This window comes from Thamnophis sirtalis, unplaced genomic scaffold (assembly GCF_051295495.1).
Source record: "Thamnophis sirtalis isolate CommonGarterSnake01/CBP01778 unplaced genomic scaffold, rThaSir2_p1.2 scaffold_4, whole genome shotgun sequence".
In the NCBI taxonomy this organism is placed as follows: Eukaryota; Metazoa; Chordata; class Lepidosauria; order Squamata; family Natricidae; genus Thamnophis; species Thamnophis sirtalis.
The window spans coordinates 102,785,767-102,857,855 of record NW_028261384.1 but is presented as its reverse complement, the minus strand read 5'-3'; the positions used below and the strand labels follow the sequence as shown (position 1 = coordinate 102,857,855).

At 38.4% G+C, this 72,089-nt stretch overlaps 1 protein-coding gene across 1 annotated transcript; it reads right to left on the bottom strand.

Annotated features, from left to right (window-relative positions):
- Positions 1 to 35,308: 35,308 nt before the first annotated feature.
- Positions 35,309 to 59,720, bottom strand: DLX4 (distal-less homeobox 4). Its single transcript, XM_014074929.2, has 3 exons — positions 59,168 to 59,720; positions 43,751 to 43,944; positions 35,309 to 36,907 (listed from the first exon to the last, which is right to left on the bottom strand). The coding sequence occupies exons 1-3, from the start codon at positions 59,562 to 59,564 to the stop codon at positions 36,656 to 36,658; spliced, it is 843 nt and encodes a 280-aa protein (XP_013930404.2). The 5' UTR covers positions 59,565 to 59,720; the 3' UTR covers positions 35,309 to 36,655.
- Between the last annotated feature and the right edge of the window lie 12,369 nt (positions 59,721 to 72,089).

Sequence of the window (72,089 nt, the reverse complement as noted above, 5' to 3'; positions counted from 1 at the left end):
TATATATATATATGTGTGTGTGTGTATATATATACACACACACACACACACACACACACACACACACACACACACACACACATTGAACCTGGGAATATATATATATATATATATATGTGTGTGTGTATACACACACACACACACACACACACACACACACACACACACACACACACACACACACATATATATATATATATATATATATATATATATATATATTTTCCCAGGATCAAACTGTGATTTACAAGAGTTTGAGACTTTTGGTAAGTTGACTTTTGGTAAGTTGATGCAGGAGGAAATTCAGATCCCTCCTCAATACATCTAACATTAACAAATGAACAAGAATGATATTCCAGTGAAAACCTTGCTTCTTCAGGAAGATCATATTAATTAAACAAGATCTTAAGGATCTCTTCTGCCAGAAGTTGAGCTCATGGCAGAAGTCTTTAGGAAAGACAGCATATTTAGGCATATTTTCCATTCTATTTGATTTTGAAAATTTTAGTTGCATGGCTAGTGTCTCAAAGTTGAAGAAGCTAAAAGTTAAAGTAAAAAATATCTACAGGATCAGGTTCCATATGAGGTGAAATAGGTGAAGATAAGGATGATGGATCTCTCTCACCCACAAAACTGAACTCAATACATGAGAGAAAGCCAGCACATTTCTAGGTAGACACTGCTAGTCATCAAAGCAATATTGTTTGTTTTTAGAATAGCTGGAGCCTATTTTGCCAACTATTTGTAAAACTCAAATTTCTTTTTTCTTCTTCATTGTATATACATGTAGTTCTCAACATATGACCACAATTGGGACTGGAACTTCTGCCACTAAGTGAAGTGGTTGTTGAGTGAACAACATTCAATTTTATGGTCTTTTTTGCCATGGTCATTAAGTGAAGCATGCAATCCTTGCACATCAGTGACCATGAACTCATGCACCATACAATGAAAACATATAAAGCAGTAGCTCAGTGGCAATTCTATATATTGGTTTCTAACAATACATTCATAAATTTAAGAAAGAAATCTTAACAGACAGAAACAAAGCTAAACCAGTGTGATGGAATCTAATAGAATTAGGAAACGAAATATCTTTCTTACTTTCCTCATTTTCCCAAAAGTTCTATATCTTCTATTGCCTATAATTTGTTTCCCCCTAAAATTTGCAACTTATCTCATTTGCATAAGCTACTGACAATGGGTTGCTTTCCATATCTGGCATAGTTTTGATTGAGTAGGGTTCATTGTGTAGTTGGGAAACGTCGTGGGGTCCCACTTTGAGTCAGAAAAAGCAAAGCAAGGTTATTTTCTTCTTCAGATCTTATGAATCAACTTGAAGTGGTTTTACAAGCTATCATTCACTCTGAACCAATGAGATATTAAGTGCCAAATTCATATTAAGTACATATTAATAGCAGACATGGACAAAAATAGGTGGTTGAAGGACTACATTGAGACAATGGAGACAAGATACTACAGGGTTCAGCTGTAATAGATCCAGCATTCAATAACACCTTTGGCTTAGAATTTCTCTGTGTAATTAGATAGCCCTCTCTTTGCTCCTGGTAGTTATTCCTGCGTGACCCGTCAAAAGCGCGGAGGACAAAATCGCGCTCAACAAAAGCGCGCATGTGACGTCATCACAGCGCGACGAAAAAAATTAAAAATTGAAATAAAATTAAAATTAAACCAAGCCGATTCACATAAAGGTAAGCGTTAGGGTTAGGGTTAGGGTTAGGGTTAGGTTAAGGGTTAGGTTAGGGTTAGAGCGTTAGCGTTAGGTTTAGCGTTAGGTTAAGGGTTAGCGTTAGGTTTAGCGTTACGTTAACGGTTAGGTTTAGGCTTAGATTTAGGGTTAGGTTAAGGGTTAGGTTTAGGGTTAGGTTTAGGGGTAGGTTTGGGGGGGTTAGGGGAAGGTTTTAGCTTTATTTTTACATTTTTAGATCACAGCGCGATGTTTTTGTCGCGCTGTGATGACGTCAAATGCGCGCTTTCGTCGAGCGCGATTTTGTCCTCCGCGATTTTGTGGTGGAACCGTTATCCTGGCCCTAAATATCAATGTGATGAGCAGATATATGTATCATAGCCAGGTTGTCGCTGTCTGGAAACCCTTTTATTGCACTACTTCTGCTTGGAATACTGCAAATGGGAAGCCAGAGTTCTACCTATGGCTTCAAATAGTTTCATAACCTGATATCCTGACATAAATGACAGATTGATTATATGCCATTAGCAACTATAAGACAGTTCTTCTCCATGATGTTTTGTTCCCAACCTGGTCTTCCAAAAATACACCCATTGTTGCTGTAATTGAGTCTTATTTCCCCTTACTGCTCTTCTCCCACTTTCCCAGTATTAGAGCCTTCTCCAGAGAGCTAAGTCTTCACATAATGTATCTGAACTAAGATAATTTGTACCTGGTTATTTGCCTTGAGTGAGAACAGTGGCATGATTTGTTTGATGATTTGTTTGTTTGTTGTGTCTCCATGGTATTCTCAGGAGTCTTTTCCAATAACAAAATTTTAAAAAAAATCAATACTGTTCCTATCCTTCACCTTCAGTAAAGTCCAACTTTACTTCTATAGAGTGTAACAGGAAATACCTTAGCCTGCACTACTCTGATTTTTTTTAGGGATAGACACATCCCGGTATCTGAATATCTTTTCTAAGGCCTTCATGGCTACTGTACAAAATGCTAGGACCCAGATTGTTGGGGGCAATATGCTGACTCTCTGTAAACCGCTTAGAGAGGCCTGAAAGGCCTATGAAGCGGTATATAAGTCTACTGCTATTGCTATTGCTATTGCTAGTGTCAGCATTCCAAGTAATGTACCCATAGAAATCAGAACTCTGAGGTAGGCAAGTTCCTCAAATACCTCAAATATATTGGGTATAACATACTGGAACAACTGGTGGAAGCTGACCCTAAAGGTTCTCACGGCGTTCACCTAATTAAAAGTAAAGGTTTCCCATTTCTCCCAAGTCACTGGTCACACTATCCAATTCAGGAGCTGGCTGGTTGCTTGATTACTTCACTCCTTCTCTGGCCAGCCACCTGTGGGAATGTCCTTGGGTTCCCATAGGAAAATTTTATTGTTTGGGCTACAAACCCCATCTAACTATTTCCCCCACTCCCTTTGTTTATTTAGTTTGTCAAACATGAACAAAATAACAGGCATTAGTATAAACATGGACATGAATAGAGGAAATGGGTACGAATAAATGGGGATAGTAGGACAGGGACAGTAGGCATACTGGTGCGCTTATGCACGCCCCCTTACAGACCACTTAGGAATGGGGTAATGTCCACGGTAGATAATTTAAGGTTAAAATTATGGGGGCTTGAGGATGTAACAACAGAGCCAAGTAGTGCGTTCCAGGCGTTGACCATTCTGTTGCTGAAGTCATATTTTCTGCAATCAAGTTTGGAGTGGTTTACCTTGAGTTTGTATCAATTGTTTGCCCACTTATTATTGTGGTTGAAGCTGAAGTAGTCATTGACAGGTAGGACGTTGTACCGGACAATTTTGTGTACTACGCTTTGGTCAGACCGTAGGTGGCATAGTTCTAGGTTGTCCAAGCCCAAAATTTCAAGCCCAGTGGCATAAGGTATTATATTGTGAGCAGAGGAGTGGAGTACTCTGGAAAGTGAAATTCCTCTGGACTCACTCAATTGTATTAATGTCCGATCTACAGTGTGGATTCCAGGCAGGTTCCAAGAAGCCTCCAAGATGGCCTCACTCTTGATCATTTCAGGATTGATAGCTAGTTACACTGCATTTCTAGATTGTTTGTTCCTTTACTGTTGATGATTGATCCTCAGAGGAAGAACCTATCTACTACTTTGATATTTTCATTATAAATTCTAAATATAGGGTGGATGAGTAAGGGGAGAGTATGCAATCTTGCCTCATTTCTTTGCTAACTAGGAGACTCTGTTATCCATATTGTTGCTTCTTGACTTGTTTATAGATTTTGCATAAGGATGATGAGATATTGAAATTGGTAAGTCAGACTTTTGATTTATTTCTGTTTCCTAAGCATACAATCCATTTACATTTTCCTCCTTAATGTTTCCAATTTTGACATTTCAGTCTCCAGTCATAAGTACATTTTACTTACTTGTTTTATACCAACTTCAAATTGAACTTGATCCTAAAAGTCTTCAACTTTCTGTTCTTCTGTGTTGGTAGATGGAACATTAACTTGAATGATTATAATATGAAAGGGTTGTCGACAAATCTAATTGATATTATTCAGTCATTGACTGAACTGTAGCCAAGTACTAGACTCCTTACTATACCCTTTCTAAGTATAAAAACAGTGCTGTTCCTTGTTTTTCATGTCTTCCATATTTAACAATTAGATCTCCTAGCTGAAAATGTCCAGGCCCAGGCCATTTCAATTCACTGATGCCTAAGATGTGAATCTGCAGACATTTCATCTTTCAGAAATAATAGGTTATAATTTCTATCACCACAACATATCAATATAGCCTGGGATAATGAATTCTAGTACACTACATTTGAAAATTGCCAGAGTAGTAAGAAATGCCACTAAATTATGTTGCTCCCAGGGATTTGAAAGAAGGCCAAGATTCAGATGATTCTTCTTCTCCCCACAATATATATATGTGTGTGTGTGTGTGTGTGTGTGTGTGTGTGTCTTTTTATTTGTGCTGATAAATAAATAAAGGGAGACTTATTTATTTATCAGCACAAATTAAAAGAAATTAAAAAAACACAAATATAAGAAAGGCAACAGTAAAAAACGTTGGGTTTCTGTCGTGATGGACTCTTGTGACGAGCCGATTGACAGATGATGGAGGCAGTTGGCTTCCTCCCATAATTGGGGCTTACCAGGGGTTGTAAAAATCTATCTATCTATCTATCTATCTATCTATCTATCTATCTATCTATCTATCTATCTATCTATCTATCTATCTATCTATATATATATATATATATATATATATATATATATATTGTTGTATTTGTGCTGATAAATAAATAAAGGGAGACTAGTATAGATCTATTTCAAGCTATTTAGCTCTCATCAGCTAGCCATACCCTTACTGGGATTTGAACCTGGGCCATACCAGTAAGGGTATGGCTAGCTGATGAGAGCTAAATAGCTTGAAATAGATCTATACTAGTCTCCCTTTATTTATTTATCAGCACAAATACAACAATGTAACAAAAAAAGGCAACAGTAAAAATATTGGGTTTCTGCCTGGATGGTCTCTTGTGACGAGCCGAAGGACAGAGAATGGAAGTAGTGATCTTCCTCGCATATTTGGGCATACCGAGGTTGTAAAATCATACATACATACATACATACATACATACACACACACACACACACACACACACACACACACACACACACACACACCATTCTCTGTTCTTCGGCTCGTCACATATATATATATATGAGAAATATATAAATATTGTGGGGAGAGGAAGAATCATCTGAATCTTTCTTTCAAATCACTGGGAGCAACATAATTTAGTGCCATTTCTTACCACTCTGGCAATTTTCAAATGTATATATATCTGAAGCCCCTATCAAAAGACCCTAGTAAACTTCTGGACCTCTTCTTTGGCTCCTGCCAGATTTTCTCCCTCACCTGATGGGTGGGTGGGTGGGTGGGTGGATGGATGGATGGATGGATGGAAGGGAGGGAGGGAGGGCGGGCAGGTGGGAGGAAGACCTAGCAGTTGCAAAACAACACCAAACAAAGCTCCAATTCCAGCATCATCTTCATTCCCAAGAATGACTCTATCTCCCCTAAGCTTCTTAAAATGCAAATGAGAAGAGGCTGTCTCACACTCACAATGCAAAAGATGACAGCATATTTAATGCAGATTAAAACGATTCCTTAATAAAATGAATGCAGTAGAATGAATATAGACCAGGACTGGAAATCCCCTTCCTGATCTATCTTATACTTATGATTTATATTCCATACTTGGATCTTTAGGAAGGCTGACTTTTGGTTAGATTCTCCCCAAGCCATGTCTTGCCTTTCCAATCTACATCTCTTTTCTCAAACTAAATGTTGCACTCGCACCTGAGCGTATTATTTAAACATCTCTCCTCTGTTTCCCTGAATATAAAAGAGATGGAAGTAACCTTGCACAAGAAATGCATGCTGTAAGATTTTCAATTCTGTCCTGAACAAGGGCAAAAATAGTAATTCTACCTACTTAAGATTCTGAGCAGACCGACTTTAGAATATAGACCAACAGGAGATTGCAAAACTTAAGAAATGCAGATTGTATTACTTTACAGACCTTATTGAATCTAGCATTGGACTAAATGGGTGGTGAGAACCCTTTGTCCTAGCACCCTTTTTTATAGCTGTTAGAACATCCCATAGTAGGATGTTGAATACTCATTTTAAGGAATTAGGTCTATAATTGAAAGAAACTCAATTTGCAGTCATTCAAATTGATGAAATTGGCCCGATCCTTCTTAAGTCCTAAAAGCGCCATTTCTGTTAAGAAGAATAGAACTTTAACAGTAAGCACAATCCTGCATTAAATTGAGGGAGATCTAGATTTTATCCCCATTTTTCTAGGCAACTCACTGACCAACTTTTCACAAGTTGCCCCCTCTCATCTTAGCTTACCTAGAAGAAATGTAAGTGTAGAAAAGTGAAGTAAGAAGAGTCAATGAGCTACCTAGAAGCTTCTGGGAGGACAAATGGGATACAAATGTAATTAATAAATTAAAAGCACTGGATTTGATTCTTCCACCCAGCAATATTTGCACACAGGGCTCAACACTCTCCCCAGTTGCCCTGAATACAGGATGAAGTCTTGTTGTGCGACTCTGAGTCAATCAAAGCCCTTGAGGTCTTGCCAGAAGAAAGGGTGTTTTACAGCTGACACAACATAAACAAAGAGGCAAACATTCTGGGGGTGGCAAGCACCTCCTGTTTGTCCTCCTGCACCTGAGGGGGAGGCCGAGAGCTCGTGAGTCATTGTTGAGGCACTCCATCCATGCCCTGTGGAAGAGCTGCTGTCATCTGCTGTGGAAGCTCCTTGCTGAAGTCTGTCACAGCCCAAGGGTTGTTTATCCACTTTGGAGCCTGCTTGGGCAGACCTGGATTGGGGATAGGGCAGGGGAATGAGAAGGCGGTGTTGAAATTTGTTCTGAAGATGAGAAACCATCTGGGCATTGAGACAGCTCAGGAGGCAGGCCTCTTAGCATAGCTGGATTGTTGGCTTTTCCAGAGCCCTGACATGTGAGGAAGCTCAAATGTCAAAATATGGAGTTTAGGCTGTGGGTCAATGGCCCTCTTGACCACATGACTGAAAGAAATTCATTACTGCTTCTGCTGGTTGGGACCCATTTTCACCCAAAGTTTTGCCCTAACATTCACAATATTCATAACACACCGACATAACCTGATGCTCCTTCTTGAAAACCTTGGCTATTGATATCAAATTTTAATTTCTACTCTGACAGAAGGAGAAAATTGTTATATTCAAGACTGATCAGTAATTATACTAATTATTTAATTAAACTGGATGTGAAATGTGGATTTTGGCTAATTGCTTCTTGGAGTGAATTTTCCTAGCATACCATTCAAGTGCCCAGTGTGTCTCTCAGACCATCCCAAACATTGATTTAAATTGAACTGCCCTTATGAAGCATGCTTAAATATTTGGAATATTTAACAGGAAAAGTTAAACCTGATATTTTAAGTGTGTGGCACAATCTGGGGAACAGACTGTGCTGCTATAAAAAGGAAAGCTCTGATATCAATGTGGCTGGCACCTTCAATAAACTTACTTATTAAATGTCTTAAGCTACCCTCCAAATTGCAGGGTGGTGGGCTAAAAGGACTAATTTTTCAGAGCTGTGTGGGACATCTACAAGTGTTTTCCCTGATTGCTTTTTTGTTGCCAAGGTCCATTCTAAAAATATTGGCTTCACCTCTTGAAGGGCACTGGTAGGACTAAATTGATGCACTGTATCATTAGAAAGATGGTTCCACCACAAATCTGCGAAGCCCTTATCCGTGGAGACATAAGCGCGAAGACTAATTCGCACCGTTCGAAGCGCTAAGGAAAACGCGACCCTACCGCGATGACATAATCGCGGAGGGCAAATCCGCACATTCCCAAGCACTCAGTACCCTAACCCTAACCCTAACCCTAACCCTAACCCTAACCCTAACCCTAAACCTAAACCTAAACCTAAACCTAAACCTAACCCTAAAACAAACCCCTAAACCTAATCCTAACGTTTACCTTAATTGAAATCGGCTTTTTGCCGCGGCGCCGTTTTAAAGCGCCCTTCTGTTGCCGCGCTGTTGTTGCAGCGGTGATGACGCGCGGTGATGACATCATGGCTTTAGCGATGCTCTTATATCTCCGTGGATAAGGGCTTCACGGTTTTGTCATGCCACGTAGAAAGATAATTTCTTCTTTGAGTTGGAGAGTTTAGTAAATTAAAGGGGAAGAGTACACTTATTTTACTACTCTTCCAAGGGGAGAATTGTGTACCTATATTTTGGTGATTTGATACAAAATGTTGGGAAAGCAAATTTAAGGTGCTTCAAAGGCTATATAATTGAAATAGATTGTCCACTTTTGCCACAAATATATTTATGATTGCAATTGTTGTAATGGTGGCTGCTGTTAAGATTCATTGATAGTCATTAATGACTATCTGAATCCCGCTGAATCCCTGTCAAGTCAACTTGACAGACTTTGAAACTACAGAAGGAGAGGTTTTATATCTGAAATTAAGCCCCCAAAGCAGGGGTGTCAAACTCAATTTCATTGAGGGCTGCATCAAGGTTGTGTTTGATCTTGGGGCGGAGTTAGCATGGCCGGAGTGGGCCAGCTCAATGTCACTTGTGTTAGAGGCGCCTGAGTGCTCTGCCAGCACAAACAGTCTCCCGAACTCTGTTTTTGGCTGCGACAACCTCCTGCAACCCTCTTTCAGCAAAAATGGAGCTGGGGAGGGTTGTGTGCAGCCTTCTGGAGCACCATTTTCACTGGCAGAGGCACCATGGGCCGGTCCTACATTATTTCCAGGGTGGCCCCACAGTCTAGATCTAAGCACTTGTGGGTAAGATCCAGCCTGTAGGCTTTGTGTTTGACATCCCTGCTCCAAAAGGAAAGAGACAACAAGCTACTTGGAAGAAAGTAAAATTATAAATATACAATCTTATTCTTGTGAGATTGCACCATGGCATTGCTGTTGTACTCCTGCTGAGTTGCGTAGAAGGAGGCATCTCTTACCTAATTGAGGCATTGCCAGAGTAGGGCTTTAGGGCACGTGCCTAGGATCCAGTTTGACACAATGAAATATATATATATACCTTTTGCAAGATACATAATCTCAAGAGCGAGGCAGTCTTTAGCAAGGGGACTAAGGCTGGAATTTAAAGCAGTGTTTCCCTTTCTGACCATTTTAAGATCTGTGGACTTCAGATCCCCTGTTTGGCTGGGGAATTCTGGGAATTCAAGTCAACACATCTTAAACTGGCTAAGATTGAGAAACACTGATCTAAAGTGACCTTTAGATCAGCAAGCAAAACTGCTGGGTGTGAAACTCCACGTACCTATCAGTGGGCAGGAGAAATGCCATCACTACTGCACCTCAAACTGAACTGTCCTCCCCCTCAAACTTAGCCCATTGGGCAACACTTCTTTAAACATGAACTTTACAGATGGCTGTATAGGTCTTTGGGCATGTTGGCTATGAACATCTGCATTCGTGATCTCACTCCCTTTTTTATTGCTATCAAATTGCCCCTCAAAAGCCACCTTTTCCATCACGCTTCTGCTGTATTTCCTTAGTTTCCATATCATGCTGTTACTCGTCATATAATTCAGTTGAACAGACATAACTGAAAAAGACTTGCCCCCGCTGTTTATTCCTGCCCCTACTATTTTGCTTCTGTATCAAATTTCAGATGGCAAATACTTTGGTATTAGAACTTTCTATAATGCTGCACATGCTGATGAGGTAATAACAGAGGAGGATAAGGAAAAGGGAAATCAAGCAACTCTAGATTTAAATAAATAAAGCCATGTTCCAAGTGAATCTTAGGGAAAACCTCATAAGAATAATAAGAGTTTGATAGTATATAGGTAGTTCCCATTTATTGACAAAGTTAGGAACTGACAACTTGGTCATTAAGGATAGCATTTCTTAGGTGAAAGTAGAACTTGTTCCTGTGATTTTACGTCAGTTTCTAAATGTGAGGATTGGTCACAAACAATCACTACTGTAACTGAATGGATACTAAACACGGTAGCTAAACAAGGAGTACATGCACAATAATTACTGAGAACAGTGAATTGTGGACATTTTAATTTGGATTCTTGCATGAAGTTAAGGACTAGACATGAAAGTCTCAAAAATCACTTTTGAGTCTAAGTTTGTGTTTATGCAACACACTAGATCAGTTATAGACATATACAACATGTTAAGGTTGGTAACTTTTATGCTTGGTTAAACCCAGCCATTTTGTTAATTAAGGAGTTGGTATAATATGTAACCCAGAAAAGGGGCTAGCTAAGCAGCTGAATTAAGTACATATTCACACACGCTCCTTACCACAGCATGAAAAGAGTAACATTTGTTAAGGGAGACATTCTCATGATGTCACCCCTGTTTAATCCCCAATCCACTGCTGAGACAGACTGAAGTCGGTTTTAAGCGTTCTGCAATTAGTGGCTTCTTTCCCTCTTATCCTAACAATGACCAAGCTACAGGGCCTCGATGACAAACCTGGGGATTGACGAGGTTATGGATAGCAACCCATCCAGCTTCTATAACCATCTTCGTTTCCTTCTTCCCATCTAGCTTGGGCACTGTAATTCTATTGCCATTTTGTCTTGGATATAAAAGAAATCAGATTCCTGGTTTTTACAACTTCTTCTTTCTGTTTCCTTTCTTTAAAAAAAAAAAGAAAGGATATAACCGCTCCAAACTTGATTACAGAAAATATGACTTAAGCAACAGAGTGGTCAATGCCTGGAATGCGTACCCGACACTGTTGTTACATCCTCAAACCCACATAACTTTAACCTTAAACTGTCTTAGCCTTTCCTAGGAGGTCTATAAGGGGGCATGCATAAGCACACCAGTGTGCCTACCGTCCCTGTCCTACTGTCCCCATTTATTCGTACACATTTCCTGTGTTCATGTCCATGTTTATACTTATACCTGTTATCTCATCCATGTCTGACAAACTAAATAAATAAACTAGATAAAACATAACTTTCTAGGACATGAGAAATAGGCAGGTGACATCAGTGGCTGATACATTCATTGAAAGTCTGCAATCAGTTGTAGTTCAGTTTCTATCTTCCAAAATATTTCATTCTCTTACAAGAGGAATGGGTTTGCTCCTTGAAGATGTAGTTGAACTACAACTCCCAGTATTCTGAGTTAGTATGGCGATTGGTGAGAGATGCCAGGAGTTTCAGTTAAGTCTTCAAGTCCATAACTCCTTATCGAGTGGAGGTAATGGTTCAATCATCAATAACTGAGTTTAAACATGCTCAGAGTAAACACATTTCCATCTTCCAACTATATAAAAAATAATAATAAACCCCAAAGGGTAGACTTGTGGAACACTACATCTTTTTCTGCCATCAGGTTTCTATGTTTCTATTTAGAGAGATTGTAAGTTCCTCTATTTTTGAAGGTATAATTTTTTTGCGGGGGTGGTGGTAAATTTATCCCAGATAAATGTATCTGGGATAGAATAATAGAAAAATGAATGAATGAAAGAATTACTGAACAAATGAACGAACATGAACTCTAGTGATGGAGATTTTATATACCACGAAACCTATAACCAGCTGGCAACAGAAACATTACAAGGGGCATGGGGCTTTAGGCCTTCCAGGACAAGAGCCTTACCTACTCTTTCCCGAAACGTAAAATGGTTTCCCGTATATGTCCATCTAAGTGTAGGGGAAGGCATAGGGGAACTGAAGGTGAAGGAGAAGAACAGAATAAAGAAAGAGGGAAGAAGGGAAGCGAATCCATCTCTTTTGTTACTGTACACCCTGAGAGGCCATTGTTCTTCCCTGCTCAATTCCAGTCTATTATTATTTTCCTTCTCCTTCCTGCTTGAGAAAAGAGAGAGAAATGATATATGAGTTGCAAAACTGTGGACAAGTAGGAAAGAGTTAGAAGTCTTTAGATATCTTTGCTGACATCTAGTGGCCATCTGGATTTTTGCAACCCTTTCTCTTTCTTTATTTTCCTTATCCACACTCAGTAGGGCTTGGCATCTTACTTGGTTTTCCTTTGGTGGGAGTCAGAGAGGCTTGCCTGGGGCTCAGGCAGCTCTTCGTGCTTTCCTGATGTCAGCCCAGTTTTTCCCGTCATGGCAAAGATGACTTTCTCCATAATCCTCACTCTTTTGTAGGTGATTTGTGATATCAACCTACCGCTGCAGCTGACTTGTCAGATTTGCCTATTTGACTAACATGATGCTACCTGCCTGCATGGTTTGCCAGTGTAGACTGGCTGTTATATTCTGATACCTCAAGCGCAGAAGATATCATGGAAGAGGAACTGAAGGCATTGTTCATCTTGTGCTTTGAGAGAACTTCTGGCTTCAAGAATGCTGGTTTGTCTTCATAACTTTCATATTGGTCAGAGAAGGATATCAAATCATCTTCTTTCTGTGCAATGGGAGGAAAGGCTGCTGAGCCCAAACAATCTTATCTGAAACCCAGGACACGTTTAAAATGTATAAGCAGCTCTGAAATCAAACCCAGACAAATAAATTCATATTATGTCCACCTCCTTGCTTCAGGTTTGACAGAGTATTGGGACCATTGGGACCTTATCCACGAGCAATTCATTTTGAATCATCACCTCCCTAAAAGCTCAACCTAAAAAGCAAATGCTTAACAATGACTTAAAAGATAATGGATGCCCACTAGTTCTCTTGGATTTGTGGGCTCCAAATAAAAAAAAAAGATTGTATTTATCATGATTCATGCACCATGGGTGGCTTGGGTTCTTGTAACACTACAAGCCAATTGCAAAGAGACCATGTGATGGCTTAGCAGGATGCAAGAACACAGCCTTTCTCATTTCTTTCTAGTAGTTTACATGAATAGTGAATTGATGAGTGGTAAGAATATACTATATAAGAAGACATAGCGTAAACATAATATTATACACAGTGTATTTTACAGAAATGGGTTTGGAAAGCAATCTAGATTTCCAGATTTCTTGAATCATTTCTGTTTAGGGCCAACTCTGATAGCCCTTGACTTATCCAATCTACTCTGCACACAGAGTCCCTAATGGTTTTCCTAACTTCTGATTATGGGAAATTACCTTACATTTCCAGGGACGTCTACCATTAGACAAAGGTGACCAATTCTGGGGTGCTAGGCCTTGGTTGGGGTCTGCTACTTCTAATACCAAAATAACTTTATTTCACTTGGAGAGTGTAAACTGGATATGCTCTGCCTCCACACCATGCTTTCTGTGTCAGAGATAGCTTGCTCCACTTTGTCACCAGCCTTAACTGGTGAAGGAAATGTTTCCTGCCTTCTGAAGAATACCTGTAACATCTACTCTGTTGCTTAGAAGATTAAATGTAGCAATGTGCTTTTTCAAGTGCCACCGGACAGTACCAGATGCCTTCAGCTGAGATGTTGGTGGGGATGTTATTCCATATGTTGCCCCATCTCTCAAGCAATGTAACATCTAGGACTGGGTTGCCCTTGTTTTTAATTCTAGGAGGAAAATGTATAGTCTTGGATAAGGAAAGAGTTAACCCAACCAGTAATTCTGCACAGACACACACACCCCAAGGTTCAGCTTTCTTGTTTGAGGGCTGTGTACAAACAGGAACCTTGTGCCGGCGGGTGGGCAGACAATGTGGAGACAGCCATGTATTTTACTACAGCTGCCAAATAAAAATTAAAGGAAAAAAAGAAAGAACAAGAAAGGAAAGTGTTTGTTTGACGTGTTTAAACCCATGTTGGGAGTACACCACTACACACAGATGCATACAGGTATGTACACACACACGCGCGCGCACACACACACACACACACACACAGAAACCAGAGCTATTTCTCAATATTTTTGAAGGCTCTGTATCAGAGGAGAATTCTTTATTAGGGGAGAACCTCTATTTTGCAAGAGAACCCCCAGTTCAAAGACAGACATTTCTGTATGTGGCTAAGATCTCTGCCCTGAATCTTTTGAAGTTCCTGGCAGTCAAAGAAGGACAACACCGAGCTAAAGAACTAATGGATTGTGAAGCAACTACTTTAATGGAAGTCTGAATGTCCAAAACCTTTGAAAGACTAGCTGAGTGTATTAGCATTAAGAATAGATGTAAAGCCGTCTCTGAGCATGCACACAATTATCAAATGCTAAATAAGCAGAGAACATTCCTATCTCAGCCTCTTTCTTGTATAAATGCAGCATTCTCCACTGGAATTAGAGAGACTAGGAAGAATAGTCAGAGAGAGAATCACTTCCTCTCATTTAGAGAACAACTGACTTTCTTTAAGATTTCTTGGCAAAAGTTGGGGAATTTTACATCTGTATGCTTGTGGGTATACACTGAAAATTGCAATGCTAGTACGATGTAATATTCTGATTTGGGGGAACCACTTTGGGATGCTAAGAGTTTCTTTGGAATGCGGGCATAACATATTTCAAACTTAAATATGGGAAAAATCTCAAAATGTTTTATTTTTAAAACTTGGGTGGAATTTGTAAAGGGTAGGGGTTTTGATGTATGCAGGATAGAAAGTGTATTGATGCTTTTGGTGTTGGTTTTGGAGAAGACTTTTCAGAATCTCATGTACAGTGAAAATGACAAATGGGTCTTTGAACAAATGAACCCAAGTTCTCATTCCAGGCACAAATGACCAGACTCAAATTATTCTACTTTGGACACATAATGTGAAGATCCAGCTCTGTAGAGAAGGCTCTAATGCTGGGCAAGATAGAAGGAAAGAGAAGAAAAGGATCATCAACAGCAAAGGAGATATAGTCGATTACAGTGATAGGTACACTGTTGAAAGATCTGAAGGGCCAGGTGGGGACAAATCATCATGGATAAAATCTATGTAGCCACTAAGAATTGATCCTGATCAGATATAATCAGGCATTAAATATAACCATTCAGAATAATTTTCCCAAGTCAATGAGATTAAAAAAGGTTTGATTGAAAAGGGTTATTATCCAGGTTTTAAATAAGGGAGATCTGATTCCAAATTTTGTTTCTTCTCTGTTTGACATTTCACTGTTCTATCACATTAAAATGAAACATGTGGTGGTGGTGGTGGGGAGTTTGATTGGAATATGAAATATGATTCGTGTATGAAAGAATGTGAAGTCTTCTTACAAGCCAAACTCACAAGTCATTCCATATAGTACCATTCAAGTTTTCTTTTCATGGTGCTTATTTTATCTACTCAGCAACCTTATGAGGTAGAATGAATTGAGGCATAGTGGTTGGCCCAAGAATTCACAGCAATGGATTAGAACTTTGAACCACAGTATTTGAAGTCTATGCTGGATCATTCCTCTTATTTTTCCAAACCTAGTGTCGTTCATTCTGTGAGCAGTTGCCTCAATTAGCCCATACTGAGGAGTCTACACTCTAGATAACTCATGATTATCTATATTTATGCAGGTCTGCTAACCCAGCATATAGAAGTAAGATTTACGTAGTTGTCACTCTAGTCTTCTTTTGAACCAAGTGTGATGGGAAAGAAGATGCCGTCTTATTAAACCACTTGAAGAGCAAGGTATCTTGGACTCTGCATTTCCTCTTCATTGTCTTTTCCGTAAGAAGAAACTAGGCAAGCAGCCACAGAAAGGAAGAAGAGAGGCCACAGAAGAATGGTAACATGTGTGATGTCCTACTCAGATTCCCTAGACGTCTGCAAGTACATTGATGTATTTCACAGATAAATGCTCTTTCTAAAAAGGAATATTGGCCTTTTTAATTTCCTTTAAATTTGGTACATGCATATGCATATTTCCATATGCATCCAAGAAAGGACATATCTGAAGACTCATCACATTTAGTGTTGACACCCAGTTGCTTCTGTCTTTTCTTCTTCCATGACATTTTAAATTCTTTTAAACACCTTGTGAGTTTTTCATTCTAGAGTGACTAGCAACATTTAAAAATGCATTATATATTATACCAAATGATGTCTGCATTTTACTCAAGTTCTAAACCAGTGGTTCTCAACCTTTCATATCTCATCACACAATGCGAAGCCCAGGTCTACCATCATAGAAATGAAAAGTCCATCACTTTTGTGTGTGCATTTTATTATCACATTTATCATTTATAATACATTTTAAAGACCATTTTAGTGACTTATCTTATGCCCACCTAGACCATTTCAAAGTTTCACCATGGTACAGAACAGATGTATATATACCACATGAAATTGCAAGCCATAGAATACATGTGAATTCAAATTTTGATTAAGCCTAAATTACTGTACTGGTTAACAAAACTCTGGCCTAGAACCATGGTTTTCAGAACATGTCATGGTAGACTATCTATTTTTCCCTTACAGATCCAACCATTAAAGATACCTTTGTTAGTGGTCTGGCTGAGAACCCATAATTTTCTCTAAGGCATTTCAGTTTTCCTTAAAATAATGAGTAAAATAAAAAAAGTGAAATAAGTACTCATGCTTTTAGTTGTAAAAGAAATATTCGGTTGTATGCCAACAGTTGCCATATTTTCAAGTTATCAAAAAAAATAGTTTTGAGAAAAGAAGCTAGATTACAAATCTGAATTGCAATGCAATATATTTTTTTAAATAAAATTCTAAATGCTATTTCTTCTAGCTTTCTCTGTTCACCATCTTCATTTTTTAAAAGTAAAACTTTTAATTTTAATAATAACAACAACAATTTTACTACTAATTTGTTTCATGTCAAATGTATGCCTCTACCTCAATACCTTGCTTGCAAAAACGAGTAGATTTGAAGTGCTGTATTTGTGTAGCTTAAACAAAACTTTGTAAAGTTGTTGCAGAGCATATGTTCAATACACACACACACATATATGCATTTTTAAAAATTTGTCAGTAATAAAAACGCAGTTCTTAAATCAACTGAGTTCAGTGTTATTATCTTCAGGATTAGCAATACAAAAAAACAAGATAGCATCTAATGTTGACCACACACCAGCTGCTCACTTACATAAAATCAAAACAATTACAAGGATAACAAGTTAATAAATGTGTACAACCTTCGACTGACAAAAAGCATAAATGGATTGCAATTACAGATTGGGAATTGAGGATGTCTTTTTTTATTGTTTGGAGGCTTTTTCCTATTTTTTATTGAAGAGAACCACTATTTTCTTCAAACCACTAATTTAAGTCCAACGGAAACTCTTTATATCTCTCCACCAGTTTATTATAAAGCTAAACATATTTTCGCTGCAAAATGTTTATAGATCAAGTGAAGCTATTTTACAATATTATTTACTATTAGTGGAATAAGGCAAATAACAAATCCTTCTTGAAAAGACAATGCAAATCAAGCACAGGAATAAATTATAGCTGCTGAGAAAAATACTTTTATCCAGAGAGCACTAGGCACACAGAGAATTTCTCTAACAAGGTAACTTGAGGGAATAAGCGTGGATCATGGCAATTGAATGGGAAACATGGCCTCCTCAGTTTGGGGAAGCAAGTGACTCGGATGTGGGACTCTTTGGTTTTTAATCCTGTTTGCCATTCATCCTCCTTCTCAATGTCCCCAATGTCCTGTCATGACAGGAAGCCGTGATGACTCGGAGAGGCATTCCGCCCAGGGGTGACAGCCCAAGCTCACCCTACCTTAAGAAGAGCCACGTGCCAAACAAAAGTTGTCCAACTTGTTTTGTTGAAATAGGCTGAGCAGTAACTTCTTACCAAACCAGTGGGGCGGATTGGGTGGTGGCACAAGGAGACAGTGAGACAACCAGGGTGTGGTAGCAAAATTTGGGACAGTCCCTCCCCAGATGGCCCAGCTCTCTGGCAGTGATGCTTGTCAGCATGGAAGTGCTTACCTTCTACTCTTCCATTCTATCTTGGCACCAATTAACAAGTTAAACATATAAATCAGTAAAAGCATATACATTTAATGAATAAAGTTGTTCTATAGCCCTGTATAAATCTTGAAAATTCCCATCTTTTAATGATCCAAAGTCCGGTGGCCAAGGAACAATTAAGGCTAGCTTTAATTCATAAGTTAAAGGGGCATATAATTGAAAGCTACATTTGCCTTCGGGACACTATTGCCATGCTCCAAAAGAAAATAGGGCCAGACTCAGGAAGAAAATGAAATTTAATACAGTGCAACTACAACTTTGGATAAAATCACATTGCATTAATTAAATAGAGCTTATATTGAATTAACAATGTCTGATTAATTAAGAACCCTTCCCTTGTATTTAGTATTTTTCTCCTTTCATATTAAAAATCACAACTTGGTGGCAATTTTTGAAAGGAATCTGTGGACTGTGCTCCAAACTTTTGAAAATACACTCAGTCTTGAGGCCTCAAGCTACATGCTGCACATGATTACTTATATGATTGTAGAATTTTACCATATACACTATCCAGGGGTGATATTCACTTACTTTCCCTACTGATTCGCAAATATCAGCACGCACACGTCCATGCATGCACTCAGCCATCCGCACATGTGCTTTAGCTTGAAAATGTGCCTAAATAGGACAGCTTAGAGCCAGGGCGGGCAGGCAGGTCCAACTGCGATTTCCACTATTGGTTCAGGCAAACCTGTCCGAACCGGCTGAATACCACCTTTGACATTATCTCTTGTTAGGTGCATTTATCCAGTGTCTTTCACACATGATTTCTCAGCATGTTAATCAGTGGTTCTTAGCTTTGGCAATCTTAAAATATGTGGGCTTCAATTATCTGAATATCCCAGTCAATATGGATAGATGGCAAGTTCTGGGAATTGAAGCCCAGACATCTTCAAGTTATTGAATTTTGAGTAACACTGATTTTGATGACCACTCAAGTTTCTCCACAAAAACAAAGTCTCTTAGTTTGGACAACAGATTGGCATTTAGATATGCTGGCCGCCTCCTACGTTCTGTGGAAAGTTTGAAACTGGCAGTACAGGAATCCATTATTCAGAGACCAGGCACAATCATTACGACAACATCACTGCAGTTGCTTCTTCCGGCCTTGAATAGGTGGGCAAAAACATCTACTGATACAGAAAAATGGAGAAAGATTAGGATTTAAACTCTACACCTGAGAGATTCCCATATGCACTTTAATTAGACAGATCTTCTATTTATATGGATGACTTCTTTCCTTGCAACAAAAAAAATAATCTAGCCATCTCTGTAAAGCTTGACATTACTGAATGCAGACATGCATCTAATGGGCGATAGATAAGAAACAGGTTCAGAGGAACCCCAATATTTGAGTAAAAACAAATCTTTAGACAAAAAGATTATTAACATGAGGGAGTGGATCGCTACACTTTCCTACAGTTGCTGCTGCTGTTGTTAGTTCAAGCCAATATCTACTCATGATGACCCCATGGAAGTTATTTCAAAGTGTGTTTGGTCTTCACTCACGCAGCTTCTGTGTCACATCCATGGTTGTTGTTGTTGCATCAATCCATCAGATTTCTGGTCTTTATCTTTTGCATTTTCCTTCAACCTTGCAAGGATAAAGGAAGAAAAATAATGAGCTGCTGTATAACCAGGGAAAAGTATGGAATCACTAATGGGCCCATTCTATGCTGTCATTTTTTTTAAAGATAGCAGTTCTATTTCCAATCTGATACTCATGGTGATACACACACACACCCAGACACACACATACAAACTCACACCCACACCAACCACAACCCAAATAGAAACATAACTAGATACAAGAGTATATTTTACAACCATTTATCTCAAACAATGTTTAATTTTAGACTGCTGTTTAGAAATTAATTTGACAAGCTCTACAGAGAAGAATGGTGAAGATGGGGAAAAGCCAAAGTTTCATGAAGAAAGTTGAAAGAGGTCTATATATTTAGCATGAAGGGGGGGAATGACATCTTCAAATATCCAAAGAGCTGTCACATTACAACAACTTAGTTTTTGGTAGTTCTACACCAATTTTCCCAACTTGATATTCTCCAAGTATATGTAACTAAGATTTCCCAAATTCTCAACTAAGAGGTCCCACTTCTTCCTCGTCCTTGTCCTCTTCCTTCTCCTTCTCCTCCTCCTCCTGCTCCTCCTCTTCCTCTGGTTTACTTATTTGTCTATTTGTTTCCTCTTCCTTTATCACAGTAGTTGGTAATCTGGATCACACTGAGAAAAATTAAATGATTGTTGAATTTTTTAACAAGCTAATAATAAGCATGTCATATTAAAAACACTCCCTCTGTTAGGTAGATTAATATAATGGGCAAATGAAAACAAAATGTTTCAAGCACAAAATTCAGGAATAGTTGACTGCCATAAATAAAGGGAATGATAACAGCATCAAGAAAGAAGCCAGCAAACTTCTCTGAAGGGGCAATTGCAATATGTTTGTTCTCCCATCATTTGTTACTCCATAAATACATAATTTTTGACTTTTAAAGATGACATTTTCCTTGGTTTTATTTTTATCTACAATTTTCCTAATGTACAACATTAGTAAGACTGCATATTTCATTAATAATAACCTGATACAAGAATGTTTACATATTTTGACACATTCAACTACATCTTTGAAATACTGTATATTAGTTAGCAATAGTGAAAAACGCTGATGTCTATGAGGCAGATGTTAGCTATTCTAATCTAACAAATATTCCCAGAGAAGAAGTAGTGATTATTTATTTTATAATGTTTGTATTCTGTTCCAAATAAAATGTGGATCAAAGTTTAAAGGATGCTAGTAGGGACACCACCATTTCTTTTAATGTCCCATATAATTGTTGTTACTTAAAACAACAATGCTCTTAACATTCCCCCCAGCCCCACGCTTCTATGTTTAGCAAGGACAAGAATCAAATAAAATCTTGCCCATATTCTCGGCATAACTCAAAAGTGTCTGTTATGAACTGGACAAGGAGAAACCACAACTTTAACCTTGTGCGTGAAGAATGTGAATATTCAATTCAGAGATTTGGCCTGGAACAAATTGGAGCCCTGCCAGTGGTGGGTTGCAGGAAGTACGTTCCGGTACGGGCATACTGGAGCCTACCCGGAGCACCGGGTACCGTTCCGGTATGGTGCTCCGGAGGGCCCACCTGCCCGCCCGAGCTCCTTACCTGTCTTTTAAACCTTTGGCACTTCCGCGCATGCGCATGGCATGTATTGCACCTGCATGACACTCCGCCGAGCAGCTGGAGCATCATGGAGGCTTGCGGACGCGTCGCAGGCAGGTTCGATGCATGCATGCGCCACACACGTTAGCGTGCACTGCATGTGTCCTTGTGGTGACACCGGGCCCGTTCCAACCATACCAGTTGGAACGGGATCCAGAACCCACCACTGGGCCCTTCTTACAGGTTAATTCAAAAAGTTAAATTGAATTGGATGCTTCTGGATTGATTTGAATATTCTGAATGACCTCTGTGCATATATAGAAAATGTGTATCATTTTTTTCTGAATTATTGTGGAAGTAGAAATCAAATCTACCAAGCAAAAGCTGAATTTACTAGAATATCTGTACATCTATATCTTTCTATATATGGATATATATACAGACACACATAAATAACCCCCAAACCTCATATCTGGATGAAGTTCAATTCAATAATTCAGTTTTCTTATAAATGAGCATCATAATTAAATTATAGTATTTATACTATGGTAGTAATATGTACAGTACATTTAAGTATACATTATCCATAAGCTAATTGTTTTTGACACCAGCTAAATCTGAAAAGGATCAAACATCTATCAACGGTTATTAAAATTGCAACTATAATAATATATTACTGTTAAGTGTGCAAGTATACATATGCAATACTGGATTACATTGATGTCTTGCAAGAATATTACTACTTAATTCAGAAAATATTCTATTTACCCAAAAATGTTTATATAGCATTTAATATTATGCATATCAGATATGATACTTAAGATGCAGGTAGGATTTTTTTATTATTACATTATTTCCTCGCATCTACCCCAAGATCATTTGCAAAGATCACTGATTTGCAAATCAAGCTTGAAAAACGGTTTATGAGACAAAATCAAGTATGAAAATTTTTAAGCAACATTTTATGGCTTATGGTGTCTTTCCATCAGTACGCACCATTTTAAAAATGGGTGAGCAAGTTAAGCAACAGAACAGGAAACCTTCATTGTAATTGCAAAGGCCCTTTGAATGCAATAACTTCATCTTTGGAAGAATGGTCCTCTAGTTAGAGAGAGGAGAGTGATCATGGAAGAGAGAACAGGAGGGGGTCTGCAAAGTACGTCAAAAAATTCAAAATGACACACACCATAGCATGCTAAAGCTCTATCCCAGGGCTGTCAAACTCATAACCCACCAGATGCATCACACCCTGGCCATGCCCACTTTAGCAAAGGGGGGGGGGGAAACCTTGGTATGTCACATGACGACATGACACTCCTGTTCTAGAAACTCTAAGAAGAGAAGAGACAAAGTCAGAAGAAGTGAGACCAGAAAGCCATTGCTTATTGTTAATGTTCTTATATCAATGTTTACACTGACGGTTACATCTGTACACCCTGCCTAGCCAAACAACAATAATAAATCACATCAAACAACAAGAACTGCCTATCCAAGATCCTGGGGAAGGATTCAATAGGTTGATAAAATCGCCAGATCCAGTCTAGACATTTGACTGTAAGAAGCCAAAATAATAATAATAATAATAGTAGTAGTAATAATAATACATCATCACCTCAATCTTGAACAAAACAATAGCTGAACCAAAAGGAGGAATTAGATGTTTTCAGCTGCATTGCACTTCCTTTGCAGAAACAGGTCTGTATTAATCTCTGTGGCAGAGGCATAACTGTTTAACATCTACAGCTGCTGGCTAATTATTTTCAAGTTCACCACCTGATATAATTATAATTTGCATTCAATTCTATATTTGGTTACTCAATCGGATAATTTTCTTTTTTAAATAATCCAGTCAGAGATAGGATACATCAGAACGCAACAGCTAAATACTGATCTCTATCTCAGGTAATATTCCCTCCAACAAAAAGACAAATTGATATTACAATAAACTACTGACGGCTGGGTTTTTTTAAATGTTGCAAGTATATTTTGATAGCTTGTCATACAAAGGAAACAAAAGGCTGTTCCTTTAATCACACAGAAGGATTGCTGAAACATGTAATGTTTAACACAGAGAGATGGCATGTCTCTATTTTGGTTATCCTCATGTGATTTCAAAGCACACAAAAAACACTGATGATTGAGTTCCTCCATGGGGTGCTCAGGAGCCCCTATTGTGTTTCCAGGAACTTCTGTCATAATTCAAACCAGAAATTATGTTTTACAAACCATGTTGTGCTAATTCAAAACTGATTAGTGAGCCCATGTTTCATGACAGCCAGTTCTTGGAATCCTGTCAATAAAGTCCCCTATGGTTTGAGCAAAACTGACCAATTAGTATACAAAATGAAAATAAAATGAGAGAAGAATTGTCCTACCTGTCAATGATTACTTCAGCTTCAACTGCAAGGGCAAACAATAGATACAAACTCAAGGTAAATCGCTCCAAAATCGATTGAAGAAAATATGAGTGGCCAACAAAGTGGTTAATGCCTCGAATGCACTACCTGACTGTTGTTACATCCTCAAACCCACAGAATTTTAACCTTCTACCGTGGACCTCACTCCATTCCTAAGAGGTCTGTAAAGGGATGTGCATAAGTGCACCAGCGTGCCTACCGTCCCTGTCCTATTGTCCTCATTTATTTGTACCCTTTTCCTGTGTTCATGTCCAGGTTTATACTTATACCTGTTATCTTGTACATGTTTGACAAATTAAATAAAGCAATAAAGAAATATGTATTTGTGACAGCAAAGGCCACATTTACTAGAATGTGCAAAGCCGCTACCTCTTTCCAGGCAATTTTCAGACATTTATAATCAGTGTAAGATGTTCAGCTGAACCTTGAAAGCACACTACCAGAAGTAAGCTGATTCCCCTATACCTGTCTTTAAGAGAGGGGAGAAGTTGAAGAATTAACCATTAGGAATCATTAAAAATGTGGAGGAAATTAACAGCAAAGAAAATTGGCAAAGATTTCATATGCAATGTAGTTATCAAGATATTTAGGAGTGTTTCTTGCTGGTTAACAGCACTTCAAAAAAAGTGGTATCTTTCAGAGATGGAGGAAAAATAACTTCCTAGTACACTATATCCCATACACTAGTATATGGGAAGGACCACATTTATTTAGGCCAATGTTTCATTTCAGGACAGAGACTTACTTCAGACTGTAGTAGGGTAATTTGGAATCATTATAACTATCTTGAGGCAGGACAGATGTTTCTCAACCTGCTTTATCCTCAATTCTGAAGCCTCTGCAAAGCTCAAACTCTGGGTGGTAGTTTTGCCATTCTACTGTAGGTAAAGAGCAGGGTGACATCACAGCCTAAGGAGTGGAGGAGGGAAATAAGTAGAACTCACTTATAAGACAATGGTAGGAAAGGGAGGGAGGGAGTGGGACTATTGCAGAGGTGGGTTGCTCTCGGTTTGGCCCAGTTCAGCAGAACCAATAGTAGTATTTTGGCCTGGGTTGCAGAACTGGAAGCGACCCAGGCTGGCCACACTCCCAAACTAGTTCCCTAGTTGCCGCTGCCATTGCCGGCATGTTGTTTAGTAGTGCGCACATGTGTGCAGTTCATTGTAAATTGTTCTGCGCATGCACGAAGAACGATTTACATTGTTCTGCAAAGCACACAATAAGCGAACCAGTAGTAAAACCAGGAGCAACCCACCTCTGGATTGCTGATTTGGTAATTCTTGGATCTGTTCTTAAATTAAAGTGGATCTTGAAGTGATTCTACCATTGGTTTTGTGGATGGGTAGGGAGAATTGTGGAAAGTTAGAGGGAGAGATGGATATTTATTTCAATCAACAGTCTTGCTTCAATGTTCCCCATATTCTCTTTTTGATTTTTTTTTTGGGGGGGGGAGAGGTTGGACAAATTTCAATTTCAGCCAAGCCAACTGTCATTGTCTTCAGTCTCATGATCTGACTCTCTTTCACTTAGTGTTTTCTAACCAATTTTCCATCTCATTCTCCTCTTTCCCAGCTTTGTTGCTATGAGCTTTGTGAATGTTGCAGAAATGGTTTGAACATTTTTGTCAACACAATGATGCTCAATTTTTTTTTCTCTGTTTATACTCTTGAGCCAAGAAGAGATTGGAATAATGGATGGCACAATTTCTCTAGATTCACTGACTTTAGTGCAAATGATGTCAAAATTTCCTTACAAAAGGAAAAAAAAATTCCCAACAATATTTATAATCTTCAAAATACTAACTTCAATCTACCTGTGAATTATAGAAGAGTCTGGATAATTTTTTGCATAATTTCTTGGAGCGAAACAAAATTAGGAGAAATGATCCTTTGGAATAGCCTAGTAAATTACATAAATATGTACTTCTGCAAAGCAATGAGGGCATCCAGAATTTGAATGGACACTTTTTTTTTTTATAACTGCAGCAATTGGTAGTTAATTTTTACAATAGTGGAGTTATTTTTTAATCCACAATTCCTCTAGTTAATCCAGATCCTAATCCTTTCTTGTTTTTTTAATGACCGATAAGAATAAATCAACCAGAATAAACCCTGGCAGAAGGTTGCAGGAGGCCGTTGCAGCAAAAAATGGAGTTCGGGCACCTATCTTTGTTGGCAGAGTGCTTGAGCCACCACAGGTGCCCCAAACATGAGTGATGCTGAGGTAGCCACACCCACCCTGGCCATGTCCACCCCATCCCCCCCCCCTGAGGTGAAACACAACCTTGATGTGGCCCTTAATGAAATCGAGTTTGACACCCCTGTCCCAGTGCAACCACATAGTAAATACAGTCACATAGTAGATCACAGTTGTTCATAAATAATTTCAATGATTCTTTATTTTCCTCTGAAGTTTATTTTAAACTTGGATTGGGATTGGGGATGATCCATATTCTGGGCTATCTTTACTCTTGGAATAATTCCCAATTTAGAGTTCAAAAGTCTGAGCTCACAAAAAAAACATTTGAGCAAATCAGAAAAAAAAAATTGTAAATGCTTCATTCACTAAGCTTCAGCCTTAGTTTGCTTATGGCATAGTATACTGTATAAACAGTGGCGGATTAAGGCTCACTGGTGCTCTAATCACTGACAAATCTTGGTGCCCCCTCCTTTGAACATACTGCACAAATATTCATTGGGTTCTTTTCTTTCTCAACTTTGTGGTGCCCCCTTGGGCCTGGTGCTCTAAATCCGTGCTTAGTCTGGTTAATGGTTAATATACCACCCTGTATAAAAAACCAGCTGTGATCTATAATTCCAGGAGTTGTAAAAACCCAGTACCTAGGTTAAGTCACATTTACAAGAAAAAAGTAATTACAACTGTTAATTGTAAATTTACTATTTTTCCAGTCTACCTTAAATTATCATTGTCATGGGGGAATTCAAATGAATATCTTTAAACTTTGCAGACTTTTTCCTGAATGAAGACCTAAAAAAACTCACTAAAGACCTGAATAACATAATTCATGTGAAATAAATTAAGAGTTAATTGTTGTTTTAGATCTATGTGGGGAAAGGCCAAGGTACTCCATGTATAATTGGTGCTAAAGATAGAGATCCATCCCTTCTTACCCAAATCCTAATTTAACAGCTCACCATTTTCCATAATGCTTGAATTACAATGGTTGCTTTAAATCTGAATGTGTTTTTCTATGACTTTGAAGTTGAATTGGAGAGAAAGGAGGGCATAGGTTGACTCTTTCTTTGGTTCTCAATTATTATTGTTATTATTTTGGTCTGAATGTCTGCTTGCCTTCAACTCCAGTCTTGAAGTAATTAACTTTTCAATGTTGAACTATCAAAGAAAGAGAAGAAAAGAGCTCACATGAAATAAAAAGCCAGATTAAAATAAGTGTCTCCCTTCTTTCTAACCAGCTTTGAATCCCTGCACATAATATATATTCTCATTTGGGTAATTATAGAGGCCAAGGTGGAGGTGAAGAGAAAGAACCTCAATGCATGCGGAAAGATAAAGATTTTACTTATTCCAGAAGGATAGTTAGAAAGAAAGAGAAAAAATAGCTCCAGTGACCTGGTGGAGTTCAATGGGGGTTAATTACATGGCAGACATAATTTAGTTGACTCTGACCTGTGAATTATGAAAAAGCCAACAGAGTTCCTTGCAAAGGCAGCCAATGCATGAAAGCTTGTCCATTTCATCAGCACCTTTTCTGATCTGATGTCTCCAAATTGGACTATGACTCCCATCATCCCCAGACAGTACATTGAGTAGATGTGGTGGGAGATGCAGACTATCACATCTGGAGAATGCCAAATTAGGGAAATCTGTCCTCTTTGATTCATTCTCTTTTATAATCCCTGTGTTTTTACAATACACATTATTTTGTTTAATTAGGCCACATTTCTAAGTTTGCAGGACACATTAATACGATCAAAAAGAAATTAATCTTGTAGATGGATTTAGATTGGCTAATTTATACTTCAGGGTGTTACATGAACACAACTGGTATTTAGTTCTGGAGAAAGCAAGATGATATGGCAATCGGTAGAAAGACGTAAGTGATCACATGAGATTCCGGAAGTGTGTAACAAAGATGCCTTAGTGAGTCAATCTTCCCATCTTTCACCATCACTCCCGCCTTTAAGAGTGAGGCAAGGAAGCTCTGCTTGCACCCTGGGATATTTTCAGATTATATTGGACAGCTTTTTTAATGATCAGACTTATCCTTCCCAGCTCAGTTTAATCTTTCTCAATGCAGTTTGAAATGTAACACACATTTATTGGAGAGGGAAGGAAGAGTCCTATTTGCAAACTATTTGGGCATCAAGCCTCATGAGCAAAAAGGGTGATGTGCTGGTAGGTCTAAAAATGAAAAATCAACTTCCAATTAATACTTTATTTGGTCTATAGTTAGCACAAACAATAGTCGATTATTTTTTTCCTTGTTATCCTTTTAAGGAGGTCAACAATTGGGCCTTACTGAGGAAGCTTGCTGAGGAAAATGTAGTAATATATTGGCAATAGCAATAGCACTTAGACTTATACACCCACCGCTCCACAGTGTTTTAAAGCCCTCTCTAAGCCAGGGCTCACCAACCTTTCAGACCTCAGGGACCACGAAATTCATAATTTTAAATCCTGTGGGCCACTAATATGAATCCAGCACACACTCGCTGAAGCACCTGGACACCCAGTAACAGGATGGGATCCTTCAGGCACTTAAATTGGCTGCCCGTTTCTGCAACCTTAAACATTCAAAGTGCCATTTGGACCCTTTTCCCACAGAAAACAAAAACCAGAATCTCCTTTCTCTCTCTGTCTATCTCTGTCTCTGTCTCTCTCTCTTCTCTCTCCTTTTCATCTCTCTCTCTCTTTCTCTCTCTCTTTCTCTCTCTCTCTCTTTCTCTTTTATTTTATGGCCAGCCAGTGTCTTGGGGTGGAGAGGAAGTCATGGGTCTCCCAGTCACACAGCACCAACAAGGGCCGGAAGAATCACCCGCGAGATCCAGCAAGAGATGAAGCTTTACTCCCGCTCTGGAATATGGAGTGATTCTCTATCCCCCAATCTTCCTTTCGCAGGCCAGGAATGAGTGGGAGGGGAGGATGAGGAGCAGGGCTCAGCTGACAGGAAGCCACAGTAGTGGAACAAAAGATACCCATTGCTTTGGCCTGTCTGTGCCACCTGCCTGCAACCCCCCAAACTGCAACAGCAACATTACCTCATTACAGCAAGCGAGAGCTGCACTACTCCTTACACGTTGCACCTCCTGCAAAGTTGCAAGTTGCACATACCTCTTTCTATGGTGGAGATTTCCAGGCCTACCACGAATTGTCTGGCCGGTCCAATATTTCAGAGAGAGAAAATGAGAGTCATCCCGGAGCAGCTTCTCCACCCGGGTGCGCTGTGGACCATCAAAAATTTTCATCAACCAACAGTGCTCCACAGGCCACCAATTGGTGACCTCTGCTCTAAGCAGTTTACAGAGTCAGCATAATGTCCCCAACAATTTTACCCATCTCAGAAGGATGGGAGGCTTAGTCAATCTTAAGCCTAATGAGATTTGAACTGCCAAATTTCAGACAGCAAGCAATCAGCAGAAGTAGCCTGCAGTACTGGACTCTAACTACTGTGCTACTGTGGTTCATTCTTAAATAAATGAGAATATAACTAAATAGAAAGAATATAACTAAATAGAGAGAAACTCAAAAAGTTTCCTGAGTGGGTCAGTCAATTTTATTCAATTTATTTTTTCATTAGAATGGTTATTACCATTATTTTTCATATCGATCGATCATAACTTGGTTCTCAGGCAAAGTTCATTGGTTGAGACTACAAGCTATCATTTTAATTTCTCACTCTGCCTCTCCTTTTCCAGGATTATCTTTTATAAGAAACTTAAATAGCTGCCCTCAACTCTTGGTATCGGGTAAATAGGTCTCTGAGATCTGGGCTGCAAAGAACTGGATAACTATAAGAGATGTAGTTACCATTTTGTGTTTTTGCTATCTAGTGGTCACCCAGATTAGAGGGTCAGGTTTCAATGTTCAACATTCTAGGAAATGATCATGATGACTAGGAATTTTAGGAGTTCAAAGCTATTTTGGGTGCTACAAGATTCCCTGTTATTTTGGAGGCTTTGCGTTACCAAACTGGGAATTGTTTTATCAGGCTACTATAAACATGGATGAAAGAATGGATTGTATTGAGGAATATAAGATTATTAACTTTGGAAGGACATGATTTAAAATTGGAGTGGCATGCCTTTTTGTGGTATGGGAAAAACAAGATACATGGATATTTTCAGAGACACTATATAAGGAATGCACTAATGTTAGTATGGGAGAAAATTAAAGAACAACACTATTTGAGGATACCAATCTGGTGTTCAACAATGGAAGCACTAATTCACCCAAATGTTATTAACATGGGAAATATTGTTAAATACAAAGATATTTTGAATGAAAAGAGGGAACTTAAAGAAGAAATGAGGGAACAAGGCAGAGGTGGGTTGCTCCCAGTTTGGCCCGGATCGGGCAAACCGGTAGTGATGGTGGCGGGAGGCACGCGCAGAAGAGTCACGCACGAGCACAAGTGAACTGATAGCGCCAGGATTTGGAACCCACCTCCGGAACAAGGGATAGATGTAGCATGGTACTCACAAGTGCAGATACATTATATATATGAGAAAGATGCTAAATTACAGGGTTTTTATAAAGAACCAATAGAATTAGATAAAATCCTAATAGGAACAGAAGAAAGATTAATAAATAAATTGTAGTTACAATATTTACTTGTTGGGTATAAAGTTGGAAGAGGAACAATTAAAGGAAACAATGATAACATGAGCAAAAAACTTCGTTTTTTTAGAATTAGATAAATGGCAGAAATTGTGGGACAGGAATTATAAATTAACGATGTCAACTGAATACAAAGATAATTTGTACAAGATATTTTATAGATGGCACCTTCTGCCAGCGAGGTTGGCAAAGATGTTTAAAAATAAATCAGCTAAATGTTGGAAGTGCCACCAAATACTGAGATCTTATTATCATATATTGTGGACATGTGGAGAAGCAAAGAAGTATTGGATAAAAATAAAGACATGGTTGGGGAAAAAAAGGTTAAAATAACGTATTTGGTTTAAACTAGTAATATTTCTGTTCGGAATATTACCTGAAACTTCAAATAAAGAAAATACATGTTTAATTACTCATGTATTAACTGCAGCTAGAGTTACATTTGCACAACATTGGAAAAGCGAAGAAATTCCTATGGATGAGAAGGTGATTAGGAAAATATTAGAATTTGCAGAAATGAATAGATTAGCATTAGCAATTAAGGAAAAAGAACAAACTGATTATTACTTGATATAGGAAGTATTTTACCAAAAGAGAATAAAAAAGAAAATTGGAAATAAAAGGAAAGGTAAAAAAAAAAATTAAAAGAAGAACAGAAAATACATTAAGATAAAAAGAATAAAATGACAATTGTTAGTATTTCTATGATGAGAATTATTATGTTTAATGTTACTATGGTATTTTTATTGGAAAATATGTTAATGAAGGAAAGGAAAAGCATTATAATGTTTAATTGTTCAATGTGTTATAATTTGTGGAAGGATGTTGTACAGAAATATTTGTACTCAGACAACACACTGCTTAAGGAAAGATGGAATATTTATATTTAAAATTTGAAAAAGTAAATAAAAAACTTTTATAAAAAAAGATTCTCTGTTATCTTTACCAAAACATTCATATCTGTTTTTTGAATACAGGTAGTCCTTGACTTACAAGTTTGTTTAGTGACTGTTCGAGGCTACATCATCATTGAAAAAAGTGATTTATGATCGGTTTTCACACTTACGATCATTGCAGCATCCTCATGGTCACACGATCAAAACTCAGAGGCTCTGTAACTGATTCATATTTATGACACTTGCAGTGTCCTGGGATCATGTGATTCCCTTTTGTGACTTCCCGATAAGCAAAGTCAATGGGGAAGCTAGATTCACAACTATATTACTAACAACTGCAGTGGTTCACTTCACAGTTATGGCAAGAAAGATTCTAAAATGGGTTCAACTGACTTATCAAATTTGTCACTTAGCAATAGAAATTTTGAGCTTAAATGTTGTCTTAAGGTGAGGTCTACCTGTATGGGAAAAGACTTACCAATTTATGAGGCTCCGGAGGAAGACCTCTTTCCTTCCTTCCTTCCTTCCTTCCTTCCTTCCTTCCTTCCTTCCTCCCTCCCTCCCTCCTTCCCTCCCTTCCTCTCTCTGTCCCTCCCCCTTCCTTCCTTCCTTCCTTCCTTCCTTCCTTCTCCCTCCCTCCCTCCCTCCCTTCTTTCCTTCTCCTTCCCTTCCTCAACTGCACTTGTGGGCTGTCACCATAGTTGATAACAGCTACCAGAAATTGCCTTTGAAGAAGAGGAGGAAGGAGGACAATAATATTGACAAAAGATGTGCAGTCATTTCTGAAAATAAATGTATTGTCAAGGTAGAGCAGCTCCTCCACTTTGTGGCAGTAAGTATTTCCAGAGTTTTCTTTCTGGCCAGGTCTCTCATTCCACACTTACCCAGCACCTGACCTGAGGTATATGTCCAGGTAAAAGAACCCCTTGTGCAACACTGACTTCTGCTGAGCCAGGAACAACCACTACAGGCTGGGGTGGGTCCACTGTTTTTGTTTGTAATCTAGTTCTCTTGTTTTTCATCTGGTTGTCCCATTTTGTAGCTTGTATATCTGAATTCGATATGTTAGAATGCTGTTTCCCATGAACTTCATTTCCTGATCATAATGTGCATGTGCAAGATTTGACATGTAGATGTCTGGAGCCCGCTTGTATTTCTGGAGGCAAATCACAGATTTTTCCCTCCTCAGCAGCAGAGTCAAAAACAGCCCTTGCTTGAAAGTCTTCTTCCCCCTATTGTTGAGTTCATATATACTAATCCGTATATCTTTGAATCAGCATGAAAGAGAAGTCCCTATTGTAAACCCCTACTCTTATGCCATTCAGTGATTAAAATAAATATTTGAACTGATTTGATGCCTATCCTGCCTCAGTTGCCTCTATTCCAAGTCACTATAGTTAATTAACTTTCCTTCAAAGGAAAGAATGGTATCACAGGGACACTAAATAAATAAATAAAAGGACACTTAAAAAATGTTGCAAGGACAGTTTGAACTCTATTTATTTATTTACCACCTCACCATCCAATAGTTTCTGCTAGGTACAAGTGTAGAATGGCCATTAGTTTCAGAAGCTTCCATCTGTAAAATGGGTAGATGTGTGCTAGATGTGTTAATTCCTTGACATTATACTATTGGATCACTATAAATTGTTATTTTCAAGAGGGAATATTTGTCAGTGTCTGGTTATGATACTGATGATCTCAGTTTGAATTGTGGGCTCCAAATAATATCTTCCTCTGAATAATGTCAAAAACTGACAATGCACATGGAGCTATATATTTTTGACTATGGTTCTCCAATCTCTTGAAGCTTACAGAAGAATCTAGAAATCTGGGGAAAAATATCATCAGCAATGAAAAATAACTGCCACTTAACATCATCAGTGGGCAAATTTTGATAAGCAGGAGAGAATTGATGATGTAAAGTGGCATGGACAAATTGTTTTCTTTTTCTTGGGGAGGAACAGGGAAGTCAAAGAACGCAAAAAAACCCCACTTTTTTTTACACAGATCATATATGTAATATGTAAAGGAGGTGGAGCTTTAAATTCACAGGTGCCATCTTGATTTTGTTTGTTTGTTTGAAACACCCAATTCTACTCCATGGACACCCCAAATTTTCAAAATTTTCCACCTCAGGCAGGGTTGGCAGTTTCCAAATGGGGAGATGTTTTATTGTTGATTGACTGTTGCCCGTATTGTTTCCAATATTCCAGTAAAAACATTTCCCCCTCATAACAAATATTTCAGTCTCTTTGAATGTACCAGTGAAACATCATAAAATAGGCTAGACTTATTTCTCATATCAGATAACCTAGCCAAAATATATGTGCAGACTATGAATACTGCAAAGATAGGCTCAACAGAATCATACTCATTTGCATAGGAAACTTTCTGGTTCCTAATTTTCTAGAAACCTGGATCTCTGATTTTAAGGTTTCTTAAAATAGTGAGAAATTGTGTGGCTTGTTTTCAGTAACTATGGGTGAAAGTCTAGAGACCTAAAACAAAGGAGTTAAGAGTAGCCATCCTATAATGAGATCCAGAAAAGTCTATCAAAAGGCAATTATATAAAAGAAACAGCTTCCTATTTTGACCCCTTTTCAATAGGAACACTTGCTTCCTTAAAGCACCTTGTTTGTGAGAAGTGATAGGAAGATCCACCAAAACCCAGACACTCAAGTATCTTAAGACAGAAGTGATCTTAGTGCTAATGAGATGGAATGTGAGTGATGGGGTAATTTTGTGGATTGTGTTGCTTGTCCTGCAAATTTCTAGGCTAAAAGAAAATGCAATTTACAAATTTGGCTAACTTTTCAACATGAAGAGTGGAGTGGAGATGTGGTATCTTATTCATATCCAACAATAGAAGATTTGGAAATGGCAGTTTATTGCTCTTCCATCAGCCTTGTTATTCATTTGGAGAAAGGTGGATCAGTAGGCAGAAAATTTAAAAGGAAAAAGAAACCGTGCTGCAGGAATTAATGTTAAACTCTGAACTGAATTTTTTGACATCTGCCCAATTATGATAAGCCTGGATACCTACCCTGGAGAGTAGTGGTCAACTGCCATACAGGGAGAGAGCAAGACAGTTAATAGATATTTACTTTTTAACTTTCCCATTAGAGATGAAAAGATGAGCTTGTGAGATTCTCTTCACCACGTGCCCAAATAATTTGGTTGACTTTGGATATTCATGCTCTTTGGCTTAGATGTGTGTGTGGGGGGGAATAACTCTCCTTAAGGAGCAGTAAATATTGGGCATTTGTCGCCTGCAACAATGATACCTCTCCTAAGACAAAACACAAAGTGAAGTAATCCAATTCATTTTTGGTTCCCAACAGAAAATATCAGAAGCTGTCTCTGTGTCCTTTGAAGGCAATAAAAATAGCACAAATTACATTACTAATGTTTTGCTTCCCTTTCATGATTAATTAAATCATTCTGCCTCAGAAGAGGGATGATCCTGGAATGGGAAGGAATGGATTTCATTGTCTCAGACAACTCATCCCATTCAATCCCAGAGTGAATCTTGAATTGTTAAGGAAGGGATGTAGAGCTACAGGAAAGCCAACGGATTCTGAATAGTTGAATCCTAGTCTAAATCAGTTTGTTCTCTTGTAATGTTTTAGGCATTCACTCTAGTCCAGCAAAAATTCTGGATCAAGCAAGCAAACAAGAATGGTTGCATATGTGTGAACTTCCACAGAGTTTTTTGTTACCAAATTCTTGTATGTTCTGCTAGAGACCAATGCTTCTCAAGGTGTTATTTGCACCCATGAATTAAGTTTGCAGGAATTAGCATGAAGATCCTTTATCACTATCTCTGGTTTAACCTAAGCTTCACACTTTGCAAGCCAAATAAAGAAAAGGCATAACAAATTTATGTGTACAAAAAAAAAGGAAAATATTTATAGTTTTACATTCTGTTTATAAAGAGAAACCAATACAATATACCAAAGGTTTTGTTTCAATAAATAAAACATTTGTCATTCTGCTTGGCAAAGCATTGGGGAGGATACCTAAAATTAAAATTATTCAGGTAAAGTTATTCAAATGGGGAGGACTTCATACAGTGGTTGAAACAAATATGTTTTCCCCCCCAAAAAACTTCATTAGGCAACTATGGGGATTACATTCCATAAACCTTTTGTCAATTGTAAACACAATTCTTGGTTTCTTAAAACATAATCTTTAAGAAATTGGCTTTATGATGTTTTGAGTATTTTCAAAACCTACTTACTGATGTTTGTAAGTTGGGGGATATTTATAGTCATTCACTACCTACAACTGTAATTTATTTTGTAGGTGGGAAAATATTGAACACAATTTGATGGGTTATACTATATTTCTTGCCAATTTAATCCCATGAGAAGAAATCTCCAGAATAACCAGCATTTTACTTCCCAAATCATGTGCCACTGTTCAAAAGGGTATGGAGCTGTACCATAAGCTGTTGGACTTCAAAACCCATCCTCTTTTATCATCAGACATGCTGATAGGAGATGGAGTCCAGTGGGGACAGAAAAACTCAGATTCCTTGCCCCTTGCATAGACTTTCATTTGTGAATTTTTACCCAATTCAGTAGTCCATTTTTCTAATACCTTTCTGAAATAGAATTCTGTTCTTCTATACTAAGATTGCCATAAAAATAGAATAAATGCTTCTATGCCTTTATCTAGCTGCATAATGGACAGAGATACAAAAGATGAAATCTTTTCACCCCTGCCTGAAGCTCTACATTAGGGAAAAAAGCTTACACCAATTTCATTTATATCTGTTATCAAAACTGTTTAAGGCACAGAAATCTTGACAGAAGTAAACAAAACTCATGGCAAAAAAAATATTCCTAATACAACTATACAATATGCTATGTAGGGCCACATTACTCATGAGCTTATCTTTGGAACCATAACACAGGCACTGTTTTCATAAATTTCCACTGAAGAGGTTCTTCTCAGCGGCTCCTGACTTGCAATCAAGGGGATCTGGGGCGCTTTCCCAATCTCTACATCACATATTCTGTCACCATTGTTAGATATGGCCCTGGATCAGAGAAGGGAAGTCTATATTGGCGGTCATCTCCAGCTAGAGGGCTTCTTGTCAAGGGAAAAGGTCTGGAAATTCCTTCAAAGAAGCCATTAACTCCACCCTATACCAGGAAAGCTGGTCAGAGGTTTACAGAAAAGGGCACATGAGATGGTCTGACATTCCAATTTTTGTCTTTGTCATATGACTGGAGGCCTTCCCATGGCATCTTGGTGTTGTGGCTGTTGGTACCAAGGTCCAAAGCTGTTGATGTAGGTGTTAGAAGGCAGAGGAGGTCCTTTGCATGCCATGGGGATGTCCCAAAGAGGAGGTATGTTGGGTGAACATGGGGACAAAGATGAAGAGCTATGTAAATTATCTTCTTGGATGCTGGAGCCCTGCTTCATAATCTTTTTGAATTTGGAACGTTTGTTCTGGAACCAAATCTTGACCTGGGTTAAGAGAAAATGGGTGCAAGCAGAGAATGTATGAACAGCTACAGTAAAATTTGGAGGAGTTTAATCCAGAACTTCTTGCATCTACATTTTTCTACTTTTAATGGCTTTTATTTTCTCCCTACCTAAAGTTTCTACTCATAGTTATTTGAGCAGAATAACAATCTAAATAACAATCTAAATTTGTTATTTAGATTGAAGAATTCTATATTTTTTCCTCATTGGTTCTTGTAAGATGATCCTTGTTCCAAGATCCTTAAAATTCATGAATACTGAGGCATTTGAAAATAACAAATGAATGGTGTTGGATAATTTGGAAATACTAAAAGGAAGAAAATTTCATGTTCTTAGATTAAAGAGATACTTTTTAAAAAGTTTCTGAAGAGTGATTTTAATTCTGTTAGTTCTGTTTCTAATAAAAGTTTGAAGTCATTGAACTTTCATCTTTTCAAGATTTTGTTCATCTAAATTTCAGGCAACCTTGGAACTAGGCCTACATGGACATCTTTATAAAGTGATGGTCACTGTTAAATCTGACATGAATTTGTTAAGTGTTGCCAAAATGCAAAGTACAGAGGAAATCAGCTCACGCAGTGGAGCTGCATTACATACTGTATAATACAGGCCTTTGGATATACAGTTCCAGCCTTTTCCCGAAGTAATAGCTTTTATATATAAAATAATACAAAATATTGGAATCACATAGTGCCTATATTGGAAAAGGCACTAAATTGCTTAAATTCAGATTGTCTGAATGCCCATTGCTTTTGCTACAAATCTGTTTGGGCATTACAAAGAGTAGACATGCCCCCTTTGACAATGTCTACACTGGAAGATGAAATCCCTATGGCACAAAGTAGAAACACCTTCGCCTGCATCATTCCCAAAGTATGTAATACAGTCCCATAGGAGTTGCATTTATCACCCACTGCTCTTTCCTTTGGAAATGTGGCCAAAACACGTATTTTTGCCTGACTTGTAATTAATAATTAAGGCTTGCACTGATTTTCATTACTGCCTCTGAATTATTTTTGTACTCTGCATTTTATTGTTTGCTACCATCCTTGAATGCTGGAATTAAAAGATGGCATGTCTTTATACACATACATACAAATATAAATCACCCTTATGGCAAAAAGTTGACTGTTGAGTAGCTCCTGCTACTTTCAAGTAGTGGTCTTATCTCTTTCCTTCTTCCTTAATTCCCCTCATCTGTAAAATGGAAAACAAGCAAACACCCCCACCCCCGTTTCCCAGGGATCTTGCCAAGAGCAGCATGATTTTAAACGTTTCTCAGGCAGCCTGCTCTCACATGTCTTTCTCGGGCTCCCTGTTGAAGCCTAACCCTGGGCCTAGCTGGTTGCTTCAAGCAGGGCTCCTCCCCTCCCCATCTTCCCTCCACCTCCAAAGCCGATTGCACAAAGGCACTTGTGGAAAGATTGAAGGAGGGCAAAGTGTAAAGTCTGGTCTTCAGGGCATGTTGAGGAAAAGGAAAACTACAGGCGTCTGAAGCAAGAGATCCCACCCACTCACCGCAGCCCTCGTCGGTACGGGGACGCTACCTTTTTTGATTAGTTTGCAGATTTGGCTCGAGTGCCATGCATTGCATCAGATAAGAACTTAAAATGCAGAAAGAAAATACAGAAGAAGACTTTAGAATCAAGATAGCAAGTCTACAACTTTCTGAAAAAAGAGAGCAAGAAAAATATCTTTTGGGCTGGACCCTGCTGAAAATTAAGCATTCTGGAGAAGGGGTCAAAAGCAAGGACTGAGTTTTTAGGGAAAGGGATACAATGTCAATCTTTTATCATTTTTAATGTGCTTTCTTCCTTCAGCTTACCCTGCATTTCCCTCTCTGGGATTTTACCTATTTCTTTCTTTTAACGTGTCTGTTCCCTGTATGATCATGCTTCCTTCACCTATGAACCAGCAAAAGGGAAAGGCTGCCTCCTAAACAAAATTATCACTGAAGGTTGGAGTGGGGGAGAGAAGCTAGAGTTACAAGGAAGGGAATATTCTTAAAATGTATTAAATTGTGATCTGATAGATTAGCTTTAATCTAAAAAAAAAAAAAAAAGCTCTGCTTGATATTCAGCCAGAGACTAGTGATAAAGAGCATGTGCTTTGCCAACAGAAGATCCTAGGTTCAAGTCTCAGCATTTCTAGCTAAAGCTACCTGAGCAATTCCCAATAATTTGAAAGACTGGTATTAAAAAGGCCAGGAGTTGTTTCTGCCATCACAGCAAATCATTATTCAATAAGTGGTGTGTAGCTAAACCAAGGTCCAGCCTATTATTAGCATAAGAATCCTTGGTATGTTCAATCTCACAATGCTGTTTTCAAAATTGGCCAGATTAAGATGTGTGAACTTCAACTCCCAGAATTCCCCAACCAGGATTCTGACTGTGGAATTCTGGCAATTGAAGTCCATAAAACATACAATGGCCAGGTTTGAAAAAACACTGACCCACACTAATAGTGTTATAGAATGTTTAGATATGCCTTTAGTTAGAACCAATGGGGCTAAAGCATAATGTTGCAGATCCTAGTGCAACCAATCAGAATTTTGATAATTCAATCTCCCTCATAGTTTTCTGTCCCCCATCCCCCCCCCCCCCAAGAAAGATCAAACTAGGCTATGGCTATTGAGCATGCTCAAACAGCATTCATTGGCTTCTTAGATTCCCTCCTGTTTGTTTGTTTGTTTGTTTGTTTGTTTGTTTGTTTGTTTGTTTGTTACATTTACTGCCTATCTCACTGTTAGGCCACTCTAGATGGCTTGCAATAATAGGAAGAAAAATGAAAAGACATGCAAACAAAAGTAAAATAGAATAAAATGAACAATGACAAAGAAACACAATGAGAATAAACACATCAATATATTTATGTGAGCAAATCCCGTTTGAACTACCCAAGCAACAACCCTGCACACTTCAGCAATAGAAGAAAGTCTAACATCATCAAAAACATGTTCGCTGTGATACAGATTTCCTTCATTCACACTCCAAAAAAGGTAGTCTAAACAAGGATTTGCTGCTTACAGTGTAAACACATCCCATTTTTGTCCCCAGAAAACAGGTTTTGAAAGCTTTTGTACTGCTTCAGAAACCAGCAAAGCCTGTGTGCCCAGAAGGAAATTTTCCGGACAAAGAAGATATGCATTCAGCCCAGGAGAAGAGAAACCTCCCTGAAACCACCTCCAGCTCTCATTTTTTTAAAAAAAGTTTATCCAGGACTTTTATTGAACAAGTGCACTGAGCTGACAAGTCACAATTTCTAAAAAAAAACAAGTGTGTTAGTGTGACCAAGTAATCATTACTCACATAGCTCCTTAAAAGCAGAAAAGAGAAACTTATTTGCCTTAAACTGCATTTAACCTACATCTTAACCAAAATATTGGGAATCCTTTTAAGAATAGGCAAATATACTATATGGGCCAGAATAGACATTTTAAAAATAGGCTTGTGTCTCAATCTTAGCTTCAACTCTCAAAATTCTCCAGCCAGCTTCAGGGAAACAGTTGAGAAACACTGCATCCAGGAGCTGGATTCCCCATAAACTCTAATCAAATTGAGAGTTTGATTTCAGTGAAGATTCGGAGAGGAGTAGAAGGTTGCTTAACAGTGGTGCACCTAGAAACGATAGTTAATCTACTAAAAACATTACTTTAAGCCTTTCATGTAGAAAAATATCCTCAAAATAATTAGCAAAGTTTAAAAAGCAATTTTATATATAATTATACATAATTAAACAATTAAACTGGAATTAATCCCAGAATATTAAGACGTGCGGACTTTAACTCCCAGCGTGTTGTTTGAGGAATTCTGGGAGTTGAAGTCCACACATCTTAAAAGTTGTCAAGTTCTGAACTAACTAAATAAAAACTAGATTAGAAATAGGCACTACCCATAATGTATTAATGAGATATGGCAAGGCTTGCTTATTTAGAGAAAACAAGGGCCTATCGTTTGTGGCTCAAAAAGAGAAATTTCATGCAAGTGCAAGTTTTAAACTGCTGATATATACACACATCTTTTGTTGGCCCTAAACTATAGGGAAGTAAAATTTGCTATCCCCTCTGTTGATCTCTAGCTAGTTTTGTTTCAAGTTCAACTTATAAACAAAGTCTAACAAATTTTAATTTACCTGACATTGATCTTGGCAGTGTTGTGGTTTGAAGGGGGGGGGTATTGTGATTTGGAGGGGGGGTATTTCTTTAGTGTGAGAGTGTAACTAACTGTAGTTTAAGCCTCATTCACATATGTTCTGGCAGTGAGAAGAAAGCATTGGAATATGACAAAAAAAATGATTATGATCCCATGCTGGTACTCCATTTAGGAACAAATCAAGAATGGTCTTAATGTCCATGCAACTATTTGATGGATTTAAAAAATGTAAATGTACAGCAGAATAATCTATTTCTGTAGGAGCACAACATTGTTTCACATGAAAGTGAGACAGAGCCTTGCTTTGTGTGGCACCATTTCTAAAAACTAGGACTGCATTGTGAAATATCTATCACACACCCATCCAGAAGCTAAGATGATCTCTTCGAGAACACTCATAACCCGAGGAGTCTCTTGGGAAAAGATGATTGGCTGTTTGGTTTCTTTCTGCATTCCAAGGGACAAATAAGTAGAAGAAGACCAAGCAAGTTCCACTTTTTGATATATCAATAGTAGATTTGTAAATGCTCTATCTGGAAAAAGAACATTTATTTATAACAATTCACAGCTTTAGCTTTGTGCCATCCTGCCTTCCAAAAGCACATAGATTCTACCATTTTCCTTGAATGGTACACTTAAAAAAGTTTTTAAGTTCCTCTGGCTAGGATCTCATCTGTGCCATTCATCTGTCTCAAATTATCTCTTTAAGTGGCTTAGCCATCTGTCAAAGAGGCAGTTGTGTGTGAGGGACTTTTGACAGCACTGAATCTTGGAAGATTTCCAGGTCTTTCCAAGCCATGTCTTCAGTGACAACCTCCCCTATTCTCATAACTCATATGTCCATCCTTACATATCACCTATCGTATTAAGACAGAATGCAGCATCCTCTGGGAATTGATTCTAACACATTAAATGCTGCAATTATTATCAACTTATTACTTTGTATCCATAGAATCTGCTATGAAATGTTGATGTCTATATGAAATATTGTAATGACTCCATTTCCATCTATCTCTGGTACCTAGCATCTCCTATAATGCCATATTTCTTTCTTTTATCAATCAGTCCATATTTTATATCCACCATGCCAGATTCAGTCTTCATCCAGATGATTGGAAGTTTCCTTCCCCCACATTTAAACTTATTTCCTAAGGTGGTTTTTTTAGGGGGGTGTACATCTGAGTTTCCCAAAATTTTCTGATTGCAACTTATCCACTATCCAAGCAATGTTATCAGCAGAAATGATAAGTTATTGCAGTGTTTCAATTTGATGCAAACACACTGTTCTATGTATTACTTATTGTGATACTTATTTCATTACTTATTTTGTCTTTGTAGTGTCCCAAGAAAGTAAACTTTCTTTCCTCAAAGATCATACTTTAAAAGCCATGGTGCAACAATTAAGTCACCAGGGAAGGGATCAGAGATTTAAAATCTTGCTCAGTTGACAAGGTTACTGGTTGATTTGGGGCCATCTTAATCTATCTCCCAGGTCAGTTGTGAAGACATAAAATAGTTGGGAAGAACAAAAGAAGTCTGGAGAAAGTATACAATACCCTTGGAAAGCCAGAATTTCTGAAATTGATATACAAGAGTCCTTCTGCAACATCAGGTTAATTAATGATGTTAATATGGTACAGCTCAGTAAGAAATAGGGGGCTGTAAGGTACTCAACACAATAATAGCATTAGTACTTGGCTTTAAAGTGGGGAAAGAAAGATTGCAACCACAATTATAATAATACATTGTTCTGAATGTGAAAAACATTAGCCATAATCCCTTTATAGGTCAATTACTCATGAGGGTTAACATGCAAGCAGATTGAGAAAAGTACAATTCTCAGAAGGCCTAGTAGAGTGTTTCTCAACCTTGGCAACTTGAAGATGTCTGGACTTCAACTCCCAGAATTCCCCAGCCAGCGAATGCTGGCTGGGGAATTCTGGGAGTTGAAGTCCAGACATCTTCAAGTTGCCAAGGTTGAGAAACACTGGCCTTGTAGCATGGCCAACAGGGCCATGGGCCATTGGGAGCTGAAGTTCAGTTAGAACACTACAAATCAGGTTCTTCAGCCTTATTTTATAATTCTTTTTTTGCCCTACTCCAGTGGTTGTTTTATTTTTAATATCTAGAACAGAAATCCAGACTGCACCTTTCAGAAGACAATACAGGATAAAAATCTCTTTCCTATCCACCAGTTTTTCAATATTAAATATACCTCCCAGTGGCTTCTAGATTGATGTTTCTCAACCTTGAGAACTTTAAAATATGTGGACTTTAATTCCCAGAATTCCCCAGCCAGCATTAAATTTTCCAGTATGAACGGCTGGGGAATTCTAAGAGTTGAAGTCTACACATCTTAAAAAATGCCAAGGTTGAAAACCACTTGGCAACTTAGTTTCATCTGCTGGATCAGGGGTGTCAAACTCGTTATGACATGTCATTATATGATGTATTGCAACTTTCCCCGCCCCCTTGCTAAAAGGGGTGTGTGTGACGCATCCAGCCTGCAGGTCATGAGTTTGATACCCTTGTACAAGATGGAAAGAGCTAGATTTAAGCAATTCATCATCTTTATTCTAATCAATTTTACAGGGCTGTTGTGGAGATTATCGCTCTCAGAAAGCAGGGATTGATGGGTAAGAAGTGGAAGGTATAAATCAATAGAGAATCTCACCTGTGTTTGGGTCAGGCCCAGCTGTGCTGCTAATTCTGCCCGTTCAGGTAATGCCAGATATTGGGTTTGTTGGAATCGCTGGTTGAGGGCCTGGAGCTGAAGGCTAGAATAAATGGTGCGTGGTTTCCGTATTTTCTTCCCTTTTCCATTGATACGGATTTCTCCATTCTCTATGATGGTTGATTTCTCCAGTTCTTTTGGGGGGAAAAACAGAATTAAAGAGAAAAAGTAAGATTCAACGTGTAGCTGAAGCCAACATCAGTGGCTGCTGAACTGCTTGGTTTTAAGCAGACTTGAGATTCATATTTGTGTCAATACTTATTTGCAATTTTTAAATTAGTGTTTCAACATGGGGCTACTGAAAAAATGCTGGACAAGAAAACCCCTAGTTTCACCTCCGCTCCACTATGAAGGTCAATAAGCACCTTTGTGCCTTGTTTATCCCTCAGTGTAATCCTCCTCATAAGGTTGTTGTGAGGATAACATTGGAGAGGAAAGCACCATGTATACCGCTTTGCCTCCCAGGTTATAAAGATAATAGTGAATTCCTTGGATTTCTAACTTTGCAACTGCTTTGGCACTTTTCAGCAACAACAAAGCAATAAATTTCAATGAAACATGATGCAATTGCCCATGTCAGATTTCTGAGGTAATAACCACAAATGCTGTTGGCAACTTACTGTTATGATATAATTGTGTATCCAGAAAGCATAATATGTCCATCTGTTAATTTTGTAGATGTAAAACAAATTCTAAGTTGAAAGGTATCAAGAATATCATGATATCTGACCCGAATACTCACCACTCATAATGGATATGATAAATGGTGGAAATTTACTCTGTGTATGCTCAAAGGCTCCTTGTTCCAAATTTACCAGTCTGAAAATTAAATCTATGTAAAGGAAAAATATAAGCCTAAACCTCATGGTATATGTACTTCTAGAGTAATGAATTCCAGAAACTTGACAGCTCTCAGTAATTGATAGTTCCAATGAAAAAACTAAACTTATAGACAATTTAGATATGGATGAAGTTACAATGGAAGTGTTTCCTTTATCAAGAATGGGTATTATTTATCTTTATGGGCTCCTTCAATAAGTCACTGTTTGATCTTGGCACAATTAAATAATGGGAATTATAGATCCCAACAAGAATACATTGACAGGAACCCAAGATACAGTCAACCAGAAAACAAGTCTGCTCCTAAATTCTGAATGGTGATAATTACTTTTTGCCATTAAAGAACTCAGGAAAGACCATTGAATCATATGAAGAGCTGGAAAGATGGGCTTAGTCCAAGGATATACCATTGTCTCCCTATGTATTTAAACCCTCATTGGTAGCCTTTTGCATCAGCTGGAATTTACAAGCCTTCTTTAAGGGCAGCTGCATCTACACTGTAATACAATAGAGATCGCTCTGACTCCCAGGCTCCCCAAGGTATTTTCACCCATTTAGGGGTGCGGATGGGGAGGACACTGGAGATAAGTGCCAAATGTGGATCCAATATCCCACAAATGTGCATGTATTGTCTTGGAGAAAATATTATTTCCAGAATGAACCACCACAAACTATTGTCATGTCGAACAAGGATGTTTCTTGAATCATTATCTAAACTAAATTCATTAGAAAGGGACTGTTAATTAGTGGATTTGGATTTAAATTAAGGTTAGGATGTACCCTGAATAAATGGTGAAGATAGGAATTTGGGGGAGAAATTTGAGCTCCAGTAGATTTCCAGCACAAATAAAGAGTATCGTCAGGAAGATTATTTAACAGAAAAAACAAACAAATGACTTTGAAATACTTGTGATCTGAATAAAGAAATTTGGCAATTAAGCTGTCGTGCACTCTTTGTTCACTGACATTCTGCTCAAACAAAACGTTTTTCAGAAAAGTGTTTGACAGTCTGAAAACACTTTAGTACAGGAGTCTCCAACCCACGATCCATGAACCGGCACCAGTCAGCAACATGCCAGAAACTGGGCTTCCCAAATAAGTGAAGCCACATCTGTGGGATGCAGGCAGCACACAAAACCATGCCTCCTCCAGTCCGCAGCAAAACCTCTCTCCACAGAACCAGTACCCAAAAGGTTGGGTCCCACTGCTTAGTTGATTGGCCTACCTAAATACGCAAGATGAAAAGCATAGCCATTAAGAATGAAGAGAAGCAGGAGTGCCATCATCCTGAACTGGCTTTGTGATATTATAACTTGATCTGATTGGTTAATTAACAATATTCTTTCACTATGGAATTATCAAATTGCCCAAGTCGTTTTTGATTGATTGAGATAACATGGGCAAGAAGGAGTTTAAATAACAAGAACAGGCTACTGAAGCAGCTGTCGATCAGGCTGCAAACGATACGGATGAACCCATAGAAAGTGTTTATTCAGGTCATATGATGCAGCACGATTAAATTCAATCTATTACAAAAAGCTTATCTTCTCTCCAAAGGAGCAAAGTTTGGGGCGGGGATTAACCTGACATCTGTTTATATTTCAAGCTCAAAGGTTCATTTTTTTTCCTGGGTTAAAAAGGGAGGAAAGAGCTGCAGAGAGAGGGGAAATGGAATGAGAGATACAACGTCAAATTGCAAGATATGTTTGATCAATGGCATTTTTTCTGTGCATTTTGATATAGTTTGCTAAAAACAACAAAGACAACAACAATGTACAAAGAATCCAGCTTGTGTACCCGGTTCTTCCCGGCCTATTAGATTTGATGAGCATTCCAAGCTTACTGCATTGTGGCAAGAATTCCTCATTATCCTCTGTGTTTTTAAAAACCTGCCCTCTCCCCGGGAGAAAATAATTGAGCAGAAGAAAGCAACCCTGCAAAATGCAAACAGTTTCAGAGAGCAGTTGTGGCCCAATCAGAGGCCTTGTTTTCCCTCATCTCTGTTTGAAACTGTGTCAGGGGAAGAAGAAGAGATCCCTCTACAGGGCTGCCTTTAATTCTCACCAGTGCAGATTTAATTAAGAAGCTTAGTTCATGTGCAAAGAGCAAGCCAAACTCTTCAGCTTAAGGAAGAATACTCCCTAGACGCCTCAGTAAACCACATCCATGTGCTACTGGAGAACCCACAATAGAAGTGATAACCCAAGACACAAAGTTTTGACAAGCTGAAAAATAAAATACAGAGACAGTGGGAGGGAATTATAAGATGCTGCTCCCTTACAGATAATAACATCTTTTTTAAAAAAAGAATTGTTTTCTAAAGTTTGCTACTCTGTTTTTTTAAAGACTTCCTACATTGCCTTAGCTTAGAAAGAAAAAAAATCCTGTTCCTTAAAGTGTACCTTTTTTCCTTTATTTTTTTTCTTTGCTACATTTTAGTTCAACGTGGACTTTTAAGGAGGAAAGCAACACACAAAGAAAATGCACACGAAAGAAACCAAAACAAGAATTTAATCCATGCATAATCATTATTTCAACCCTGACCACCACGTATCCTTTGCAAACCTGATCAAATATAGACTTCAATAGCAAAATGTAGCTCAGTCCTGGGATTGGTGCTGCCGCATTTCTGGAATATTGGTGAGATCACAGCCCTACAAATGAATATCAATCCTGGTAAATTCTTCTATTGGTGGTGTAATCAAACAGATCTGAATAAGTGGCTATATGCACACAGAGACACAAAGTCTCACCTGGAATATAATTCATTCTTTAACATGGCTTTCCACATTTGGGGGGGACAGCAGTAGATTTGTATTATCATGATTCCCTAAGTACCACCAGTTGGGGATGTCTGGGAGTTGAAGTCCGTGTATCTTAAAGTTGCCAAGATTGAGAAACTCTACCCTAAAAAAATCCAATAAATTTGGAGAACTCCAGATTGAACAGGCTGGTCTATAATCATGGATGTTCTTGACAGGTTTATTACCTACCATGGAGACCAACTGAATAGTTCTAAAAAACAGATATGATTGCAGAGGAATGGAAGGCAGCATTTTAAGATACCTCTTCTCAAGCTTTTGTCCTGAAAGAAAGGTGCAATGCAGAACTAAAGAAACTCACTCGGGCTGCCAGAGGATTTGCTGTACTGCAGCACTTAAGGAAGAAAATAAACTACCAGTACATTTATAATTACCCTTCTAATTTAATATAAGTATTATTTTCCTTTAAAATTTCATCCCATGTATTAAACTAGTAGATTGGTTTTCTCCCTTCTCTTTCTCAGCAACTCTTTGATTGAAAACCTTGATGATTCAGTTTTTCAGAGCATTCTGCATTTCCAGGCATCCTTCCTCAAAATTAGAAGACCTCAATGCACTTCACATCCATATAAGCATAAATCTAACTCTGCAAAATGCATAGAACAAATCATATTCAATGCATTTTTAAATAACCATGCATAAGATGAAAATCAACAAAGAGTACAATTCCTGATAAAACAATGGTTGCAAACCCACAGGAGAGCTACACATTTACTGTATTTCAATACCATGGAAACAAAACTAGTTTTGCTTACTAAGCTGTGGTTAATTGAACCACAGTTTATGAAACTGACTTTTTTTGGTATTGTCCAACTCACTGAACCATGGATGAACCAAAACACTGGCTGGATTCTTGTAGCATCATTTACTGAATTAACACTCTTGCCTAAATTTGTCCAGCACATTGAATTGCAAGCTAAACTCACAGAAGAGCCATTGCCACAAATAAAATGGTGCATTAGAGTTCAAGGGAGGAATGAATCCTGACATCCCATTTATATGACTGCATATGACTGTCCTTCCTCGCTGGGATGTTGGAGAGCCTGTGGCCCACATATTGCTGAACTATAGTTCATAGCAGCCTACCTAGTATGATCAACAATAAGAATGTTGGAAATAGTAATTCAGCAATGCCTTATGGGAAGTAGGCTGTTCTTCCCTAGGGTAATTGGATAAAACTATCACTAACATAAAATTATAAGATGTATTATGCTAAGTACTCTAAACATGATTCTTATCTCACTCAATAGAAAGGTAGCAAATACAGCCAATAGTATTAATAATGCAGCTTATTCAAATTTAGTAATCATATTGACTCAGACAGCTTGCATTGGACCAGATTCATACAATCTACGCCAGCTAACATTCCTACAGAGTGTGCCTAATTTCCTAATCTTGTTTGGATTTTTATCTGAATCATTTTAATTGGCTCATCTTCTGATCTTTCCCCAACCTGATGACCTCCAAATGAGGATTTGACAAAAAAAGGACCCCTTGTCCTCAATCATTATGACTATGGTGGTTTTCCTTGGAGCTTGATATTATGACTTAATATACTAGAGTTTTCTGTAAACCAGAAGTGCCCAACTTTCCTGGGCCAAGGATGGACATGGTGTTGCATGTACAACTGTTAGCAACTGCGGCTGTGTTCTCAAAAATCATGGAAGGAGCAATCAAAATTGACATTGACATTATAATAAAAAGATATCCATATAATCTCTACTTTCATATTTAGTTTTTTTTTAAATTCAGTCAGATAATAAAAGAATGCCTTTGCAGGCATATGGGTGCCCCATGTGGCCCTGGGACTTAGGTTGTAAACCTCTGCTTCTCATATAGGTCAAGCAGAAAGCACCCTCAAGTTTAAGTAATGGAGTGTAGATTTCAGCAACTGAAGGTTTAGTTGATTGAAAGGACAACTTCTACAACTATGAAGGTCAGAACCACTGCCGAGAGGATAAAAGCTGTGCAATCTACAGAATGACATACTGATTATTTGCTAAATCCCAATAAGGACCCAGCACAGTGGAGTTTAGGACCAGAATTCATAATTATCCTAAGATGACTGTTCTGCAAGCTTTACCCAAAAGTAAGTTCAATTTTATACACTGATATCAAGTTCCAGAAGGGTGTAGAATTGGGGACTTAGTGGGTGTCATAAGAATATGCTCTGGCACTACAAAGTTGATTCATGTTCCAGCCAAAGTGAATGATTCAGGTTTAAAGCAAGAGGCATTACTGGAAAGGATTAGGACGCAGCCAGAAACAAAATCAACTTTTCACTTAAGAAAAAGAAGGTGCAGATAAAGATATTGGGGGAGGGGGAGAAAGTCCATGTCACTTTTATGATGTGTTTCAATATTAAGGAGAGGGAAAGGAGGGAGAAATAGCTACAAACCTCTGGTGATCTTACTTCTGAGTAAGCACTTCGATTAAGGTGACAACTGCTATGTGCACATTTACTTCCCCAAACAAATCAATTGAGTAAAGTTGTTTAGATTGCATTAAGTGCTACAATCCTGGGCAAAAATGAAGTATGCCATAGAAAACAGCAAGGCAGAAACCAGAAATCCATCTACAGCTTTTCTTCCTGTCTCCCAACACGGACAAGAATACAAAGAAAATATTGTTTTTGTAAGTTTGTTTAAAGTGTAATTACACGCTTTTGAACGTTATTGTCTACCTCTTTGGAAGAGGTTACTTTCAAAGGCAGATTATGTCGTATTTAAATAAAATCCCGTTTACTACACTCTGAACACAGAAGAGAAAGTCAATATGGACCAGATTATAACTGAGATGAAAGCCGACAGGTGAATCTCCTGGGGAATATTATGTACAGGAGTGCTTATTTGCAGCCAATAAGTATCAACCTATATATCTTTATAGCATCTCAACGATGGTTGGGTGATGTTATTAATCTGCCTTGTAGAAGAGATGGAGTGGAAATATTGGAAGTCGACTGAGCTATGAAGAAAGTAAAAACCCTTCCCTCGTTTTCAGACAGCTATCTTGCAATCGACTCAAATCCAATAACTGGATTTGAGTTTGGTCAGTTTAATGGGTTAAACTCTTTGTCTTTGCCTTTTTTTTAACTGTATCTTTCTGCCTAATCATCATCATCATCATCATCATATTCAAAACGAATATGGCGGCACACGTGTCAAGTGATCAAGTGATGATTTCAGCCGGTTTGATCTTCCCAAAAGATCTACTCCTTTAAAAAATCGGTTCATTAAGTGAGGAATTAAATGATTCGATCTGATGGGCAGCGAATCGATTTAAACCAACTGAAGAATTTTCCGAGATGATTAAAACTGGATTTCAGTAGTTCTGGCTGCTGGAGAAAATAGTGGGAGGGAAAGTAAGTTTTCTGGCATTGATCTAAACTATAAAGAAGCGGAAGAAGTTTCAATTTGTTCCCCAAATCACTTTCCCCCGAAGTTCGGCCTTATTTTCGCCCCTACCACCACTTTAATCGCTAACGCAAGCTGTCTTTACTCAAAAACACTCTCGCCCCTATTTCAACAGGGCTGCCACCTGAAATCTAGCTGTAGCTTTGCAACTTCGCTGGCATTTGCCTCAATCGGGCGGTCTTCTTATTGTTGAACAAAACCGACGACGCACGAGACCGCCGTACAAAATCCCTACAACTCGAAGGGCAGCGTCGAGAGGTCTGGGATTCCATGAAAAAGCAAAAAATAAAAATAAAAAAAAGCTTCGGGTTGTGTTGATTTGGCAAATCAACTTGAGGTGTGTGTGTGAGAGTGAGTGAGTGAGCTGAACAGGCGTCAACCGCTTCCACGCAGCCCGCGGAGAACAGAGTTTAAAAAGACACATCCGAAACCCTAAAGGAATAATTTAATTTAAAAATCAACCCAAGACCAAACTCCGAGACGCCTGGCCCATGTCTGCCCTAATTAAAAAGATAAAATGTAATAGCAGAAAGAGAAAAAGAAAAAAGAAAAGAAAAGGGAGAGCCACACCTCAAACTTGTTCTCTCTCGAAGAAAAGAGGGAGAGAGGGAAGGGGAGGGGGGGAAGAGATGCTTCGAATATCCGCCGGCCTGGAGCCGGACCTGCAAACCCCAGAGATTGAATTGCAAGCAGGACGAGACACGCCCTACCAAGTTCAACGGGACTCCCCTTTAGCTAGACCCAAATTTCTCCTTCCAAAATTTAAGTATTTATTAACCAGCGTGTTTGTATCCGTCTGCTACGCCACTACATTTAGGGGTGGCTGGTGAGCTTGTGTTTCGGAATGGAGTGTGCTTTTCTCCAAACTGAAGCAGCTTGAGAGGCCCCCAGAAAGGTGAGAAGCGAAAAGGACGAGGAGGGGCAGAGTGAAGGGGAAATCCATCGAATCGTGCATTTATTCCCTTTTCTCCTTTCAAGTACACCCCGTCTTTGTAATTAGGCATACGGTGCGGTACTTTCTTGTTTGCATAGAACAGGGTTGTGTGTATAAAGGCAAATTGTGAAAAATTGTGTCTGAGATGGTGCACCAGCATCATACAATCTCCAAAAAGGGGTTTCCTTCTGCAGTTATTCCGCCCCTCCCCACTTCTATTGGGGAACTCGGATTGGAACGCAGATCCAATCCGAAATCTCCAATGCCTGGAGATACCAATGCAAATTGGTTGTTTTTGTCTGTGTTGCCCATCCATGGATTGGGAGGAAATCATATTGGCCAAAACCCTTCTTAATAAACCACGCAATGGTTAGATACTAGGTTTTCCTAAGGCAAACTGATTAGAAAATCAGAGGGAGGACGGTAAAGGTTTAAACGCCACCCCTCCCCCTTTCGTCTAGAAATAATCTATGTAATAAAGAATTCTTGGAAACTTGAATGGTTTCTCTCTATTTTGTAAACCGTCCGTTAAGTTAATAACTGTATTTTCTTAATGTGGATCTTTTTTCTCACACTCTGGTATTTTTTCATTGTATTATATAAACTATTTCTTAAACTCTGGGGTTTCCCCTAGTTATTGTTTTTTTAAGGAACTCTATTGTGTGTTAGCAGGCTTCTTGGAATAATAAGAACAAGAATATGCCCGAGACAGATAATAGGAACCTTGTGAATGCGTGGGAAGGAGAAATTTACAAGAACACTAAGTGAAACTGGCACGTTTGCCCCTATTATCTAATAACTGTTAATTACTCTAAAACTAGGGTCAGATACAGTAAACTAATATGCATTTAAATAAATTACCAGTCACTTAGCTTCTACCAGCTCCACTATCTTAAATTATACATCCCTTTACAAATAAGTAAAGTAAAATTTGTTTGACAGAGACAAGGCGAATCTAATGGTTTGTACCTTTAATTGCTAAATAAAACTGATTTTGGTTTCCTTTAAAAGATGAATCAAAGAGCCCTTAAGTTTTTATTGGCTGATCTACTTGAAAAGTTGGTTTGTAATTCAGCTTTTGATTAGAGAAGATTGAAGATTTAGCACTAACCTGGTAAGAATTAATGGGGAATTAAGGTTTTCCACTACATCAGGCAGGAGAATGACAGGATAGAAACGAGGCAGATTGCAACAGAGAAACTAGTATTTTACTCAGGGCGGTGGGACATGGGAAATCCGCTTGAATATTGGCTTCGCGTAAAAAGAAAGGTCAGTCCAGGTTTCCAAAACACATGAACTATTAAGACTGTTTTAAGCTTACCAAAGTGAGCTTTTTCTTTGTCTTTGACTCACACAACGCGTCCATTTCATGATCCGGGCACTGTTACTTCTTTGAGGAGGGGGGAGATTTTAAACAACTATTTTGAACACCTCCCGACCGGCATCACTTTTGAGTTGTATGAGTCACCTCAAACGACCCTCAAGCGCTCATGGGCCGTGAGTGAGTTTCAAGGAAGAGTCCAAAGGCTCGCAGTCCACCTGTTCCGCGAAGGGTGTGGTTGGGGTAAAGAGTAGGGGGCAGGCTCCCCTGTTTCCTCCAGAAGCTCGGTATTCAGCCTCATATTCTTTTCCCCATCTCGGAGGAATGCCTGAATGAAGGACGTCCCCCACCCCCTATATAAAGTAAAAAAAAAAAATGAAAAATCCGCACAAGACTGCATCTTCACACAGCGCAATCCCCGGATAGGTTTGTTGAGTTCCCCGATGAAATTCAATTTCGCGGTGCAATTCTACACAAGCCGGTTCACTACCAAAAATTTAAAATATATGTATTAAAAATCGGTAAGGATTGCAACGATAGGTTTACACGCACTGAGAAAGGCCTGTGAAATGAATGTGGGCTTGTTTCTGAGTAAACAGGAATTGGACACCGCCATTCATTCGCCTCGAAGATGCACCAATTTATAGAATAATATGCTGGTTTGCATTTATGAAGCCTTCTAGCCCGAACAAACAACTCCCATGAAGACTCAGTCTATTGTATGAACGAGGTCGTTGTTTCAATCGCTCAAGTTATTGCTAGATTCCCATCCACCCAGCCAGCCAGCCTCAAATCCTACCGACCTCCTTGACTTAAGATCGGCAACGGTAGCGTCCTTGGCCTGTCCAACCTATGTTTGTAAACCGCCCTTTGGAAGACATTTGAAAGGAGGGTAGGAAAATGCTTATGAAGACTCTCACGAAGGAAGACATGATGTACGACTCCAAAGAAAAAGCCACAGAAATAGGCAATCACCTGGTACCTTCCCGTTGTGTTTGATTTAAACCCCCATTATGTCCAACCAGAATGATCAATGGCAAAAGATGATGGGAAATGTAGCCCCAGCCATTTCGAGTGTACCAGGTAGGTTACCCATGTCTGGTGGAAAAACCACCTCCTCGGACAATAGAAGGGGGTCGTCACTTCCTTCTGATCTTCCCATAAACTTCAAGCAAAAAACTGCGCTGAGATGCAGTTCAGGCGAAGCCCATTTAACTGGAAGGGGACGGCTTTTTATTCAGCAGAATAAACTAACTTGCTGGGAAATACTCTTAGGAGCGCAAGCTGGGGCTGGGCTCCTACTCGAATTAAACCATAATAGATTTGTTAGGCATTGTGCGGACCCAACCAGGCGTGTTTTGTTCAATAAAACACGGTCGCTCTGAGCGAATGAATCTGGCCTAAAAAGAATAACTTCTATGGATTTTGGCACGTTTTGTTATATTGCTGGGCCGATGTAACTCAGTCATGAAGATCGGCTTTCCACCGCAGTGGTGGTTGACGCTAGAATAAACCACGTCGGAGAAAGTTCCCGTGGCTGATACATTGTCCCCAGCAACAACAGCTGGATGATGCAGCGAACCGCGATGGGAAACAGACCCTCCGCGGCGACCTGCTTCTGAACAAACCTGGAAAACCTTGCAACTAAAAACGAAGCGCTTTGCCTAGTCCACAAATCGGAGTGAAAATTAACACAATTCCGAAACGGAGATCGCTCAATCCTTCAGTGGGGGCGCGCGCGCGCGCGCGCACTACAGCCGCGGTTCCTTGCTGCCCGATTTGGAATATTTGCTGTGGCTCCCCCTTCCCCACTCTTCGGGTTCATAACAATTAGTAACTGCTAATTAATTAGCTGCCGGTGGGATCCACTGTCTCGCCTTAAATAGTTTTAGTTCTTCAGCCAAAGGGCCAGCGAGGGACCCCTTTCGCTGGCTGCTGCATTTAGTTTCAAACGGTAGCAAGACGCTTTCTCTTTCACGTATTCATTTGACAGGTACCAATTAAAATTTAAAAAAATATTATATAGTACAAGTAAATAAGGGACATTTAATAAACACCTAACTTCAGTAGGGAGCACGCACCAGCATTACTAACCCAGGGATTCTTTTCTTTGCAGAAACAGGCAAGGGGCGAGGCGAGGCTATTTCTCCAAAAAAGGAAGAGCGTCCCTTTGCTTTTCACCAACTGTAGAAGCATTTTGCTTCCAGTATTGCCATCACTGCAAATAAATCGCTATTGATATGCTTAAATTAAAACCTCCTGTTTTATTTTGGCAGGGAAAGATATCTCTCTCTGAATCTCTAATGTCCATGTTTCCTTTATCTTTCTGACAGCTGTTGATCACCAAACAATTCTGGAAATTGTCCACTTTCAACTTGTGTACCTGTGTAATCAAGGCATTGTTTAAAGCAAACTAATGTGAGCTTCCCTTAAATTTAGCAAACTGGTCTCATGGAATTCTGGGAAAGGTTTCTATGAAGTTTGGACAGATGGGGGTTGAGGGGTGTGTGTGAGACACATAGCCTAGGGGTTATGGATTAACCTTAAAGTCAGAATACCTTTACAATTAGAAAGGAACACTGCTCCAAGTTTTAAAAATAGTATTAGATACTATAGTTGAATACTATAGTTGAATAACCTTTTAAAAACTTCACTAGTGCATTCTAAAACATAAATAATGTTATAGTCCTTATTTTCTCTTCTCCAAAGCATTTCATTGCTAGATAAGAAAAAAAATAAATCGCACAATAAAAGCATAAATTAATACTTAAATTACAACCTTTGATTTTTACATTTAAAAACCATGGATGATTTTTTTTTAAGTGCTGTTGCTTCTTTTAAATTATATATATATATTAAAAAACCTCAGCTGGCTCCAAAAGAAATAACTCAGTTTATCACAGTTCAGAAGATAATTTCATTTTTAAACAATATGTTTCTTGTGATCTTAGTTTGAAGCCAAGTTGTATGACTTCAAGGGACATTTTCCTGGGTTGTAAATTAACAAGAATGTTATTCATATTTTTATATGCAATATACATTTTTAAAAGTCAATCAGTATTATATTAAAGGATTCTACTAACATCAAGTTTCTTAAATATTTAGAAATCCCATGAACATGGACTAAAATGGCATCCTTTAGTGGAAGAAGGGATTGGAAAGAAAGAATTCCTATATTGTTAGACTAAGTGTCCTTGAACATAGGCCTGGAAGAAAGTTCTTAATAAAGATGGTAGAAAATCAAAAGCAAAACAGTACATTTTCTGTGCCAAAAGATAATGAGTAGTAATCTCCAATTCAAAGTGATAGATAATTAGATAAATGTTTCTAGGAACATCCTGGAAATGGAAAGTTTATTTTTCTTTAAAGCGGAATTTGGACTAGAAAGCTAGTGAAAAAGCACACATATGTGGAGGGAGTAAAACAATATAAATTGTCAGGTGAGGAGCAACATGGCATATCTGACTCAATTTATTGAATGCAGGAACTTTTAGAGAATGAAGTCTAAAACCTGAAGATGAGACCAGATTTAGAGGTAAAACTTAATCCAGGGAAAAAAAACAGGTCTTAATTCCTGTTCCTTCTAGAAGCACTATATCAAGAGGGTGGAAAATATCCAAGCAGTAGGGGTAAAAAGAGTCACTCTGCACATCAACAAAAGCTTCATTCTATACCATCTACCTTTGAGCTGCTATTGGATTTTTCCAGGTGGCTTCCTGAACAATTTCTACCTCCTGTAGTAAGTTATTTATAGAGCACTTCAGTGTACCTGGTTGTTTGACATAGCAATGAAAACCAGCAAAACAACAGAGCTGTGCCCAGAGGCATGTTCAATCTAGATGGGCTGGGGAGGAAAGGGACGTTTCCAGGAAAGATATAAACAAATGCAGTTAGCAAAAAGAAAGTTTCATTCCAGCAGGGTGAAATGACTTTGGTCAGAAATAAGTGAGATGTCACATTTAAATTGCTTGCATCATCATTTGTCTGGATTGCTCTTAGCAAAACAAAATATATTAAAGATGTCCATGGTCTCTTATGCAACCTTGAAAGAGTACCACAGGCATGTAAGTCAACTGAACACTAAGTCTCAAAGCAGAATAGCATCCAGGAACCAAAAGTTACTAGAGCAAAGTTTTTTCAACCTTGGCAACTTTAAGATGTGTGATTTCCAGTTCCTAGAACTCTCCAGCCTGCTTGCTGACTGGTGGCAGCATGAAGCCTGGGGAATTCTGGGAGTTGCAAAAAACACTGAGCTGCAGGCATTCCCCCTTCTCATTTGGTACTGTTCAGACAAGTTTGCAATGCCTATTATCTCCAGCCGGCTAGGTCAATTTGGCCCCTTCCTCAATCTGATCCTTTCCATCAAGATTGGAGTAGTTATTTTTACTTTCAACATTATTAATTTTACTGTTTTTCTTGCATCTTTGCACCAATTCTTCTATTAAGAGTCTTGAAAGCTTGCACATTATTTCATCACTGCTCAACTATTCATTAAAATACAAACCCTAACTAGTAACCTTTCCCAACCTAGTATTCTCTGGTTTAATTTGACCTCAGCACTCATTGTGATCACACAATCTAAAAAGCAATATCCCAGTTTCTAAAGGTCTTGAGGAGAGAAACTAATGAGATTTCCTCCTCTGGCTGCTTGGGCATCAGAGGTGCATTACTCAAGAGCTGCCTGTTTGCCCCCAAGAGGACTGCCTTTCTCCTCCTTAGATCCATGTGCTAGAGCTTCAGTCGTGGCCCTGTGAAGTTTTGATGCTTATCAAATGGACTTCAGGAACAAGAGGTTCAGGAGGAGCAGACCCTTTCCACCTGGTAATGGGGATGAGGGGGGAGAAAAGCAGAGAAGAGAAACTGGTGCTGTTTCTTTGGAAAAAAAACTGGTGGGGGATGAGGAAGAAAAGAAATAAATGTTCACCAAAATACGTTTTTTAATCATGTGCAAGCTATTCCATCTGATACTTCATTCAAGTTAAGATCTGTCTCTCTAATTGTATGATCTAAGGGTGGCATAACACAATGGGTTGTAATTTATTTCATCGCAAAAGCATTTTTTTTTCATTTTCTAAAAGGTAGCCTTTCTGAATAAAGTGTTGGGTTCTATTTCTTTTGTCATTTTTATCTTAGTTTAGATTTCCAGAGATTGCCAGTAAGGATGCAGGGACGAGAAATCTCATATAAGTAGACCGCCGTCCCATAGACTCCTTACTTGTAAATAATTGTGCAGTAATTGAAATGCTTGCCTCAACTCAGATCTAAGAGTGTGCTGCAAACGAAACGGCAGGCAATGCAGATTTTATACTGAGCAAATGCAAAAAAAACCCCACCAAAAACATTTCACTGACACTTGTTGGAGTGGCCTCAAATTTTCGATCCATTTTTGATTCACATTCTCCAGGAGGAATTGAGGACTCTTTCATCCCACGGAGGAGAGGCCAATGTGGCTCAACCCTCTTTGCGTGCAATGGAACAGGGAAGTCTCGTCTAAATTTGCGACCTCAGCTTTATTTTTGAACGAACAAATTCAGGATAACTTTTAATTTAGAAAAGGGCAATTCATATCTCTCTCTCATTAATTCTTAATCTGCGTGTCAACCCATCCCCCCACCCCCAATAAAGGAAAGGGTAACATTCTTCGTTAGTGACGGATACTAATACTGATTTGTTCCATTCCTATACCTCCCATTTCTCCCCAATTCCCTCGTAAGGCTTCGAAAACAGCACATTTCTGTCCACATTCCTTCAGCCCCCTTCCTTCCAGATGTGCTGCACTATAACTCTCATTATTCCGGAGGCCGTGGACCTGTTCTCTCGGACAGCGGGAGCTGTAGCCCAATCTTTTGGTGGCTCCAAGAAGTGGCTGTTCTCGACTGGTGTTCAAGGGTGACCGTGTCGGAATCCTATCATCCGGATAAAATAACGGAGATTGCATCCCCCCCCCCTGAATTAGGTGGGAGGGGGTTCCAGCCGCCCCGGGCTTGCCTCCCGCCCCTTCGCCCAAACTAACCAGCCTCCCCTTACCCGTCTCCTCCAGCCTCGTCCCGTGGCCCAGGGTGCTCGAGGTCTGCTGGTATGTCGAGAAGGAGGTGCCGTGGTGGTGGTGGTGGTAGAAGGCGTGAGGACTGCCACCGGCCGCCCCGGGGTAAGGGGGATAGGCCAGGGGTCTGCTGCCGTAGGAGGCGGCAGGAGAAGGAAAGACGCCGCCGTCGTGCGGGGTCTGCTGCGGAGGCGGCGGCAGCGGGTGCAAGGCTTGGAGCGAGTAAGGGGCCGCCAAGGTGGTCGGATGCTGCTGCGGCTGCGAGGTCTGAGGCTGCTGGTGAGGAGAAGTCGGGGCGCCCAGCCCGAAGTCCAGAAAAGCCGCTTTAGACGGGTCCGGCGGTCCCAGCAGGCTCTCGGCCAGAGAATTCATCGTCATCATCAAAAGATCTGCGGGACTTTCCGCGGCAGGACGAGGAGAAAGGCCAGGCGCCTCCGCCGCAGCATCCACGGCTCCGGCCACTACCGCGATTCGAGAGACCGGCGGCGGCGACCACTATCTATGTTGCCGCTGCCAGACAGCTTCATGCTCAAGCAGCGCCGCCTCCTTAGCCCGTGTCAAGCCAAAGGGAAGCTCCGACGTCTCTACTGCCACCTGCAGCGTCTGCAGTTGTTCTGCCGCCTCCTCGGGCCCTTCAGTCGCTCGCGTCCAAGCAACGGCGCCCGCTCCTCGCCTTCTCCCTCAAGCTCCCCCCGAGCGCCCTCTTTTCTCCACGCCTGGTCCCACAAGAGAGGAGGAAAACCACCGAGGGGACGTTTCTCCCCCCACCCTCTTTCCCCCCCGCATCGCCCCTTCTCCTTTCATCCCCGAGCCCGCCCCTTGCCGCCTCCAATTGGCCCGCCCGCGGCATGATGTCACGGAGCCCCTGGGGACCTCCCTTCCAAAGCTTCAGCGTCGCCAGCCGGGCGAAAAACCCGCTGCTTTCCCTCTAAAGTTCCGCCCACCAAGCCGGCTAAGCAACTCCCTCGGCCGCTCCCCCACCCCAGGGGGGAAGACAGAGGGAGAATAAGAGGATAGATTGGATGGAGCACAACAGGTCCGGGCACGTCTATTTTTCTCACCTATATTAGAGGGAAAGGAGAGGAGGAAGTCCAACTTCAAATGTTTGTCAACCCTTGGACTAGGCGGAGGACTAGCTAAAATTCAGGGGAAAACGATACAGTTGTTAATTAATACCGATGGGGGAGGCGGCGGAAGCGAGTGTCTAAATATGAAACGACTTCATCAACAGGTCTAGACAAGTTCTCCCCTCTCCCCTGGCCAATTCCCTCTAGAAATTTGAAAAGGAATCTAGATGGAATGTTTGTCAACACATTTAAGATAGGATAGGGTTTTCCCCCCCCCCCTCTCGTTAAGAGTCAGTTATGATGGAATAAATTTAAGAAAAAAGGGAAGGGGATTGAAATAATCAAGTTCTTTTATCAACTACTTACCCAATTGGAACCTGGTCATGGCCATTAAAAAAAAAGATTTAATCTGAATATCTATAGTACTGTTCATGGTCACTATGTGGTCTCTCTTCCTCTTACTCCTCCTTCTCCTCCCTCTCAAGGAGTGGTGTTGACTCTTCTGTTGGATTGCTGGAAGAGGATAGAGGGCCATCAAATTAAGGGTTGCACCAAAGCAAAATTCTTCATGATCAACTGAAAAATCTGGATAGGGTTTCCACCACTAAACAAACTTTGACCCAGGTAGTAAGAGAGTATGCACGTGTGATATTAAAACATCTACCATATTTTTCCAGAATCCTTGGAGAACAGGTGAAGTACTGGATGATAAATCCATTTTCAAAAAGAGAAAAAGTTTAGACTGCTAATGAACCATCAGCTTGAAAGTTCTAATACAGATCAGTATAGTCTATGAGCATCAGAGGAAAAATGCTGTTGCTACAGAGAATTTTTAGTGAGAATAGTGACATGACAACTGTGTTAAAGAATTAAATAAAAAACAGTACATCAGAGGGATGCTATGGATGTGGTATATCTTATTTTCAACAAGTTCACCAATGAGATTCCCATTAGCAAGCTGTAAAACAATACCCCTGCCCGCATGAATTTGTAACTGCCCAGAGAAAAGTTGCCACAAAGTTGGGTATGGAGCAGAGTGGGGAAGAGAAGAATGAAAAAAAATGGGAGGAAACAATGTCATCCTCAAGGAAAAGATTTTCCTAATGGTGAATGTTGATTGTCAAGTATACAAGTTTCCATGTGGAGAGGTGGACTATTCTTCATTGTACATGTTTATGCAGTATCTGGATAACCACCTGTCAAGGTTATTGCAATAATTAATCTTTCATATGAATTGAACCACATGAATTTTGAAATGTGGTTCTCTATACCAACACCATCAGAGGTGGGTTCCTACCAGTTCGCACCTATTCGGTAGAACCGGTTCGTCAAATCTACTGAACCAGTTAGAAGAGGTTCCACCAGTCGACCCCGAAAGCAGGACACACCTACAGAAGAGGTTCCAAAATTTTTTGAAACCCACCACTGCTACGCGCGCACACGCACGCACACGCGCGCACACACATGCACAAACACACACACACACACACACAGAGAGACAGAGAGAGAGAGAGAAAGGAAGAAATAAAGAAAGAAAGGAAAAAGAAAGGAAAAGAGTGAGAGAGATGAAAGAAAAAAAGAAAAAAGGGACAGAGAGACAAAAGGAAGGAAGGAGAGAGAGAGAGAGAGAGAGAGAGAGAGAGAACACATGGCCAGCAAGCCACTCCCACCAGGTCACATGGCTGGCAGGCCACTCCCACAAAGGAGGCCACACCCACAGAGTAGGTTCCAAAAAAAATTGAAACCCACTACTGAACACCATAATCAATTTCACTAACCATCATCCATCTCAGTCTAGACAAGAAAACTAGGCAGATATTATTCCAATTGTTTTAAATATCTTTCCCAAATCAAAACATAATCCAGAATTTGTAGCCTTACTTTTGAATCTCTAACATTAGCCTGGCATACAGCAAAATATTCTTGGTAATGAAACACTTTTTCTACAAAACACTTCACTTCATAAATTTCTGTATAATAATTATTGAAGAAATATGGACCTAAAGACTTTAATCTGATTCTGGTACATGCAAACTTTGATTTTTTTTTAAGCATATAGTATTATGTGCAATAGGGACTCAATGGAGACTTCTTCGGACAGTGCTGCTTCTTCGGCTTTGAAATGGAGATGAGCACCGTTCCCTAGAGTTGGGAACAACTAGTACATATGTGCGAGGAGGAACTTTTTCCTTTACCTTATTATGTGCAATGCAGACTATAGCTGTAATATGTTTTCTGTCCCACAGATAGAAGAATTTGAATGAAATAAAATTGTTGCAAACTGGTATATTTTGAAAGTATCAGACTGTCCATCTCCAACATTCATTTTAAGCATAATTATCTCTCTGCAATAGCAAAGGAATCCTCCAAAATATGGGCTTGGTTCCCAGCCACTGTGCTGTCAGACACATTATTTTAAATAAAAATGCAATCATTCTAATCTGAAACAGGTACAGTAGCTGTCTGACACTCTTGGCTGCTGAGCTTTAGATGAATCCTGCATGTAAAGGGAAGATAGTGAGATCATACAAAGACAGCTTCTCAAAGCATACCTATTATTATTCATATCACTGACTCAAAGCCAAAATCAACAATGGGATAGGAAGAGATTATAATTGTCTTAGTTGTTTAAATGAACTCCAAGGGAAGTTTGTTTAGTCCTGAATGAACTTTATCCTCTCAGTCTTATTCCTATTTCTTTTCATTGATCAAACTTTTAATCTTTGGGTTGGTTATCTTGCAAGCTTAAATAATATAATAAACATATGTTTGGATTCAAGATTACTTATACATCTTTCTTCTGAATCCCAGACATGAAGAGAATTCCAGGTAGGTCTGTGCTTAAAGGTGCTGAAATTGCTTTTACGCTGCTGCTGCTGCTGCTGTTTTTACTGTTTGTTCAAATGACAGCCTGTGCACTGGGTTTTGAAACAAGTCCTGAGATTTAGTACTGGTTTTAATGAAATCTTGATTAATCCACCTACTCCTCGAGTGATGGAATGATGCTACTTGGCTTCTTTTGGTATCATCTCAATTTACGAGATTTCTTCGAAAACGCTTGACACAAATAGTTTACTAAGGTGTACTATAAACACATTAAAATATTGTTCCCTGGGAGTAAACTATAATTTCATGTGTTTGTATCCATTTGAATTATATGATCTGTATCTGGGAGCTTCTTGGAAATTCAAATTAACCCAGCCCCATGAAAAGCACTCAGGATAAATGAGGATCCAGGTCTAGATTAGCACCCACAATCCATAGTACAGTGTTAGAAAGGACAGCCAAGAATACTAAACTGCTGATATAGAGACAATATAAGTTTGTTATCTCACGATCCTGAAATAGTGAAGGAGGGTCTACTGGGGTAAACTGATAAAATTGCTAAACTGATAAAATTGCTAAACTGATAAAAAAAATACCTGGTTATATTCCAGTTTGGACTTTGAACTAAGAGACAAGATCTGGAATAGTTATTGAGAAGCTGGTTGTTCAATATTAATAGTTGTATATAATTTAGTTCATCCACAATGTATGTAAAAGCTGCTTGGAAGAAGACAAATGACTGGGCTTCTGAATTCTTGTCCATCTATGAAAACTGGTCAAGGGAAGTGAGCCAATAGGCATTTGTTTGTCAGTGGGAAGTGCTTCAAAGGGGGAAAATTGTGCCCAGGAGTGTTTGCAGGGATGTTTGCACAAGTCAAGATGGTGCCCACTTTTAAGCATATGATAGATATAAAAAGATGTGGGGCTGCAGATATGTAGGTACTTTCTGATCTATGGACCCTCTGGATTGTTCCTTGATTTCTTTTAAAACAGGAGTGTATAATCCAAGGGTTTAGGGCCCCTAAAATCATTGAGTTTTATCTCTATAGAAGGAGAAAATGATTAAATATGACTTAGAATAATCATATGAACTACATTTAATTAATGGAATGCTTATAGGATTCAGATTTAGATTTTGTCTTGGCTCTTGGCTTGGTTATATTTTAAAGTGTGCTTATCACTGAAAGCTGAGTGCATCCATTAGTCTGCAAAAAAAAATGCATTATAGTCTGAGCACTCTGGAATATAACCAGTCTCAAACTCAAACTTTTCTTTAAAAAAAAAAAAAAAGCTCTAGAATGAATGGGAACTCACTGCATGACTTTCTCAGGTAGAATTGAATTTTCGGATGTTTTCCAATCAAGTCAAAATCAAGTTTGTGGGCAGAATCAACACTGGTTGCCTTGGAGAACAGATGGCCATTAGATAATTGAGTGAGTCTTCACCAAGATAATTTAATGAGCATTTCTATGAAAACTTCAATGGTTAATTACTCCACATTTAGCTGCTTCCCTATGTGACATCAGCCTCCATTTTTAAAATTAGTTAGTGTAATTTAGAACCGAGATATTGTCTTGCAAATATTATTCTCTCTTTCTCAATTATACAGCATTCAGTGACTCTTTAGGCTACATAAATAGCTATTTATAATTCCATTTGCCTACTTTATTCTAATTTGAATCCTCCAAAATATGGGCTTGGTTCCCAGCCACTGTGCTGTCAGAAACATTATTTTAAATAAAAATACAATCATTCTAATCTGAAACAGGTACAGTAGCTGTCTGACACTCTTGGCTGCTGAGCATTAGATGAATCCTGCATGTAAAGGGAAGATAGTAAGGAGATCATACATTTAGCTACTTCCCTGTGTGACATCAGCCTCCATTTTTAAAATTAGTTGGTGTAATTTAGAACCTAGATATTGTCTTGCAAATATTATTCTCTCTTTCTCAGTTATACAGCATTCAGTGACTCTTTAGGCTACATAAATAGCTACTTATAATTCAATTTGCCTACTTTATTCTAATTTGTTCAATTGTCTGTTTTAAAGTTTGGTTTTTGATGGGAGGACAGAAAATTTATGGTAACGCATAAAACACATTAACTCTCCCAAATTAAACCATTGAACAGCTTTTCTGTTGTGAAACCTAAGAAGTGAGATAGACTTACAAATTGGCTTCCTGTGTCGGAGAAATGAGAACAATTCTGTTGTAGTGTTCTGTTAATGCTCAATTGATTAAGAATACAATTATATCATCTCTACTGATTAGTGAGTAATGATAAAGATATTTCATTGTGGCAGATAAGAATGACATACCCTCCCTTAGGTAGTTCTGCTTTTTCCAAATATTCTTTAATTTCTCTTCTGAAACTTTCTATTACTCATACAACTTCTCATAATAATTTTGAATTATTATTTTTTTATCATCATTTTGGTAGTGTAAAGTTCCTTTCTCGTCTACCAACCTATGTAACAATTTCTTCTCTTTCTCTGTTTTTAGTTTGTATGCCAACCATCTTCCTGGTTTATTTGCATTTTTAAAAAATGCAAATGCGGTTTAGCATTTTTTATTTTTTTGTGCCAATTCTTCTTTCTCTAGCAAATTTATTTTATGTTTTACTAGTTCTATTTGATTTTTAAAAATCTTTTTGATTGGTTCTTTCTGTAATTCTAGTTCCAGTCTCTTATGTTCTTCTGCTAACTTCTTTGAGTTTTGTTTTGTTTTCTTGTTTTTGTCCCCTGTGTATGTTATAGCTAGTATAACATACTAGCCTTAGCAGTGTCCCATACATTTTGTAATGAAGTTTCTTATTTTTTATTTTCTTCTTTTTAAAGTCAATTTCTTTTTCCATACTTTGTATAAATTCCTTGTCTTTTAGTATTGATTGAACAGCTGGATTATGATCTGCCCAGGTTTTTGCTTCTATTTCTATTTTTTGCATATTTGACTTTAACTCAAGTGACATCCATGTTGTATCTATTCTTGACCAGGTCATATGTCTGTTTGAATAAAATGAGTATTTATTTCTTTTAGGATTTATTTCTCTCCATACATCTTGAACACCTATTTCTTCTGCCATTAAAAAAAAACATTTTTGGAAGTGTTTTTCTGGTTTTTTTACTTACTTTACTGCTTTGATAGTCCAATTCTGCATCTTTAATAGTGTTGAAATCTCCAGCATACAAATATTTTCTTATTCCAATTCAGTAATTTTCTTATGTAATTTTTTATTAAAAAATTCTTGTTTGTAATTTGGTATATATATTGCTACTAAAAGTATTTGTTTATAATACATTGTTATCTCCACCATCAATATTCTTCCCTCTTCATCTGCAAACCTTTGTCTTGCTTTTATTGTTTGTTCAATATATAAAACTACACCTCTTTTCTTTTGTTGCGCTAATGAGTATAGTTTCCCAATTTTAGAATATTCCAATAACGTATTGTGTTGTTTTTTGATGTGGACCTCTTGGAGACAAATAACATCTAATTTTAACTTTCCTAGTTTATTGTAAGTCCTTTTCCTTTTCGTAGGAGAAATCAGTCCATTTATATTAATCTGCAAAAGTTTAATTTCCTCTTCCATAATTTTACTTGTAGATAGGTCTTGTTGTTCTAGTCACTTTTATTTCTCTCTGTTCTTTTCTCCTTGCACATTCCCATTCTGCTCTCTCCTTTAATTCTGTTTCATTTTCTTTTTGTTGTACATTTCCTTCTCCTGATGCTTCTTCTTATTTTTTATCCTCTATCTCCTCTCTCTTTTTCTTTTCCTCATATGATTCAAATTGCTCATCATAAAAATGCTCTACTTTCTCTATAGAATCTTCTAATATTTCCTCAATCCCCCACCTCTTTCCACTTGAACTACCTAAAGTACCACAAAAAGTAAAAGCTATGTTAAATGAATGAGTATCAATGATGTAATTGTCAGAAGCGATTAAGAGACAAAAGAGCAATAAAGCACCAGGACCAGATGGGCTGCTGGCAGAATTCTATAGATGCCTACAAGATACTCTAGGCACATCAATGTTGGAAGTTTATAATGAAGTATTGATTGATGAGAAGGTCCCAAATTCATGGATGGAAGCAAATGTTACTTTAATTTTGAAAGAAGACTTAGATTTAATGCAGATAAAAAAAACTACAGGCCCATATCTTTACTGACTGCTGACTACAAAATATATGCTTCTATAATGGCAGAGAGACTGAAAAGGTTTCTAAATGAATTTATACATCCAGACCAAAATGGCTTCTTGCCTAAGAGACAGATTAAAAACAATATGAGAATGATTTTAAATACATTGGAATATTATGAAGCACATCTTGGAAAACAAATGGCATTGATCTTCCTAGATGTGCAGAAAGTATTTGATAATGTAAATTGGCAATTTGTGTTGTTACAACTAAAATTTATCAACTTTATTGACTTTGGTGAGAGATTTATTAATATGATAAAAGTAATATACCATAAACAAACAGCAAAGGTGATGATAAATGGAGATACGAAAGAGAATTTTAATATTAAAAAGGCACAAGACAAGGATGTCCACTATCTCCTTTACTATTTATATTTACATTGGAAATTTTAAATAGAAATATTAGACAAGATATAGAAATTAAAGGTATGTAAATAAAAAGGAACAATATAAATTATAGGCACTTGCAGACAATTTGGTCTTTATCTTGGAAGACCTGCAAGAAAATGGATTTAAACTAATTAGGAAAATAAAAGAATATGGTGAAGTTCCAGGACTGGGGGAAAAAAAACAAAATAATAGTTTAAAATGTCACCGACATATAAGAAAAAGAACTAACAAGGAAAATAGGTATAAAGAGAGTCAAGAAAGTTAAATATTTAGGAATTCAGCTAATGATAAGGTATGTAATGATTGAAGATAATTATTATAAACTGGTGCAATCAATTAAAACGGATTTAGAGAAGTGGAAAAATCTACAACTATCATTGATGGGAAGAGTAGCCACTATAAAATAAATATTTTTCCAATATTATTATACTTATTTCAAACAATACCAATAAAACTGAGGAAAATATTTTGAAGAATTAAATAAAAGAATATTAAAATATATTTTACAATGGAAAAAAAGCAAGTATAAGTTTGGAAATGTTGCAAGATTCTAAAAATAGAGGTCGTTTTGGGCTACCAGATTGGGAATTATCAGGCTTCGATACTTACTTGGATGAAATAATGGATTGGTATGAGGAACAAAAAATTATTGACATTGGAGGGACATGATTTTGAACTAGGTTGACATGCCTTTTTATGATATGAAAAAAACAAAATACACAGCTATTTCCAAAGACATTATGTTAGAAATGCACTATTATTAGTATGGGAGAAACGAACATTATTATTTTAAAATAGCGGTCTGGCTTTCAATAATGGAGGAAATGATTTATCCAAATGTTATTGAATGTTACCAGATATAAAGATATTTTAAATGAAAAAGGAGAACTGAAAATTAAACAAGAATTGAGTGATCAAGCGATTAAGATAACATGGTGTTCCTATGTGCAGATACAATGTAGATACGAGAAGGATGTTAAAATGTATGATTTTAAAAAAGAGTTAACAGAATTAGATCAGACATTAACAGGGAAAGATGAAAAATTAATAAAGAAAATATATACCCTGTTTCCCTGAAAATAAGACCTCCCTTGATAATAAGCCCACTCAGGCTTTTGAGCGCATGTACTAAACTAAGCCCTTCCCTGAAAATAAGCCTTCCCCCAAAAATATTGCGACACAGCAGCGGCAATGTGGTGACTACGCTCACCGCCTCCTGCATCTCAAAAATAATACCTCCCTGAAAATAAGTGCTTATTTCAGGGGTCAAAAGAAAATAAGACCCTGTCTTATTTTTGGGGAAACATGATAGCTATGTGTTAAATATTAAGATTGAAGATGAACGAGTAAAAGAGACAATGATAGTATGGGCTAAAAATTTTGACTATTTGATTGAGTTAGATCAATGGCAGAAATTATGGGATAGAAATGATAAACTAAAATGTCTACTGCATACAAAGAAAATCTTTTAAAAATGTTTTATAGGTGGCATTATCCGCCCACAAGTTTAGCAAAGATGTTTAAGGATAATTCTGCAAAATGTTGGAAATGCCACCAGACACCTGGTTCATACTATCATATGTGGTAGACATGTCAAAAAGTAAAAAAAAATATTGGACAAAAATACATACATGGCTGTAAAAAAATGATAAAACAACATATAGATTTGAAACCAGAGACATTTTTGTTGGGTATTTTACCAGATAATTATAACAAAGGGAATGTATATGTGATTTTATATATATTAACGGCAGCGAGAATAGTATTTACACAATGGAAAAGTGAAGAGATCCAACAGAGGAAGATTTTGATTAGGAAAATATTAGAACGCACAGAAATGGACAAGCTAACACTTACAATTAAGGAAAAGAAAGAAACTAAATATTTTTTTTGGCTTGGGCCTTATTTTATCAATGGCCAGCTGACAAAAACAGGAGCTAGAAATAGGGAAATATATGAAAGGATCAGTGATACAAGGAAGACATGTTAAATTGGTTAAACAAATAGTATGAGTATTACTCTTATTAATATGAGTATAATTGATATTAATGCAATGAATATTGTTGTAAACACTTTGATTATTACTTCCTAAAATGATTTGTACCCAGACAACACACTGTTCAATTTAAGTTGGAATTTTTATATGCTATAAAATAAAATAAAAACTTAGTACAAAAAGTACTAAGTACCCTCCCACCAACATACTAATTAAAGATCCACTCATCCAAAATCAGGTGTAAAGGTGCCCATGTTTTACATGCTTGATATTTTGTGTATTAATATATCTAGGGCCCACCTGCCCTAGTGCGCCTAAAAGCAGCAATTTACTATTTGTTTGTTTATTAAAGGTATATTCTTCCCCTCTCACTATCAAGCAACTCTGAGCGGCTTACAAGATAACATTAAAATGATAAATATTAACAAAAAATCAGCCAGGGAAGAACCAATATACAACAAGGAAGAAATGGCATCTTTAATCCACAAACCAGCTCTAGTATGGAAGGCCTGTCCTATAATGCCCAAGTTGTCCCTCATGCTTTACAGTTCTGGAAGTTGAAATAATTCTTTTTTTAAAGGATGGCAGATAGAAGAATGTGAGTTGTTTGATTTGATTCGCAATGTTTTTACACTGTATTTCATTGAAAAGGTGTCATTGTGTTCAGTAACTTAGGACATTATAGGTAGTCCTTGACTTACAACCATTCATTTAGTGACTGTTAAAAATTATAACAACACTGGGGAAAAATGACATATGACTGTGAGAGGTCCTTGATGCTCTCTGCGATTGCTTGTTTCTTGCAGACATTTCATTACCCAAACTAGATAACATTACCCTCTGATGATGTTACCTAATTTGAGTAATGAAACATCTGTAAGAAAACAAGCACACTCAGAGAGCATCAAGGACCCCTCATGTTAGTGCTGAGCCACAAATAGTCTCTTTTTATTAGTATTTATGACTGTTTTTCATGCTTATGACCATTGCAGCATACCTATGGTCACATGATCAATATTCAGCTGCTTGGCAACTGATTCATATTTATGACGTCATTGTCCCTGGGTCACCTACAGCAGCCTTCTGACAAGCAAAGTCAGTGGGGAATCCAGATTTACTTAACAATCATGTTGACAACTTGATAATTGTAATGACAACAATTGCGGCAAGAAAAGTTGTAAAGTGACGCAAAAAAAATCACTTAAGAATTGTCTCGCTTAGCAGCAGAAATTTTGAGCTCAACTGTGGTCAAAAGTCAAGGACTGTATAGTATAGTATATATCTGTATAGTATATATCTGTATAGTGATCAAGCCACACATATTTGCATCTGCACTCCAGAATATAGCAGAAAAACTGTTGTCTACTCATGGTAAGTCCACCGTTTGCAATCCATGATCCAGAATGCATTTGAAAAACAGTCTTGCTATCCGAAGTGGGGAATTGTGTTAATAAGATATCCTTTCTATGAAAATGAAAGAACAACCCAGCTTTGCCTCAGTCTGCTGTTGCCAGAGCAATTAAATCTTTTACGGTGTTGAATTTCTTTGTGGACTGCAGGCACCACATTCAACAAGGGAAGGCAGGGCCATGGCTCCAAGATTTGATGTGATAATTGCCCAGAAAAGCAACCTAGAAATAGAAATCCAAAACTCCAACCTCGTTTTGTAGGAGAAGAAACCAGCTGCCACCTGGATTTATTGCAGCCTGTCTAGGAGAAGACCTTGGGTTGCCAAGTTTTTTTTTTTTTTTTTTTTTTTTTTTGCCCTGGGCAATGTGAATTTATGAGTTTGGAAGCTGAGCAGCCAGAAGCTACTAGCACAGAGTGTAGACAAGAGAAAATTTAGTTTAGTTCACTTTTGAAGGCAGACTGATCTTCCCCAAATTTTGCAATGCCATCTTTCACCGATACACATATATAGAGTTGAGATTCCTCCTGGACTTTTAGCTGAAAGAGTAAGTGGCAGCAATGGCCAGCAGGACCTTTGCACAGGTTCCTTTGTGCACCAGTTGCATTCTTTCTTTGACAAGGAGATCTTTCAGACAGTCAGTCTTACTCTAGTCACTTCACAATTGGACAATTGCAATGTACTCTATTTGGGCCATCCTGGTTAGGAATTGAGCAAAAAGGATTAAAATTAGGCATCCTCCGGAAATGATCAGTTGATCCTCCGGAAATGATCAGGATTTTGGCTCAAATATCTGACTAGCTTACATCCAATTATGAAGCTTAATGAAGCATAAAGAAGACATCAGCAACTGTTAAGAATTGGTTCAAAAAGACCTAGCAAAAGGGACAATACCAGGGAACTCATAGGCCTCATAACATGCTTGCCTACACAGTTTACTGACTAAATTATTAATTACTCATAGGATAATAGTGGACAACATACAAGATTATTTCTAAGAAAATAACATCCTTCCCGGTAA

Coding starts and splice junctions, on each gene's coding strand:
- DLX4 (XM_014074929.2), bottom strand. CDS start 59,564: ATGATGACGATGAATTCTCTGGCCGAGAGCCTGCTGGGACCGCCGGAC. Junction 43,945..59,167: donor GACGAGGCTGGAGGAGACGG/GTAAGGGGAGGC, acceptor TCCCCCCAAAAG/AACTGGAGAAATCAACCATC. Junction 36,908..43,750: donor TGGGCCTGACCCAAACACAG/GTGAGATTCTCT, acceptor CTCTTAACCCAG/GTCAAGATTTGGTTCCAGAA.